The 72089-nt window shown below is 42.3% G+C and overlaps 1 protein-coding gene across 2 annotated transcripts; it reads right to left on the minus strand.

Annotated features, from left to right (window-relative positions):
- Nucleotides 1-26226: 26226 nt before the first annotated feature.
- On the minus strand, nucleotides 26227-32340 carry LOC110626142 (translation initiation factor IF-2). Of its 2 annotated transcripts, none has more exons than XM_021771913.2 (9): nucleotides 32207-32340; nucleotides 32036-32101; nucleotides 31593-31649; nucleotides 30646-30772; nucleotides 30448-30511; nucleotides 29117-29453; nucleotides 27620-28663; nucleotides 27138-27287; nucleotides 26227-26940 (listed from the first exon to the last, which is right to left on the minus strand). In XM_021771913.2, the coding sequence occupies exons 3-9, from the start codon at nucleotides 31617-31619 to the stop codon at nucleotides 26506-26508; spliced, it is 2184 nt and encodes a 727-aa protein (XP_021627605.1). In that variant the 5' UTR covers nucleotides 31620-31649; nucleotides 32036-32101; nucleotides 32207-32340; the 3' UTR covers nucleotides 26227-26505. The 2 variants fall into 2 exon arrangements, with proteins under 2 accessions (XP_021627605.1, XP_021627597.1); XM_021771905.2 differs by having other exon boundaries at nucleotides 32036-32114; nucleotides 32207-32323.
- Nucleotides 32341-72089: the final 39749 nt, after the last annotated feature.

Consider the following 72089-nt stretch of genomic DNA (forward strand, 5'->3'; position numbering starts at 1 on the left):
GGGACCGAGCAATGAGAGACCCTAGAAGGTCTTTGGATTTGGACAGAAGCAGATCTGTGAGGGGAACAGTACAAGGGAGAATGTCAGTGGATGTGGAGGACAGTATGGATGTAGAGCAAAGGAGGGATGGCAGTTTGGGGATGAGTATGTCAGAGGAAGGCATGGGAGAGTCCCAAGGAGGCACTCAGGCCTCGGGTTTTGTTCAGCCATCTCATTACCCACCTTTCTCGCAACACCCCGGGTATTCGATGGGAGGCACGTCGGATTACCCTAGTTTTAGCCCTTACCCCACACAGATGCCATACCCACCATACTACCCACCATACCCACAGTATCCTATGTATCCACCACCACCCTATCACCCAAATCCAGAAAACCCTACCACAGAAAATGTTGCCCCACCTCCACCACCTACAGAACCAGCAGCCCCAGTTACTCAACCTCCTAACCCTAGCTCATCCAGAGGGAGCAAGGTCAAGATGATCGACTACATGAAGCTGGGTGCTCCCCAATATGATGATGGTGATGACCCATTTGCGTATCTGGAAAGGGTCAAAATGATAACAGACGAGATAGGGGCGGATGACAGTAGAGCCATTCAGATGGCTGGGTTCACCCTAAAATGCAAGAAGGCCCGTGAGTGGTTCAAGAACTACATCAAACCGAGGGTGGACAGTCTTCCATGGGAGGATTTCGCAAATGAGTTTGCAGGATGGGCTTTCCCTGATAGTTCAAGGGAATTGAAGATAATAGAATTCGAGCAGTTGAGGCAGACCGATGACATGAGTGTAGACGAATATACTGACAGGTTTATGGAGTTGCTGCCATTTGCTGGGCAGGACCTTAGCACAGATCAGAAGAAGTCAAGGAGGTATATCATGAAGCTCCATCCCAGGTATTCCTCCTTGGTACAGTCAGCAGATAGAGAGAGTTTTCACACCATAGTTGATATGGCTAGGAGAATGGAGGCTAGTGCTATCATCGAGGGAAATGTCAAACAGTCAGCAGCACAGCCTTCCGGTTCCAAAACCCCAGGTAGGGGAAAAGTGGATCCTTCTTCTTTAAGTTCAGGTAGTAAGAGGTGGAGCAGTACCACCAAGAAGTAGAAGAAGAACAAGTTCTGGAGCAAGATCAAGTCAGGTCTGGGATTAGGAAGTGGCTCGAGCTCAGGTGCAGACAATGTAGCATGTGTGAAGTGTGGTAAACCACACAGGGGAGTGTGCCTCTATGGGTCCAAAGCCTGCTTCAGATGTGGGCAAGAGGGACATATGGCTCGGGATTGTCCTAGAGCAGCTGTTATGGCACAGTCCCAGCAGACAGGTTCAGGCAGTGTAGCTCAGCCAGTAGCTCCAGCACCAACTCAAGCCAGTGGCAGAGGTAGAGGGAGAGGAGCAGCCTCTTCTTCAGCGGGTTTCAGAGGTGAAGGTCCGTCAGCTCCAGCAAGGATCTTCACAATGACACAGCAAGAGGCTAACACATCCAACACCGTGGTGGCAAGTAATCTCATCATTGGTTGTTCTGATGTGTATGCATTGATGGACCCTGGTGCATCTCATTCTTTCATCGCTCCGAGAGCCGTGCAGAGGTTAGGGTTGATGGTCTCTGAGTTAGAGTGTCCCCTATGGGTCAGTGGACCCAAGTGTGATCCATTAGTGGCAGAGTCAGTCTGCCAATGTAGTCCAGTGTTTGTTGAGGGGAGATGCATGTCCGCCGACCTTGTGGTTCTAGAGTTGACAGATTTTGACGTCATTCTAGGGATGGACTGGTTATCTACCCATGGTGCTACCTTGGACTGCAGGGACAAGGTAGTCAGGTTCAGAGGTCAGGATGGATCAGAGGTAGTCTTCAGAGGAGACAGGAGGGGTACACCTAGAGGTTTGATCTCATCTCTTCAGGCTCGTAGGTTGCTTAGGAGGGGATGTCAGGGGTATTTGGCTCATGTGAGAGAGCTAGATAGTCAGATTAGAGAGCCCGCCGCAGTGCCAGTGGTTAATGAGTTTTTAGATGTGTTCCCAGACGAGCTTCCAGGTTTACCACCTGCTAGGGAGATAGAGTTCGAGATAGAGTTAATGCCTGGAACGAGACCGATCTCTATCCCTCCCTACAGGATGGCACCAGCTGAGTTGAAAGAATTGAAAGAACAGTTGCAAGAATTGGTAGACAAGGGCTTCATCCGACCGAGTACCTCACCTTGGGGTGCTCCAGTGCTCTTTGTAAAGAAGAAGGATGGATCCCTCAGACTTTGTATCGACTACAGACAGTTGAACAAAGTCACTACTAAGAACAAGTACCCATTGCCAAGGATCGACGATCTATTCGACCAGCTAGCAGGAGCAGGTTGTTTCTCCAAGATAGATCTGAGATCAGGGTATCATCAGCTGAGAATAAGGGAAGAAGACACACCAAAGACAGCTTTCAGGACCAGATATGGGCATTATGAGTTCCTTGTAATGCCGTTCGGGTTAACCAACGCCCCTGCAGCATTCATGGACCTCATGAACAGAGTGTTTAGACAGTACCTGGACCACTTTGTTATTGTCTTCATAGATGATATCTTAGTGTATTCCAGGAATGCAGAGGAGCATGCCCATCATCTGAGGATAGTTCTGCAGACCTTGAGGGAACATGGCTTGTATGCCAAGTTCTCCAAGTGTGAGTTCTGGTTGAGGAGCATCTCATTCTTGGGGCATGTAGTGTCAGAGAATGGAATAGAGGTAGACCCCAAGAAAGTGGAGGCTGTGACTAACTGGCCTAGACCCACCACCGTGACTGAGATCAGAAGTTTCTTAGGTTTGGCTGGTTATTACAGGAGGTTCGTTCAGGACTTCTCAAAGATTGCAGCTCCTCTAACCAGATTGACCAGGAAGAACCAGAAGTTTCTGTGGACCGACCAGTGTGAAGAGAGTTTTGAGGAGCTTAAGAAAAGGTTGACTTCAGCACCAGTGTTAGCTCTGCCAACTAGCAATGAGGACTTCACAGTGTTCTGTGATGCATCCAGAGTAGGTTTGGGTTGTGTGTTGATGCAGAATGGCAAGGTGATCGCTTATGCTTCTAGACAGCTGAAGAGGCATGAGTTGAATTACCCCACACACGATCTTGAGATGGCAGCAGTCATCTTTGCACTCAAGATGTGGAGGCATTACCTCTATGGGGTAAAATGTGAGATCTTCACAGATCATAAGAGCCTGCAGCACATCTTGAGTCAGAGAGATTTGAATTTGAGACAGAGGAGATGGGTAGAACTACTGAGTGACTATGATTGCAAGATTCAGTACCATCCGGGTAAGGCGAATGTTGTGGCAGACGCCCTAAGCCGGAAGTCACTAGGCAGTTTATCCCACATCACGGCGGAGAGAAGACCGGTGGTGAAGGAGTTTTACAAGCTCATGAATGAAGGTCTACAGTTAGAGTTGTCTGGTACCGGTGCTTTGATAGCCCAGATGAGAGTGACACCTGTGTTTCTGGAGCAGGTGGCTCAGAAACAGCACGAGGACCCAGAATTAGTGAAGATTGCCAGGACTGTTCAGTCAGGCAAGAATGAAGAGTTTAGGTTTGATGATAAGGGGATCCTCCGCTATGGGAGCAGATTATGTGTACCAGATGACATAGGGCTTAAGGGAGACATTATGAGAGAAGCTCATAATGCAAGATAGAGCGTTCACCCCGGAGCCACCAAGATGTATCAAGATTTAAAGAAGGTTTATTGGTGGCCAGCGATGAAGAAAGAAGTGGCACAGTTTGTGTCCGCCTGCGAAGTATGTCAGAGGGTGAAGCTGGAACATCAGAAGCCGGCTGGAATGCTTAACCCGCTACCTATTCCAGAGTGGAAATGGGAGAATATAGCTATGGACTTCGTAGTGGGGTTACCGGCAGCGTCCAACAGATTGGACTCCATATGGGTGATTGTGGACAGACTCACCAAATCTGCTCACTTCATCCCTGTCAGGAGTGGCTATTCTGTGGACAAGTTAGCACAGGTGTATGTAAACGAGATTGTCAGACTGCATGGGGTTCCCGTTTCTATAGTGTCAGATAGAGGGCCCCAGTTCACCTCCAGGTTTTGGCGGAGTCTGCAGGATGCCATGGGTACCAGGTTGGATTTTAGCACTGCCTTCCATCCACAGACAGACGGACAATCAGAGAGGACCATCCAGACCATAGAAGATATGCTAAGAATGTGTGTGCTGGACTTTGGCGGTTCTTGGAGGCAGCATCTACCTTTGGTGGAGTTTGCCTACAATAACAGTCATCATGCTAGCATCGGGATGGCTCCATATGAAGCTTTATATGGAAGGAAGTGCAGGTCACCTGTTTGCTGGGAGGAAGTTGGAGAGAAGGCCTTGGCAGGGCCTGAGTTAGTAGAGATCACCAGCAGGGTGGTACCCATCATCAGAGAGAGAATCAAGACTGCTGCAAGCAGACAGAAGAGTTATGCAGACGTCCGCAGGAGACAGTTAGAGTTTCAGGAGGGGGATCTGGTATTGCTCAAGGTGTCTCCAATAAAGGGAGTGGTTCGCTTCGGAAAGAAAGGTAAACTAGCCCCACGATACATCGGACCCTTTGAAATCTTGCAAAAGATTGGGAGTGTGTCGTACAAGCTGGACTTACCTGCTTCGATGGAAAGAATCCATCCGGTTTTCCATGTTTCCATGTTAAGGAAGTATGTGTCAGATCCGAGCAAGGTTCTTCATGAGCCTGATGTAGAGATCCAAGAGGATCTCACCTATGTTGAGCAGCCAGTACGGATCATAGACACCCAGATCCGAAAGTTAAGAAACAAGGAAATCCCGATGGTGAAAGTCCTTTGGAACCACCACAATTTAGAAGAATGCACTTGGGAGACACGGGAGTCTATGCTCCAACAGTATCCCCATCTCTTTTAGAGGTTAGTATCTATGTGTTCTATGTGTTTAATATGTATGTTACGTTTCATGATATGCATGTACTAGTTGAGGAACATTCGGGGACGAATGTTCTTAAGGGGGGGAGAATGTAATACCCGGCTAGACTCCGGTATCAAAATCCCTACCGTCCGGTGGGATCTCGAACGTCGGAAATCTCTAGAAGGGTAAGAACATGTTTTATAAAATGTTTTCATGTATTTTAATGTTTTAAGTATAAAAGAAAATGAGTTTTTGCATGAAAATAGCACTGGAGGAAAACCCAGGTTCGGCCGCCGAAAGTCAAGTTCGGCCGCCGAACATGCATGCGTTTTGGAGGCACGTTAGGCCCCCGAAAGCATGAGTGAGGGAAGTCCAGGTTCGGCCGCCGAACCTCATGTTCGGCCGCCGAACATGGCATGCATGCGGAGGCACATTCGGCCCCCGAACGTGGTCTGGCCAGCCACTATAAAAGGGTCCCTCAGCCGAAAACGGGCGAGTTTTTCCCCATTTTCGGCCAAGGTGAGCTTTCCGCCGCCCCTCACCCATTTTTGATGTTCTTCCTCTAAATCTTTCAAGATTTTCACTTGTTTTCCCTTGGTTTTGAAGATCTAAGCTTTTGAAACAAGTTTTGGAGCTTTGGGAACTCAGGAGCTCATTTTCGTGGATCTCCAAGTTTAGGTCGTCTCCCTCTCGATCTTCAAGAGGTAAGAGCCGATCTTAAGCTCCTTATGTGTTTTAACTAAGTTTTATGCAAGATCTATGGGTAGAAATGCATGTTAGGGTATATGTTGAGTTTATGGGTTTTGATGCTTTGATGAACAATGTAGCTTGTTTATGTGTTGATTGAAGTGTTGTAGTTGGGGTATATGATAGCTTGAGACCCCTAGGTGTAATGTATGTGAGGTATGCATGTTTTAGAACTAGTTTTTACATGATTTGAGCTTGGGAGGCAAAATGTGCATAGAGGAGCTGAGTTTCTGCCCTTCGGGAGAAGCTCAGGTTCGGCCGCCGAAGTGACTTTCGGCCGCTGAACCCTCTTTTGTGGAGGCAGCATTCGGCTGCCGAAGTTGCCCCCGAAAAGAGACTTTCGTCTCTGTCTGGGACTTTCGGCCGCCGAAGGTGCCGCCGAAAGTGCCCTGTTCAGCCAATTCATGCATATTCCTATGTGATGTTTTCCTGATGTTTTAGGGGGTTTTTGGGGAAGTTTATTAGAGTTATGTTTATATATGTTTGGTCCCTCATTGGAGTCCACCTGTGTAGGTTCGGACCCGAGGAACCGAGGACCTCAGCAGTGAGATAGCTGCTTCAGAGTCTATAGAGCTTCAGCCAGAGGTGAGTGGAATGAACCTTAAGTTTTTAAATAAATGAAATATAACTTTTTGGAGCATGTTCATGCATCATATATGCCATGATATATTTTAGGTTGTTTACATTAGTATTCACGAATATGTTGCATTGCATAATATGATGTGGATGCAGATTGGCTATTGAATGATCCTCTAGTCCTCCTATGGTATGATATGATGATGATACGGTATGGATTGCCAGTGAGGCCCATTCTACGCCCCTGGACTATGTTAAGAGAAAGACCAGTGAGGCCCATTCTACGCCCCTGGCATATTGGAATGTTATGTTATGTTATGTATGTGAGAGAAAGACCAGTGAGGCCCATTCTACGCCCCTGGCACGATTGGACTATGTTGAGGACTATAGGTGACAATACCATCCTTATGTGATATGTTTGTGATGTGTTGCATTTCATGGAAGCATGAAATATTTAATATATGTGTAATACCCGGCTAGAATCCGGCACCGGAATTCCTATTGTCTGATGGAATCCGGGGTGTTGGGATTCTATATAAGGGTAGGAGTTACGCTTTCTCAGTATTATGAGGTGTTTTCTGGTTTTACAGTTCTTTAGTTTTGAGTTTTGAGTTGAAATGAATCAAGGCAGAGGAGCCAAGTTCGGCCGCCGAAAGTGCCCAATGTTCGGCTTCCGAAGTTCAGGTTCGGCCCCCGAATGTGGCATGGTTTTGCATGCGATTCGGCAGCCGAAGCTGAGTTGCTTAGCCAGCAGGTTTGTATCCCTGAGTCAGCCTTTTGGACAGGTGTGATCACCAGATCATGTCCAGAAGTTGGCCACGTCTCCTATGCTGTATTTGCTGAGTTTGAGCAGCTCATGCAGAGTGTTTTGAGCATTCACAAGGGGTTTGACTGTTTTGAAGCAAAAGTGAGTTTGAGAGAGTTTGAGAGTTTGAGAAGAGTTGGTTCGTTTTCCTTAGTTCAGAGTGTTCAGCTTCTTACTACAGGAGGTAAGTGATGTTCTTGAATATGTTTTCTGAAGGTTTTAGGGGGATTTGTGGAAGGAGATGCATGTTTAGGTTCTTAATGATAGTTTTGATGAGTTATGCATGTATACATGTTTATGTGTTATGTTTGATTTGTTGTTTGGGGTTATTAGATAGTTTTGGACCCCTGTGGACATATACATGAGTATATGTGAGTTGAGTAGAGGAGGTAGGCATGTTTGGAGAGCTTGAAGGGAAGGAGGAGATGGTTTGCCGTTGAAGCTGAGTTCTGAATGAACTCAGGTTCGGCAGCCGAAGGATCATTCGGCCGCCGAACCTCTTGCATGGTAGCTTAGGCTGCCACAGCTTGCCCCCCGCGAGTTGTGCATGTTCGGCTCTGTTTGGGGGATTCGGCCGCCGAAGGTGCCGCCGAAGGTGCTTGAGTTTCGTCTCTGGAGAGGACTTTCGGCCGCCGAACCTGCCGCCGAAAGTGTTCTGTCCAGCTTTTCTTTGCATGCTTTGCATGGATATTAGAGTGAGTGTAAGGGGATTCTTAGGGAGTTTAAGAGAGTTATTCATAAGCTTGTTTGGTCCCTCATTTGAGTCCATCTGTATAGGTACAGACCAGAGGAACCAGAGAGAGCAGCAGTGAGTACTGCTCCAGAGGTTCAGAGCCTGCAGAGTCAGTCAGTCCAGATAGCCAGAGGTGAGTGGAACTAAACTGATGACTTTTAATTGAACCACAAACTGCTTTTAGCATATCTCATGCATCATGTTTATGCCATAGGCTGATTGCATTAGTATACACGAATATGTTGCATTGCATTGTTATTTGGTGATGTGAGTGAATGCTGAATGATCCAATAGTCTCAGACAGGAAGTCCAGGAGCCTTTGACTACGCCCTGGCAGGTATAGCAAAGTCCAGGAGCCTTTGACTACGCCCTGGCAGGTATAGCAAAGTCCAGGAGCCTTTGACTACGCCCTGGCAATGGTAAGTACAGAAGTGTTATATACACATATACATATATGACAGGAAGACCAGGTGCTCGATTCTACGCCCTGGCACAGAGTTACTGGGACTATGTGGTGACAGGTTTACTCTTGATGTGGCTTGTCTGTGATATGGTGCATTCCATGAGACCATATTTTACTGAGATGTTTTACTGTTCTACTCACTGGGCTATAGAGCTCATCCCACTCCCTTAACCCCAGTTTTGCAGGTTCAGTGTACAGTGTACAGGGACAGTCCAGCAGAGTACAGGAAGAGTGAAGAGATCTGTAATAGCTTAGAGTGGACATGTAATATTAAAGAGATGTAATAGTTGTTGCTTGACCTAGACCTAGTGATGTATGTTGTGTACATGATCTGTATATGTATATATGTTTTCCTGTATGTGAAAACCAGGCTTAACAGGTATGAGTTAACCCATCTAAAGCAAGCTCTAGTCAGGGATACAGAGTACAGAGTACATGAGTACAGAGTACAGAGATAGTGCATGCACAGGTTGAGCCTTGGTTCAGAAAAGAGTTTTATTTTCACATAAAATGTATGATCATGTATGAGGTTTACAGGTACACAGAGAATATAGCAGGCTTGCTACGGGTTCTGGCGGCCTTAAGCCGACCTGAATCCTAGCGCCGGTGACGGTCCATTTTGGGGTCGTTACAGATTGGTATCAAAGCCCTAGGTTCACATGATCGGACCTATAGAGACAGTGTTGGGCTCAGACAGGTTAGAAGTGGTCAAGCACAATAGGAAATCATGTCCACTAGGATAGGGTCTTGAGTCCTATCTGCTATGATATGCCATGAGTATTGTATGTGTATGATATGTGATGTTTATGTGCTAAGTGGTATGTTATATGTTGTGTTTCCAGAGTAAAGATGCGAGGAACTCGTCGATCAGCTCGATTGACTGGAGTCCCACCAGAGAGTGAGAGACCAGCTGCTCGTCCTCCTGCATTGCCAAGGGCAAGGTCGCAGAGATCTAGCAGGGAAGGCATGTCAATAGACCCTAGAAGGTCTGTAGACGAGAGTAGAAGAGGAGTAGTTAGAGGAGGAAGATCAGAGGAAGAGAGGGAGGCTATGGAGACTGATCCGTCTATGGATGAAGGTATGGGCGATTCCGAGGGAGGCGTTCAGGCCTCAGGTTATGGCTATCCATCCTTGTTTCAGGAGCCAGAGTATCCTATGGAGGGTATGTCGGAATACTCTCATTTTGACCCATATCCTACATACATGCCATATATGCCATATCCTCACTACTATCCACCATATCCTATGTATCCATCTTCCCCTACCCGTCCAAGTGCAGCACACCTAGAGCTAAATGACCCAGTATTACCACCAGAACCAGTAGCCCCTGTTGTTGATAGACATGAACCTAGCTCATCTGGAGGTAAAGTCCAAATGACGGAGTACTTGAAATTGGATGCTCCTAAATACAACACGGGAGATGATCCATTTGATTACCTCAGAGCAGTTAGGATGATCACCAGTGAATTGGGAGCAGATGATAGGAGAGCCATTGAGATGGCAGGTTTCACATTAAAGTGTAGGAAAGCCAGAGAATGGTTTAAGAATTATGTGGAGCCGAGAATGGACAGCATGTCATGGGGAGAGTTCGCCAATGAGTTTGCAGGGTGGGCTTTTCCTGATAGTTCGAGGGAGATGAAGATAATTGAGTTTGAACAGTTGAGACAAACAGATGAGATGACTGTTGATGAATTCACAGATAAGTTCCTAGATCTGCTTCAGTACGTGGGTCAGGCCTATGATACTGATCAGAAGAAGGCGAGGAGATATACCATGAGACTTCATCCCAGGTATTCTTCTTTGATCCTTCCAGCAGAAAAGGAGAGTTTTCACTCTATTATAGATGCAGCCAGAAAAATGGAAGCTAGTGCCAATATTCAGAAACAGTCACAGGCACAGGCTTCAGGTTCTAAAGCCCCCACACCAAGCAGTAAAAGATGGGATAGAGCAAAAGGAACAAAGAGTAAGTTCTGGAGTAAAGTCAAGTCAGGTCTGGGAATAGGTAGTGGCTCAAGCTCTGGCACAGCTTCAGTCTGCAGACGATGCGGAAAACCACATGGAGGAGTTTGTCGGTTGGGATCTACAGCTTGTTTTCGATGTGGACAGGAAGGGCATATTGCTCGGGATTGTCCGCAGATGACTTTTGCACCATCCCAGCAGATGAGTTCAGGCAGTGTGGTACAGCCAGTTGTACGGCCAGCAGCTCCAGTCATGCCTCAGACTAGTGGCAGAGGTAGAGGGAGAGGGGTAGCCTCTACTTCAGCAGCAGGTTCCCGAGGTGGAAATCCGGTAGCCCCAGCACGGATTTTCACAGTGACACAGGAGGAGGCTAACACGTCGAACACAGTGGTGTCAGGTAATCTCATCATTGGGTGTTCAGATGTGTATGCTTTGATGGACCCCGGTGCTTCTCATTCCTTTATTGCTTCGAGAGCCATAGAGAGGTTGGGTTTGATCAGTTCTGAGTTAGAGTATCCTCTCTGGGTCAGTGGACCTAGATGTGACCCATCAGTGGCAGTGTCAGTCTGTCGTTTCAGTCCAGTGTTTATAGAGGGTAGATACCTTCCAGCTGACCTTGTGGTTCTAGATTTGACAGATTTTGATGTCATTCTAGGGATGGATTGGTTATCTACATATAGTGCTACGTTGGACTGTCGAGAGAAGCTAGTGAGTCTCAGAGACCAGGATGGGTCAGAGTGTGTCTTCAGAGGAGACAGGAGAGGTACACCCAGAGGTATGATTTTAGCCCTTCAGGCTCGTCGTTTGCTTAGGAGGGGTTGTCAGGGGTTTCTAGCTCATGTGAGAGAGCTAGACAGTCAGGTGAGGGAACCAGCCACAGTACCAGTAGTCCGAGAGTTTCTCGATGTGTTCCCAGACGATTTGCCAGGACTACCACCTGATAGGGAGATAGGGTTTGAAATTGAATTATTGCCAGGTACCAGACCTATCTCTATACCTCCCTACAGGATGGCGCCAGCTGAGTTAACAGAGTTGAAAGAACAGTTGCAGGACTTGGTAGATAAGGGTTTCATCCGCCCTAGTACCTCATCTTGGGGTGCTCCAGTACTCTTTGTCAGAAAGAAGGATGGATCCCTCAGACTTTGTATCGACTACAGACAGTTGAACAAGGTCACTATCAAGAATAGGTATCCCTTACCTCGGATTGATGATCTATTTGACCAGCTAGCTGGAGCAGGTTGTTTCTCGAAAATAGATCTGAGATCTGGGTATCATCAGTTGAGAGTCAGAGAGGCAGATGTGCCTAAGACAGCTTTCCGGACCAGATATGGGCATTATGAGTTTTTAGTGATGCCGTTCGGGTTGACTAACGCCCCTGCAGCATTTATGGATCTCATGAACAGGGTATTCAGTGAGTTTCTGGATCACTTTGTCATTGTGTTTATCGATGATATCTTAGTGTATTCCAGAGATGCAGAGGAGCATGCCCAGCATCTGAGGACAGTTTTGCAGACACTGAGAGAGCATGGTTTATATGCCAAGTTCTCAAAGTGTGAGTTTTGGTTACGGAGCATTGCCTTCTTGGGACATGTGGTATCAGCAGAGGGTATTGAGGTAGACCCCAAGAAGATAGAGGCTGTAGCTAACTGGCCCAGACCCACGACAGTGACTGAGATTAAAAGCTTTCTGGGACTGGCAGGTTACTACAGGAGGTTCGTTCAGAACTTCTCAAAGATAGCAGCTCCTATGACCAAATTGACTCAGAAGAACCAGAAGTTTATCTGGTCAGACCAGTGTGAAGAGAGCTTTGAGGAGCTCAAGAGGCGATTGACAACAGCACCAGTGTTAGCTCTGCCTGTCAGTAATGAAGAGTTCACAGTGTTCTGTGATGCATCTCGAGTGGGATTGGGTTGTGTATTGATGCAGAGTGATAGAGTAATAGCTTATGCTTCTAGACAGTTGAAGAAGCACGAGTTGAATTACCCTACCCATGACCTAGAGATGGCAGCAGTTATCTTTGCACTTAAGATGTGGCGGCATTACCTCTACGGAGTTAAATGCGAGATCTTCACTGATCACAAGAGTTTACAGTACATCTTGAGTCAGAGAGAGCTGAATTTGAGGCAGCGGAGATGGGTAGAATTGCTCAGTGATTATGATTGTAAAATCCAGTATCATCCGGGTAAGGCGAATGTTGTCGCAGACGCCCTAAGCCGGAAGTCACTAGGCAGTTTATCTCATATAGCAGCAGAGCGGAGACCGGTTGTGATGGAGCTTTATAAGCTCTTTGACGAGGGATTACAGCTAGAGTTGTCTGGTACAGGTGCGTTGATAGCACAGATGAGAATGACACCTGTGTTTCTGGAACAGATAGCTCAGAAACAGCACGAGGACCCTGAGTTGATGAAAATTGCCAGGACTGTTCAGTCAGGCAACAATGTAGAGTTCAGATTTGACAGCAAAGGGATCCTTCGCTATGAGAGTCGATTTTGTGTACCAGATAGGGGCAGTGTGAAGGAAGACATTATGAGGGAAGCTCATAATGCGAGGTATAGTGTTCACCCAGGAGCTACCAAGATGTATCAGGATCTGAAAAGGGTCTATTGGTGGCCAGCCATGAAGAAGGAAGTGGCGCAGTTCGTGACAGCCTGTGAGGTTTGTCAGAGGGTGAAATTAGAGCATCAGAAACCAGCAGGAATGCTTAACCCATTACCGATTCCAGAGTGGAAATGGGAGAACATAGCCATGGATTTTGTAGTGGGTTTACCAGTAGCATCCAACAGGATAGACTCGATATGGGTGATTGTGGACAGACTCACGAAATCTGCTCATTTTCTTCCAGTACGGAGTAACTATTCTGTGGATAAGTTGGCACAGGTCTATCTGGATGAGATAGTGAGATTACATGGAGTTCCAGTATCTATAGTTTCAGACAGAGGACCTCAGTTTACCTCTCGCTTTTGGCGGAGTCTGCAAAGTGCAATGGGCACGAGATTGGATTTTAGTACTGCTTTCTACCCACAGACTGATGGACAGTCAGAAAGGACCATCTAGACCATAGAGGATATGCTTCGACTATGTGTGTTAGACTTTGGCGGTTCTTGGAGGCAGCATCTACCTTTGGTGGAGTTTGCCTACAATAACAGTCATCATGCTAGCATTGGGATGGCTCCTTATGAAGCTTTATATGGGAGGAAGTGCAGATCCCCTGTTTGCTGGGAAGAGGTAGGAGAGAAGGCTCTTGCAGGGCCAGAGTTAGTAGACATTACCAGTAGAATGGTGCCCATGATCAGAGAGAGAATCAGAACAGCTCAGAGTAGACAGAAAAGTTATGCAGACGTTCGCAGAAAGCAGTTAGAATTTCAAGAGGGTAATTGGGTATTGCTAAAAGTGTCTCCAATGAAAGGAGTGGTTCGTTTTGGAAAGAAAGGTAAATTGACTCCACGGTACATTGGACCCTTTGAGGTATTGCAGAGGATCGGAAATGTGTCGTATAAGCTAGATTTATCTGCTTCTATGGAGAGAATTCACCCGGTATTTCATGTTTCTATGCTACGACAGTTTGTGTCAGATCCGAATCAGGTTCTGAGTGAGCCTGAGGTGGAGATTCATACAGATCTCACCTATATTGAGCAGCCAGTGCGGATTCTGGACACGCAGATCAGACAGCTAAGGAACAAGGAGATTCCGATGGTGAAAGTCCTATGGAACCACCATAACCTAGAAGAGTGCACGTGGGAGACGCGGGAGTCTATGCTCCAGCAGTATCCATATCTGTTTTGAGGTTAGTTTCCTCCTTGTGTTTTGTTTTTGTGTGTTTTAGGAACATCCGAGGACGAATGTTCTTAAGGAGGGGAGAATGTAATACCCGGCTAGAATCCGGCACCGGAATTCCTATTGTCTGATGGAATCCGGGGTGTTGGGATTCTATATAAGGGTAGGAGTTACGCTTTCTCAGTATTATGAGGTGTTTTCTGGTTTTACAGTTCTTTAGTTTTGAGTTTTGAGTTGAAATGAATCAAGGCAGAGGAGCCAAGTTCGGCCGCCGAAGATAAGTTCGGCCGCCGAAAGTGCCCAATGTTCGGCTTCCGAAGTTCAGGTTCGGCCCCCGAATATGGCATGGTTTTGCATGCGATTCGGCAGCCGAAGCGCAGTTGCTTAGCCAGCAGGTTTGTATCCCTGAGTCAGCCTTTTGGACAGGTGTGATCACCAGATCATGTCCAGAAGTTGGCCACGTCTCCTATGCTGTATTTGCTGAGTTTGAGCAGCTCATGCAGAGTGTTTTGAGCATTCACAAGGGGTTTGACTGTTTTGAAGCAAAAGTGAGTTTGAGAGAGTTTGAGAGTTTGAGAAGAGTTGGTTCGTTTTCCTTAGTTCAGAGTGTTCAGCTTCTTACTACAGGAGGTAAGTGATGTTCTTGAATATGTTTTCTGAAGGTTTTAGGGGGATTTGTGGAAGGAGATGCATGTTTAGGTTCTTAATGATAGTTTTGATGAGTTATGCATGTATACATGTTTATGTGTTATGTTTGATTTGTTGTTTGGGGTTATTAGATAGTTTTGGACCCCTGTGGACATATACATGAGTATATGTGAGTTGAGTAGAGGAGGTAGGCATGTTTGGAGAGCTTGAAGGGAAGGAGGAGATGGTTTGCCGTTGAAGCTGAGTTCTGAATGAACTCAGGTTCGGCAGCCGAAGGATCATTCGGCCGCCGAACCTCTTGCATGGTAGCTTAGGCTGCCACAGCTTGCCCCCCGCGAGTTGTGCATGTTCGGCTCTGTTTGGGGGATTCGGCCGCCGAAGGTGCCGCCGAAGGTGCTTGAGTTTCGTCTCTGGAGAGGACTTTCGGCCGCCGAACCTGCCGCCGAAAGTGTTCTGTCCAGCTTTCCTTTGCATGCTTTGCATGGATATTAGAGTGAGTGTAAGGGGATTCTTAGGGAGTTTAAGAGAGTTATTCATAAGCTTGTTTGGTCCCTCATTTGAGTCCATCTGTATAGGTACAGACCAGAGGAACCAGAGAGAGCAGCAATGAGTACTGCTCCAGAGGTTCAGAGCCTGCAGAGTCAGTCAGTCCAGATAGCCAGAGGTGAGTGGAACTAAACTGATGACTTTTAATTGAACCACAAACTGCTTTTAGCATATCTCATGCATCATGTTTATGCCATAGGCTGATTGCATTAGTATACACGAATATGTTGCATTGCATTGTTATTTGGTGATGTGAGTGAATGCTGAATGATCCAATAGTCTCAGACAGGAAGTCCAGGAGCCTTTGACTACGCCCTGGCAGGTATAGCAAAGTCCAGGAGCCTTTGACTACGCCCTGGCAATGGTAAGTACAGAAGTGTTATATACACATATACATATATGACAGGAAGACCAGGTGCTCGATTCTACGCCCTGGCACAGAGTTACTGGGACTATGTGGTGACAGGTTTACTCTTGATGTGGCTTGTCTGTGATATGGTGCATTCCATGAGACCATATTTTACTGAGATGTTTTACTGTTCTACTCACTGGGCTATAGAGCTCATCCCACTCCCTTAACCCCAGTTTTGCAGGTTCAGTGTACAGTGTACAGGGACAGTCCAGCAGAGTACAGGAAGAGTGAAGAGATCTGTAATAGCTTAGAGTGGACATGTAATATTAAAGAGATGTAATAGTTGTTGCTTGACCTAGACCTAGTGATGTATGTTGTGTACATGATCTGTATATGTATATATGTTTTCCTGTATGTGAAAACCAGGCTTAACAGGTATGAGTTAACCCATCTAGAGCAAGCTCTAGTCAGGGATACAGAGTACAGAGTACATGAGTACAGAGTACAGAGATAGTGCATGCACAGGTTGAGCCTTGGTTCAGAAAAGAGTTTTATTTTCACATAAAATGTATGATCATGTATGAGGTTTACAGGTACACAGAGAATATAGCAGGCTTGCTACGGGTTCTGGCGGCCTTAAGCCGACCTGAATCCTAGCGCCGGTGACGGTCCATTTTGGGGTCGTTACAATATGTTTTTCTCTATTCTGCTCACTGGGCTTTATAGCTCACCCCTCTCCCCTAACCCCAGATGTGCAGGTACAGGGTAGACCAGGAGGTTAGCCAGAGTATGAAGTGATGTTATGTAATAGTTAGATTGTGGACATGAAAATTGTATTATGATGTAATGTAAAAGAGTTTTAAGTTATGTTATGAAATTTTGAATATTGAGGATGGAGTTGTGCTTGACCAATACAGATTGTTAATCCCACTTGTATGTACATGGTCCTTATGATATGAGATATGAGTTTATGTTTCAACCAAGCTTATGTATGATGAGTTACCCCATTGGAGCATTTGATGAGGGCTCCAGTGGAGGTTTATGATATGTTTATGTTTATGTACAGGTTGAGCTTGGTTGTTATATGAGAATGTTTACAGGTTTATGAGTTTTGTTGATCATGTATGGGATTTACAGGTTTACAGGATATATGTTAGGCTTGCTACGGGTCCCGGCGGCCTTACGCCGATCTGGATCCTAGCGCCGGTAGCGGTCCGGATTTCCGGGCTGTTACACTCTTAACATCACATAACATAACATATCCAATGTGCCAGGGGCGTAGAATGGGCCTCATTGGTCTTTCTCTTAACATCACATAACATAACATATCCAATGTGCCAGGGGCGTAGAATGGGCCTCACTGGACTTCCATACCGTATCATAACATATCATATCGAGGGCTAGTGGGTCATCCAATATCCATCCACATCAACAACATATTATGCAATGCATCATATTCGTGAATTCTAATGCAAAACAACCTAGTACATATCATGGCATTTATGATGCATGAACATGCTAAAAATTTCATTTACTTTCAAACATAGTTCAGTTCTACTCACCTCTGGCTGACTCTGAAACAGCTAGCACTGCTGGCCTCCTCGGTTCCTCGGGTCCGATCCTACACAGGTGGACTCAAATGAGGGACCAAACAACTCTAGCAAGACTCTAAACATCTCCCCAAAATTCCCCTAAAACATCATAAAACATTCATAGAAAACATGCAAAGGAAGGCTAAACAGGGGACTTTCGGCGGCAGGTTCGGCGGCCGAAGGTCCTTCCAGAGCCGAAAGTCAAGCACTTTCGGAGGCAGGGTTCGGCAGCCGAAAGTCCTTCTAGAGCCGAAAGTCACAACCTTTGGGGGCAGATTCGGCAGCCGAAACTCCCCTCCAGAGCCAAAAGTCCAAACTTTTGGGGGCGAGTTTAGGCGGCCAAACTGCCTCCACAGGCAGGTCCGGCAGCCGAAACTGGCTTCGGCGGTCGAACCTGGGCTCTCCCAAAGGGCAGAACCTGATGCTGCCTTGCGTATCCAGCCACCCACAACAACCCAACATGCATCAAAACTATACTAAAACATGCATAAACACATTTTCAAGCATATAGAGGCATAAAACTAACCTATACCCCAACAACATCACATTTAGCATACATTTAACATAAAGGGTACAAAAACCCTAACATTTTACACCTAGCCTAAACATGCTTCAAAACCCTTAACTCCTTCTTAAAACTTACTTAAAACATCATAAAAGGCGTGGATCGACACTTACCTCTTGAAGATCGAGAGGAGATGCGATCCCAAACTCGGAGATATGGAGGAATAAGCTCCGAGGATCTCCAAGCTTCACAACTTTTCTCTTTAGCTCAAAAACTTCAAAACAAGATGAAAACTTGTCAAAAACTTGAAAGATTTGAAGGAAAATATAAAATCGATCAAAGGAAGGCGAAATCTCACCTATGTCCGAAAATAGAGAGAGAAAACTTGCCCATTTTCGGACAATGGGCCTTTTATAGGTGGCTGGACAGACCACCTTCGGGGGCCAAAAGAGCTCCCGCAAGTCCACCATGTTCGGCGGCCGAACATGAGGTTCGGCGGCCGAACCTGGACTTTTCCTCCTAGGTCTTTTCTTTCAAAACTCAATTTCTTTCTTCATTAAAACATAAAAACACATAAAAATATTTTAGAAAACCTTTATTTTACCCTTCTAGAAGGCTCCAACATCCGAGAAATTCTGGATTCCAACGAAGAGTCTGCCGGAAGGTAGGAATTCTGGTGCCGGGGTCTAGCCGGGTATTACAATTTTTCTCTTATTCACTTTATGATATATATAAGAAAATTAAGCTTATTCATATTAAGCTATCAAATGGTACTACTGTTTCTGCTAATTTTTTAGGGACCGTTTATTTTTCATAATCGGTCATTTTATCTGAAGTTTTATACATACCTGAGTTTACTTTAAATTTTATTTTTGTGACTAAGTTGACTTCTTCTCTTTTATGTATCCTTATTTTTCATTATAATAAATATGTTATACAGGAGCAGAATACATTGAAAAAGATTGATTTAGTTGAGGTTAAGAATGACCTTTACATCTTGATGGAACCTGTTTTATCATGTGTTAATAGTATTTTGTTATCCGTAGATGCTTGTGACATAGATTCTACTAAAAAAGGTTCTAATACAACTTTTGATATATGACATTTTAGATTAGGACATCCTTCCATGAATGTTATGCATTTTGTTCGGAATACACACTCTTGTGTGACTTCTTTAAATAATAAAGTTTGTGATACTTGTCATTATGCTAAATAGAAAATATTGCCCTTTCCTATAAGTTCATATAAGTCCTCTCCCCTGTTTGATTTGATCGATGCCGATATTTGGAGACCTTTTAAGGTTCTTTCTATTCATGGACACATATATTTTTTAGTCATTGTAGATGACTTTTCTAGACATACTTGGATTTTCTTAATGAAGTATAAATTTAAACTTTTTTTTTTTAATTCAGTCTTTTGTTAATTTCATTGAGACACAGTTTAAAATAAAACTTAAAATTCTTAGAAGTGATAATGGTCTTAAATTTTCTATGACCCAGTTTTTTTTGCTTCAAAAGACATTATTCATCAAACTAGTTATGTGGAAACTCCTCAATAAAATTTAATAGTTGAAAGAAAGCATCAACATATCTTAAATGCTGCTAGAACTCTACTTTTTCAAGCTCAATTACTAAAGATGTTTTGGTATTATACTGTTGCACATTCTATTTTTCTCATTAATAGATTGCCTACAACTTTGCTTGCAAATAAATCTCCTTATGACTTGCTTCATGATTCTGTTCTTGATTTGTTTTCTCTAAAAGTTTTTGACTCTTTATGTTTTGCTGCTACTATTACTGCAACTAGGATAAATTTGATCCTAGAGTAAGAAAGTGTATTTTTTTAGGATATAAGGCTGGTGTTAAAGGTTTTGTGTTATTTGATTTGTCCGCTAGAGAAATTTTTTTCTCTAGAAATGTGGTGTTTTATGAATATGTTTTTCCTTATGACAAACATACTTCTGGTCCTTCCTCTCGGACTGATCTTGTTTTACCTCAAGATGCACTATTCCTGATTCTGATTATTTTCCTACTCACTCTCCTTCTTCTTCTGAGTATGCTTCTGTTTTTAACCAGTCAATTCTTATTATTCTCAGAAAGTCTACTCGAAATAAAACTGCTCCTACCTACTTGAAGGATTATTATTGTCATTTACTTAACTCTTTCTCTCCAATTCTTACCCCTAATTTTTTTCATCCTCTTTCTCAAGTTCTTTCCTATGATCATCTTCCCTCCTCCTATAAATAATGCTTCTATTATTACTGAGCCAATAATTTATCATCAAGCAGTTTAATATGCTTGTTTGAGAGAAGCTATGCAAGCTAAAATTCTTGCTCTTGAGCAAAATAAAACTTGAATTCTTACTGATTTACCACTAGACAAAGAAACCATTGTTTGCAGATGGGTTTACAAAATCAAACTCAAAGTTGATGGAACTATTGAAAGATAAAAGCTCAACTTATAGCCAAAGATTATATCCAAACATAAGATATTAATTTCTTTGACACTTTTTCACCTGTGGCTAAGATGACTACTATTAGACTTTTACTTACTTTAGCTGCTATACATAATTGGCTTCAACAATAGGACGTTAATAATGCTTTCCTCCATGGAAATCTTAATGGGGAAGTTTATATGATTTTGCCTCCTGGTTTTTATACCATTACACCTAATAAAGTCTGTAAGCTTCTCAAGTCTTTGTACAGCCTCAAGCAAGCTAGCAGACAATGGTTCTCCAAACTTTTAACTGTTTTACTTAATTTTGATTACATTCAGAGTAAATCTTATTATTATCTCTTTATTAAACATAATTCTTATTCTTTTACTGCTCTATTAGTCTATGTGGATGACAATTTTCTTAGCACCTTCAAAATCAAAAAATTAGGAAACCTTAATTTTTTTTTTTTAAGATTAGAGATTGCCAGATCTTCGAAGGGTATCGTGCTTAATTAAAGAAAATATACTTTAGATATTCTTTTTTATGCCTGTTCATATACTAATGAGTAGTATCCTTAAAAAAGACACTCTTTTGCCTGACCCTTCTATATATAGAAGATTTTTTGGCAGATTATTATATCTTACTACTACAAGACCTGATCTGACTTATTCTGTTCAACTGTTAAGTCAGTACCTATCACATCCTACTGATTTTTATTTGCAGGCAACCCACAGGGTTTTAAGATATATTAAGAGTTGTCAAGATTCTGGTATTTTCTTTTTTGTAATATCTAATCTTTAGTTAAAGATTTTAGTGATTCTGATTGGGCTGGATATGTTGATACTCGAAGATCTATGACTAGTTTTGTGTCTTTTTTGGCTCTTCCTTTATATCATGGAAGTCCAAAAAATAATACAGTTTCTCGTTTATCTTCTAAGGCTGAGTATCGAACCCTTGCTGCTCTCACTTGTGAATTACAACGGTTAACTTATTTGCTTCATGATTTACAGGTTACTTATCAATCCCCTGCGATAGTTTTTCGTGATAATCAAAGTGCTCTCCACATTGCTACTAATCCTATTTTTCATGAGCGTACAAAACACATAGAATTGGATTATCATCTTATTCCAAAAAAAGTTCAGACTCGTGTTCTTAAATTATTTTTATCTCCACAGTTGCTCAACTTGCTGATATTTTCACTAAACCACTGACTCTACCTATTTTCTCCAATTTAAAGGTCAAGATGGGAATACTTGATATTCATTCTCCAGCTTGCAGGGTGTAACGACTCGGAAACCGGTACCCCTCTGTAACGGTCCGAACCATCACTGGCACTAGGATCCAGCTCGGCATAAGGCTGCTGGGACCCGTAGTAAGCCGAACATAAACTCTGAGCACCTGATAAATCCCATACATGCTCAGACATAAACAAAAATCCTGTAAAACTACCAGGCTTAACTACTAGCATTCAGATATACAAATCTGAAATAGCCCCCAGGGCGTACACCAGTGACTACTGACTACTGTGGGTCAAGGGATTGAAACTCTTTTTTCCCAAGTCACAACTCACTGGCATCTCATCAAACATGTCATACATTAAGCATGGTTCAACACATTTCTCATCAAGAAACGTAAATCAGGATACATGCATATAGGGATTATGCATACACTGAGCACTAAACATATACTAGGGCAATGCACATGCTAAACCATTAACATACTGACTTACTCTCTGTTATCTTTGTTTACATACATCTCTTTAATTTACATCATGTCCACTATTCTATTACACATGCAAAAACCATAGCTGACACTCTGCTGAGACAGACTCCTCCTGGCTATCTCTGGCCCTGCAAAACTGGGGTTAAGGGAGAGGGACGAGCTTCTAGAGCCCAGTGAGTAGGAACAATAAAACAATTTATCAAACTATAGGCACTCATGGAATGCATCACATCACAATCTGATCACAACAAGGATGAATTTGTCACCATTAGCCCTGTACACATAAATCTCATCTCATAACAAGCCAATAATGCTCTATGCCAGGGGCGATTAGGCCTCACCTGGACTCCACATAACTCTATGCCAGGGGCGATTAGGCCTCACCTAGACTTCTCTTGCTCTGTGCCAGGGGCGATTAGGCCTCACCTGGACTATCCACCTCATATCATAGTATACATGCCATATCATATCATATCATGTCATATCATCACACATCATATTGAGGGCTAATGGATCATTCAATATTCATCCACCTCATTACTCACTATTGAATGCAATGCATCATATTCGTGAATTCTAATGCAAACAACCTATTGCATACTCATGTTATTCATGATGCATGAAACATGCTAAAACCATATATTATTTCGCATCTTAAAATATTAAGTTTAGTTCCACTCACCTCTGCTCCTCTAGCAGATACTGAACTGACTCTGCAACAACTAACACTGACGACCTCCTCGATCTCTCGGATCCAATCCTACACAAGTGGACTCGAATGAGGTGTCAAACTAGCTCAATAATAACTCTATAGAACTCCCCATAAACCCCTTAAAACATCCTAGAACAAGCACATAAAGCATGCAAAAGAAGGCTGGACAGAACACTTTCGGCGGCAGGTTCGGCGGCCGAATGTCCTCTCCAGAGCCGAAACTCAAGCACCTTCGGCGGCCGAATCTCCACTTTCGACAGCCGAACCCTTTCGGGGCAATGTTCGGGGGCTAAAACACACTCCAGAGATGAAGGTCTCTAACCTTGGGCGGCACCTTCGGCTGCCGAATCCCCCTTCCAGAGCCGAAACTCAAAACTCTCGTGGGCAAGCTATGGCAGCCGAAGCCACCTCTTCAAGGGTTCGGCGGCCGAATGTACCTTCGGCTGCCGGACCTGAGTTCATCCAGAACTCATCCACGACAGTAACCAGCCTCCCAAACCACTCCAAAACTTTCACATGCATATCATAACTCCTCAACACCCATATACTCAAGTATATGCACAAAGGGGTCCAAAATTAACTTACAACCCCAACAAAAACAACAAACATAACACATATACAAGCTTTTATCCATAAACCCTCAAAAAATACACTTTTTACCCTAAACATGCAACTCTACCCATAACCTCCTCAAAACCTCCATAAATCATCAAAAGAAGTTCAGGATCTTCACTTACCTCTTGAAATCAAGAAGATGAACGATCCTAACTTGAAAGTATGGAGCTTCTTTCCTTCAAACTCTCTAAACCACAAAACTTCTCTTTTTAGCTTAAAACCTTCAAAACAACATGAAAACCAATCAAACCTTTGCAAGATTTGATAAAACCATGAAAAATACCCATGGAGGACCTGTTCTTACCTCTGGAAGTGAAAAGACAAGCTATACTTATCCATTTCACCGACTGGAGGCGTTTATATAGGTGGCAAACCGACTCAGCTTCGGCAGCCTAACCGCATGCAAAACCATGCAACGTTCGGCGGCCGAAAGTAGAGGTTCGGAAGCCGAATCTAAGGCACTTTCGGCGGCCGAACTTTACTTCGGCGGCCGAACCTGGCCAAATCCTCCTTAGTCTTTTCTCTTCAAAACTCAATCCTATTCCACTCTAAACCTGTAAACTTCTTGAAAACATTTTAGAAAAACTTTCTCTTAACCTTCTAGACCTCTGTCATCCTCAAATTCCACCGGACGGTAGGAATTCCGATGTCTGATCTAGCCGGGTATTACACAGGGGGTATTAAGGGATTCGGTTATTCAAGAAAACAAGGAAAAATAATTGTTTCTAGAATAGTATAGTTAGTTCTTATAGTTTATTCTAGAATAATACAGTTAGTTCTTATAAACTATTCTAAAATAGTATAGTTAGTTTTTTTTCCTATCTTAGATTGTATATCTATGATAGAATAAACTTTTTTTTTCTTCCAGTAATATTGAAAATCTAATTGAAGATTACATTTAAGATTCTGAGCAAGGGCCATTAACTCATTTGTTCCGGCATCCATAAAAGAGAGAAGAGGAGTTGGGGGTAGGAAAGTGAGGAGGAATGAAGAATCTAGGTAGGTAGATAAGGGTTAAGGAGGATCAGAAGGATTAAAGGCCAGGTACAACAAAGATCAAAACTAGTGGAGATAGCAAAACAAGGTATAAGGGAGATAAAATTCTCACGAACACGGTGCGAAACTCCAAGAAATAAGGCTAAACCCCACTCACTTTAGTTCTTATTGTTTCATTTGATAGCATATGGAAGTTTAAAACTCAATTATAACACTGTTGACATACATAAATTCACTGCCAATCATTTGAGAAATAATTTGTATCTACAATATATCATCAAAATTGGTTTATTGGCAGTCTAAAGAGTGACACTTCTTAATTTATTAGTTCAAATGCAAGACTTATAGAAAAATTTTTCTAAATTAGGATGAGATATAATTGAGTAACAAAATTTTGAAGAAACTAACGTTTAAAATGTCAGCTTATAAGTCGGCATTTTTTAGTGTTGGCTTCAAGATAAAAATACTCATAAGAGTCGATTTTTTTAAGAATCTTTAAGAAGCAAGCATGCTAACATTGTTAGTATTAGTTTCAAAGAATTTCTTTTTTAAGAATCTCTCGAAAAAACTAAGTATGTCGATACTCATAATGACGGCTTTGTCTTTTTCAAGGACAATTCTCTAAAAATCGAGCATGTGGATACATCAATTTTAGGCTTCATTATTTTATCTTTTTTATCTAATTGATAGCTGTAAAATCACAAATGGCTAATATGTTCGTTTGATAAACTGTGTGAAAAAGCATCTGACAGCTGATTGTAATCCTTTCAATTGCATTTTTAATTAATTTTAATTTTATAGCTTTTTCTTATCTAAAATCTTTATTTTTATTTGGACCATATTATTCTTTTAATATTATTAATTTTATTATATTAATAAATTATTTATTTTATTAATATATAAAAACTATTATAAAATAATTATATTAATTATAATATTTATTCTTATATAATAAAAATATGTATATATACTCCTATTTGTCATTTTATATGCTAATAATAATAATTAAATATAATTTATTAAATATTTAAAATATTTCAGCTATAATTAGTTATCACTATTAATTATCCGCAATAATTTTTAAGTATTAGATCATCAATATTTAATTGAAAAATAATGTTCTAGTTGCTTTGATTTAAAAAAAAGTTTTTAACCTAAATTGGAAAAATTCCCTCATGCTCCACCAACGTTTCCTTAGCTTAAGTGCTCATATGTTCCATTTGTTCTTATGTTAAATTGCATTTCAAGGCTGACATTTTTCAATAAATAGTAGTTTTTCTTTTATCCGAAATAATAAATACCTTACAAAATGATCTTTTAAAACTAAAAATTTCATAGAATTCAATTCTATTTATTTATTTTCAAACAATTCTCCTATCTAAAATAAAAGACTTCAGTTATCTTCAATTTAAAATATTTTTCATTTAAAAAAAATAAAATCATATATAATTATAAAAGAATTCAATTGAATTTTTTTTTTTTTTTACAAAATGAATTACTAAACAAAGGGAATAAGATATATTAGAAACTGATTTACTTTCCATTGTAACTCACGTATCAACTAGAAAAACTTAATCCTCTTTGTTAAAGAAAGAGTAAGAGTGCTAAGTTCCTTAATGATATAAATCGAAGTTTTCAAAAGGTTGCCTCTACTAGATTGAGACTGTATCTTTTAGAGTGTCGACCGCTACTATACCTAAATTATAACCATTTAGTTATGTTTTTACAATAAATTGCTAAAATTGTACTCTTATTAAATATAAAACAAGATCTATATTAAAATAAGTTATACTATATATAATAAAAAAAGGGACAATTTTTAAATTCCTATCAAATCTGTATACCGATTAAAAATACTATTGCCCCTAAAATGTATTAGTAGGAGATGTGAAGGCCAACTGCAATGATTTCTCATCTGCGATCTCTACCAAGCCCCAAGGAAGTATTAATCTCCCATTAATCCCAGTTTTAAGCACACCTTGAATCATGCAGCTTAACCCTCAAAGCAGTGGAGCACTGGATTGATGACGATGTGCAACTTCAGACCGCATAAGGAATCCCTCATTAAGATTTGGAAAGGTGAAATTGTAAAAGTTGCACTTTTAACCATCGTTCCCAAGCAAATGAAATTTTAACATAACTTCGGAAAGGCAATCCCAGTATTCAAAACTAAGCTCTGTTAACCTTATGCTGTAGAAAGAATGAAGTCTAATGTAATATTACCCCTATTTTCTCTGCTGTTTTGGTTAAATAAGTAGCAATTTCCTCAAACGTACAACAAAATCTATTATCAATTCTCAACTGAATCAGAATTCACAAAATTGAGCAGAACACGATCAAGTCCCTTGTGAGAGTCGCTCTGTTTGGAATTGCAGCTAGATGAGCAATGCAACTGCCCAGCTTCTGTGTAAAGGAGAAAAATACAGGAAAAAACAGCATTATCAGCACTCAATTCGAACAGCACCACTTTCTGATGAAATGAACTTTGGTTTCCTAACTACTTGCTCTAAACATTGGATGACGTCTCCCACCCGGAAATCATCACAATCGCCGAGCATAAGTCCACATTCATTTCCTTTGCCTACTCTTTCCACATCCTGCTTCTCCCGCTTGAGAGATGTGCAAGATCCTTCAAAAACAACATCCCCACTCCTTAGAAGCCTCATGATTGCTGTTCTGGTAACTTGGCCATCTATCACCCTGCAGCCAGCAATCTTCATATCACCTCCTACAGACTTGCTCCTCCCTTTAAGCTCAAAAATACTCAGCACTTCAGCTTCCCCAGCTACCTTGGTCTCAGAAGTTCCAGGGGCCTTGTCCACTATTAAGTTGCCGACTTCCTCCAAAAGGTGATAGATCACACGATGTTGCATTATCTACATCCAAATCCAGTAAAGAATCAAAACAAATAAATAGGTATTCCTTACTTTATTGCTACATTTTTCATAAAATAAAAATGTAATAAATCAACAGCCCATGCTCATGAATGTTACTTCTTTTTTTCCCCCTGGAAAGTTAAAACACATAAATGAGCCAGCTTTGTAATGGTTTTAGGTTAACATGTCAGCAGTACCTTTATCCTGGCTTGAGTTGCAGCCATAGTGACAGCACTAGGTGGAGTCTTCACATTGAATCCAACAATGCATGCACCACAAGCTTGTGCCAAGTCCACATCAGACTGAGAAATAGACCCAACACCAACATGCACTACATTCACAAAAACCTGGCAACATAAAGAAATGGCAAAAAAAATAAGAAGAATGATGAGCAAAGACCAAATACTTCAAGGAACAGTGATAATTTCTACACACAGTAGCATATTTTAAATCATGGATATCGAAAGACCATTCATATTGTGTAACTTCATAAAAGGACAAAGGAAATGCCACCAGATGACTACCACGTCCCACATAAGAATAACCATTACCAAAACAAAGAAACATGCTGCTAACCAAAATGTTTCACCATGCATTACATTCATCCATTAGCACATATGAGAGAGAGGGTTAACAATGAGACTAAGTATTAATTCATGCACATGTCTGAATGGCACACCTGGGGACTATTTAAAGTCTTTAGTGCATCTGTGACAGCCTGAACAGTTCCCTGCACATCTGCTTTTACAATTATTGGCATTTCAACCCTCTCAGGCACAGGTATGTCATCTGTTACTTCTATGGTTTCTGGCCTTTCATCAATCATCTGTATAAGTCTATCTTTCTCAAATTTCCTTTTCCTCCCTGCACTAAGCATCCTAGCTCGCTCCTCTGATTCCACAACGACAATATCATCACCAGCCATAGGAAGCCCCTTAAGCCCCTCAATCTCAACTGGCATTGCAGGTTTAGCTCGATCAGTCAGTTTCCCTACCATATCCCTAATAGCCCTTATTTTTCCCCACTCCGAACCCACAACCACATGCTGCCCACAAACCAAAGTCCCTGTTTTCACTATTGCAGTAGCCAATGGACCACGTCCTTTGTCAAGCCTAGCCTCTACCACATAAGCTTGAGCAGGGCCATCAACACGTGCTTTTAGGTCCATAATCTCTGCCTGAAGAAGTAAAGCCTCTTCCAAGTCATCTAATCCAGTTTTTTTAACAGCTGAAACTTCAACAACCTGAACATCCCCACCCATCTCCTCCAGCTGCAAGCCCTCTGATGCAAGCTGGATTTTAACTCTCTCTGGATTGGCTGCCGGTTTGTCACATTTATTTATAGCAACTACAACTGGTACATTAGCTGCTTTAGCATGGTATATGGCTTCAAGAGTTTGAGGCATCACCCCGTCATCAGCAGCTACGACAAGCACAACTATATCAGTTACTGCAGCACCTCTTGCCCTCATTGCACTAAATGCTGCATGACCAGGAGTGTCAAGGAATGTGATTGATGATCCCGATGGCATGCCAACAATAAAAGCACCCAGATGCTGAGTTATCCCTCCAGCTTCCTTAGCCGCCACTGATGTTTGACGCAATGCATCTAAAAGTGAAGTTTTACCATGGTCAACATGCCCCATGACAGTCACAACAGGAGGACGTGGAAGAATTTCTGCACCTTCACTGGAGTGTTGCCTCCTGACGTTGACCCCAACTTCCTGTATCATTAATACAAAGAAATCCTTTTAAGTTCTCAAAGCAGCTAACACAAGTGAGTTTGACTAAGGAGATCTTAAGGGAAAAGAGAAAAAAAAGAAAAGCAAGACCAGATCATAGTTCAGAAATCCTAAATCCAGTTTTTGTGGTTAGCATTTGAAAGCCAAACACAACTTTTTTTTTTCTTCCTTACACTACAACACAGTCGTGCTTCATGCTGTAGTCCATATACAACGTCGAAGAGCCTGCTAGTACTTATCAAATAATGATACAAAATAATCAAATACCTAACAAAACAGATTACTTCTGGTGGCAGCATGTTCTAACTCGTAAATTTGCTTTTTACATAGAAGATTGAGAACTGGATATAGAGTAAGATTCTTCCACTTTCAGTCACCTTTAAGTTTATGCAATGAAAAGAATTATATATTCTTGCAACTAAGAAAGGGAAATACCATTCCAACCAGCTCTGCAACATCAATGCTGAGGGGATCAAATTCTGAACGAGCCTTTTCCCCAACATTGACAAGAATATCCTGCAGGGTGGCAATGGACTGACCAGTGCGCTTCGCAAGCTCAACAACTGTCATGCCTTCAAATATGTCCACTGTTTTATCTAGCGAAGACTTGGTATTCCTTTTCAGTTTAGGAGCCACATATGGAGCTTCAACAGGCGGTTGGGTCCTGTTTCTATTCTTATCCTTAAATTTTCCTTTAGTTTGGATCTTCAAACCAACAGGCTCATCATTATTTCTTCTTCTAGCCGACAGTTGTGGAGTGGCATAAAAACACCTAGGCAAGATAAATAAAAACAGTTATTGGATCACAACAACCAGTGCAACATGCCATACTGTCCCACATCAGTTGGGTACAGGATGTGTATGATATTTATATACTCTAGGCCTAAACTACTAATGACTTAGGTCAACAATTTTAGGCTCAGTGGTTTTAGAGCTTACAAGTTATTTAGACCTGTTGGACCTAGGGCTATTACATTCGAGTAGCAAATTCATCCAAAACATTTAGGTTTCAAAAACAATGCATTTAGTGACACCACCATTTCTTTCAATTGTAATAGCCTCAAACATCAAATGACATCAAACAGTGACCATGGTTGCAATTTACTTTGACAAGTAAAGTTGCCACAAAATACACTTTGAAGAATATTGTGAATGCTGATCAGCAGTCTAGCTCTAGCATGAATTTCACAACATCAAATAAGTGCCAAGCGACTTTTGACATGTATGCATGAACATGGAATAAAAGAAAATACTTGTAAGGAAACAAGAATGAAAGGGAAGATACAGAATAGTCTACAATGATATCTGGTTCATTTAAACGTAACTTCCTTTATTTAGACAAGTTTGACTCTGAGCCAAATTAAAACAACCTGAGCCAAATTAAAACAATCTAAGCCAAATCAAGATAGTGACAAGGGGGTTGCTGCCACCATGTTTTAACTCCTAGGATACGCAGGTTTATCCTTATCCCATCCTACTAACTATAGGAAATCATTCCCCAACATAATAATTTATTAAATTTATCCATTCCTCTTTGTCAAACAGGGTAAATCACCTCAACCAGGCCAAACTAAAAAAGAGAATGATAACAATTACAAAAAAAAAAACAACAAACAACAAGTGTGATTGCCCACTGCGACATGTAATACTCAAAGACAACAAAAAATAAGTGAGAGAGTAGAGACAGTAACTAAACCTATCATTCCTTGCACAAAACCAAAACAAATAAATAAATTAACACAAGGAAAAAAAAAAGTAAAATATACCGTATTAAGGATTTATAAGTAGAGAAAATGTGATGACCTCGTAAAAATGAGCTGAAAGAAAACTCTGCATCGCAAATTTGAGAAGTGAGCAAAAATAAAAATAGCAAACATTAGGGATAAAGATTTCTTATGAGCTGGGGAGGGAAAAAAAGAATGTAGAGTGAAAGCATGGAAAACATCTATGAATTATCAGTTTACCAGGTATGCCTCTAACTGGAGAAGAAAATGATTTCACTGTAACCTCAATATTACATTTAGAAGTTAACCCCACTGCACGCCACAGTGATGGTGTAGTCCAAGCTCTAATCAGACCAACATGAACACACTGAAAAATTAATCAAAGAAATAATGTTCAGATATGCCATGAGAGAGAGATATGGATTAAACTCGTCATCTAAACAAGAAAAACATGACAGAGGGAATTGTATTAAGAATATGATTTCAGTTGGTAAGCATTTGGTTCCAAGTTGGAAGTAGAAGAGAGAATAAAATAATGGAGTTGCTGGCATTCCTTTTTGACCTCAGCAAGAAGAAACAAAAAAACAAAAAGTACAAGATTCATATAACTAAATTTACTTCGTTAACATAAAACTAAAAGTTTAGCAGGTACACTTAAAATGTATGTATGTATGTATGTGCGTGTGTATGTATATATATATATATATATATATATATATATAGAGAGAGAGAGAGAGAGAGAGAGAGAGAGAGAGAGTAAAGAAGATGCCGAGAGGATCAGAATGGCCCCCAAACACCATTAGTCCCGATCCCAGCACTGTACCTTATTTTCCTCCCTTTCCAAACATAAGAGAAGGAAAATAAAATAAAAAATTCTTCCTCTATTTTACTTCCTCTCCCATAAAATATCCAAACAGAGTGTAATTAGCTGCATAATTTGCAAAACAAATATAATTTGATTCTAAACCAATAATTACCCATTAAAATTACAAAATTTCTCTTTTATTTTCAAATGTTTTCCAGTAATGAGGCATCGATTAATTTCTTAATCATATATAATCCCTATTAAAACTCAGCTTTAAAAAATCAATTCAAATTAATGTCAAAGTCCAAATTCTGCCTGGCGGAAATCCTCCCTCAAAATCACAAAAACAAGTAGTTAAAAAAAAGGCAAAATTATATCTTACCGTTTTTCGAGCTGCTCTCCAAGCCATTCATATGCTTCTTAAACTCTACAAAACCCACTGCGGAGAGAAAAATTAAGAAAAGAATCAACAATTAAGAGCCATAGCAAAAGGACTGGAGAAAAAAAAAAAACGAAAGCAATAAACTCAAATCTTAATCCACTTTCGCTACTAGAATGAATAGGTCATTCAATATAAAAGATCCCATAAATCAATAGGAAAGAGTCCTTTCTATACGTTTTTCCGCATCCCCCAATTCCTTCTCTGAAATCAATCTAGCCTTTGTTCTCACCTAGCAATAGTCTTATATGAACTCGAATCAAAATTCACAATTTTCACGACAAACCTTCTTTGGAGGTAAACAATTGACAAATTTTTTGTATACATACATATAATTGAAGAACGAAATTCAAAACCCAGAAACGAAAGGTAAATCGAAGACTTACCAATAAGAATACTGTCATAAAGTGGCAGCAACTCGTAGAAGAATGCAGCAACCCTCGAATAGCTCTCTGAAAAGGGACACTTTGAAAGATATATAAATTATTGAGAGATGGATAAATATAATATCTGAGAGGTGGGATTCGAAGTTTATCAAGCAGTGATGGCGAGCTTACGGGGACAAGTTCGCACTTTTCTCCTGGTGATTAAACGCTCTTGGAAGTGGAACCTCAGGTCGAAGATCAGGGCATTGAAGGTTAGAGAGCCTAATGCAAGACTGCAAGACGAAAACAATAACTTTTATCATGTCTGGAAATTTCAACTTACTGTGGGTAATTACAAAAAGCTACCTATAGTTTAATGTCTTTTTTAAATAATTTTTCATTAAGATAAATTATATTTTAATTCTTAAAATTTTATAAAATATATAATTTATTTCAAATATTTATAGATTCAATTTTAAGGTTTTATTTTATATTATAATAATTTTTTTTATAATTTATTTTTATATTTTTATAAATTAGGCTCTAAATACTATAATTATTTATAAATAAGTATTTATATTTTTTTAAATTAATTTTATATGTTTATTAAATTTTAATATCTTAAAATAAATTAATAAAATAAAAATTAAATCAGAAGTATAACATATATCTAAATTCAAATCTAAAAAGTTTTTTTCAATTTAACTTTTTTCTTTTTAATAATTTTTTTATTAATTAAAATAAAAAGAAGATATCAAATTTTTTATGTTACTTTTATTTTATTATGTTTTATATATAAAATATTAAAATTTAATAAATAGAGATATTAATTTATAAATATAAAACTTTATCAGTAATTATAATATTTATGGATCGATTGATGAGTTGCAAAACTCACCCTTTTTTTCCATTAAATTCTATAATTTTATTATAATTTTGATATAAATAATTAATTTTTATGTAAAATTTATTTTTAATAGGTTTTTGAATGGAAGTTAAGAAAAGAAATGTAAAGAGGTTGAATTGGAATATTTTCGAACTAGGATATTACACTTCAGATTTCAAAAATTACCATCTCAGCCCGATTTTGGCACCTAAATGATAATATCAGTTTCAAGTTAAATCAAATACAATTATATTAGAATAGGATAAGATAAGAGTAGTAGAATTTATTTTAAATTATTAAATTTTATCTTTTTATGTCTATATAAATACTCCTAGAATTAAATCTACGCATCACATATTTTCTTCTCTCCCTTCTCTCCTCTCTTGATGTCGTCCCCTCCTCTCCATCTTATTCTTTTCTTTGAAGAATTAAACCTACGCATCACATATTTTCTTCTCTTTCTTCTCTCCCTTCTCTCCTCTCTTGATGTTGTCCTCCATCCTCTCCATCTTCTTTTCTTTTTCTTTTTTTTTTTTTAATTTTACAATTTTATTATTACCTTTAGAGATTAAACAATTATTTTCAATTGAAAGTTAGTTTAAATTAAAGTTTTATTCGAGTTGCGAAGTTATGTGCTTCAATTCTCTTCATATTATTTCTATTTTTTATTAATTTTTGATTTCGAGAAACATTACCTCCGTTGTTGTTTTCTTGAAAATTCAAGAGATCTATTGAATTTCTTGGGAAGATAATATATTGCTAATTAATTCAATTAAATATTTAATTATTTAATTGGGTTAATAACAAATAACAACATATTAGTTTATATTAAGAAATTAGTAGATTTGATTTAAATAAAACGCGTATTTTTATTTATCAAGTTTGAGTTCTTTTCTTTAATGCAGTTGATTAATTAAATCTACATGTGTGTTGGAGTTGTTAGTTAACTAGGAATTAATTTAAGCGTAAAGCAAATTAATTTAACCATAAGAAAAAATGGGGGGATTCGTCTGTTTGACCACTATAACCAAACAATAGATAATAACATGAATTATTTTTCTAATTAATGATCAACTGCAAAACACCTTAATTTGCTTACCTTCAGCTAAATTTTTAATTAATTATTTATTTTTTAAATTTAATTGCATTGTTTATTTTTCTTTTAAGTTATTCTTGACTTGCCCAAAGCAAAACTACTTTCATAAAAAACTCTCCTCTTCTCATTTTTGTATTCAACTACTCTTCCATTTCAACGACGCATCTAAATTAAATAGATTTAAGGTCTTTGTGGGATTGATACTCACTTACCCTATCTATAAATTCTTATTAAATCAAGGAAAAGAAAGTAAATTTTAATTGACGGATTCAATACCCGTCAAATTTTGGCATCATTGTCGGAGACCTTTAACAATTTATTTTTATTTTTGTGACTAGATCTGAAAATAGCGGAATTCAGTTTGATTCAAAAATTGAGAAGACTGCAAAAAGGTTGAGAAAAGCAACCAAGTTGCAAAAACAGGCTAATTTGGGAGCTTCTTAACCATCTGCCCGATCCCCTCTACCAATCGAAAACACCATGTCTTCAACACCAACCGAGCCTCCAATTGACACAAACCAAAGAGACAATATGGCCGCAGCTGCTACCGCTGAAGAACAATCCCTTTACATCACATACCTAGTGTTGAATGCACCCTTAGAATTGCGAACAGGTATGATTCATATGTTACCCTAATTCCAAGGTTTGGGAAATAAAGACCCCATTGTCATCTAAAGGAGTTTTATGTGGTTTGTTCAAGTATGAGATCACAATGTATAACTGACGAACAAATAAGGTTAGTAGCTTTTCTTTTCACTTTAATTGAATCCGCTAAGGATTGGCTCTACTATTTGTCTCCAGATTCAATCACCAGTTGGGTGCAAATTAGAGACTTATTCTTAGAAAGATTTTTTCCAGCAACCAAAGCATCATCAATAAGAAAGCAAATAAGTGGAATTAAACAAAGAAAAAATGAAACTTTACATGAATATTGGGAACGATATAAGAAATTAATTGCTAGTTGTCCAAAATATTGAATCACTCCAAAATAGCTTAACCTTTACTTCTACGAAGGACTTTTGCTACTAGAATGAAGGATGATAGATGCTGCTAGTGGAGGTGCCATTTCAGAAATAGAACCTAAAGAAGGTAAAACCTTAATCTAAAAAATGGCCGCCAATTTTAGACAGTATTGTAATACCCGGCTAGACTCCGGTATTGGAATTTCTACCGTCCGGTGGAATCTCGGATGTCGGAGACCTCTAGAAGGGTAAAACCATGTTTTTCATGAAATGTTTTAATGTTTTTTATGATTTTAAGTAAAAAGGAAATGAGTTTTTGAATAAAAACAACCTTGGAGGAAAGCTCAGGTTCGGCCGCCGAAACTCAAAGTTCGGCCGCCGAACATGCATGCGTTTCGGGTGAGCCTTAGGCCCCCGAAGGCATAAGTGAGGGAAGTCCAGGTTCGGCCGCCGAACCTCAAGTTCGGCCGCCGAACATGGCATGCATGCGGAGGCACATTCGGCCCCCGAACGTGGCCTAGACAGCCACTATAAAAGGGTCCCTTAGCCGAAAACGGGCGAGCTTTTCCCCATTTTCGGCCAAGGTGAGCTCTCCGCCGCCCCTCACCGATCTTTGATGTTTTTCCTCTAGATCTTTCAAGTTTTTCACTTGTTTTAACTTTGTTTTGAAGATTTGAGCTTTTGAGCAAAGTTTTGGAGCTTTGAGGTTCAAGAACTCAAATCCCTCCCAATCCCAAGTTTGGTCGCCTCTACTCTCGATTTTCAAGAGGTAAGAGTCGATCTCTAGCTTACATTATGTTTTAAGTAAGTTTTATGAAGTTCATGGGGGTAGAATGCATGTTTAGGTTAAAGTTATCTTTATGGGTATAAATGTATGTTCATGAACAATGTGGCTTGCAAATGCTTGTGTATGTATGTTGTAGTTGGGGTTTAAGGTAGTTTGAGACCCTTAGGAGCTTGTATGCATGTTTTGGTTGAGCTAAATGCATGTTGGTTGGAGTTTGGAGGCATTTGTGCATGTTTGAACCAAGTTTTTGCCCTTTGGGAGAAACCAGGTTCGGCAGCCGAAGGGACTTTCGGCCGCCGAACCCCCTTATGGAGGCAGCCTTTGGCTGCCGAAGCTTGCCCCCGAAAGGAGACTTTCGTCTCTGTCTGGGAGTTTCGACCGCCGAAAGTGCCGCCGAACATGCATGAGTTTCGCCTCTGTCTAGGAGTTTCGGCCGCCGAAGGTGCCGCCGAACCTGCCTGACTTTCGGCTCTGGAGGGACTTTCGGCCGCCGAACCTGCCGCCGAAAGTGCCCTGTCCAGCCTTCCTTTGCATGTTCTTGCATGGATGTTTTGTGACGTTTTAGGGGGTTTTTGGGGGATGTTTTAGAGTTATGTTCTAGTTGTTTGGTCCCTCATTTGAGTCCACCTGTGTAGGTTCGGACCCGAGGAACCGAGGACCCCAGCAGTGAGTCAGCTGCTTCAGTCAGTGTCAGAGCTAGCCAAAGGTGAGTGGAATAACTCTTATGCTTTTAAATAAATAAATCAGTTTTGAGCATGTTCATGCATCACGGATGCCATGTGATATTTTAGGTTGCTTGCATTAGAAATCACGAATATGTTGCATTGCATAAAATGTTGTTGATGTGGATGAATGTTAAATGATCCATTAGCCCTCATATGTTATGACATGATGATATGATATGGAAGTCCAGGTGTGGCCTGCACTACGCCCCTGGCACTATGTAAGAGAAAGACCGGATGTGGCCTGCACTACGCCCCCGGCATCATGGATTATGTATGTTATGTTATGTTATGTATAAGAGGAAGACCAGGTGTGGCCTGCACTACGCCCCTGGCATGATTGGATTATGTAGAGGGCTAAATGGTGACAAGTTCATCCTTGATATGATTAGTTGTGATGTGATGCATTCCATGATAGCATGTATTTTAAATGCTTTACTATTCTGCTCACTGGGCTCTAGTAGCTCACCCTTCTCCCAAATTCCCCAGGTTTGCAGGTACGGATTAGACAGAGAAGTCAAGAGGAGTAAGGAAGACTTATTTATGTAATAGTTAGAATGTGGACATGACAGATTGTATAATGATGTATAAACATGTAATGTAACGATATTGAGGTTAGAAGTGTGCTTGACCATAGTATATTGTAATCCCTTTTGTCACATGATCTTAATGTTTATTGATGTCTATGTTTAGCCAACTCAACACATGTATATCGCCCATTGGGGCATTGATGAGATTCCACAGAGGGATCAATGTTTATAGTTATGTATATGTTCAGTGCATGCACAGGTTGAGTTTGGTGTATGAATGAAAGAAAAGTTTTAATTTTTATGTATGTTGTTGATCATGTATGGGATTAAACAGGTTTTCAGGTTACATGTCAGGCTTGCTACGGGTCTCGGCGGCCTTAAGCCGATCTGGATCCTAGCGCCGGTAGCGGTCCGATTTTCGGGTCGTTACAGAATGGTATCAGAGCCCTAGGTTCATATGGTCGGACCTAGAGTGTCGGGCTCATAGATGTTATAGAAGGTCAAGCACAGTAGGAAAGATCATGTCCACTAGGATAGGATGTGGAGTCCTGTCTTACATGATGATGTGAAATGCTATGATAAGAATGATATGCTATGATGTGTGATGCGGGTTCATATGTGCCCACATAAACCATATGATGCTAATGTTTATGTGATGTGTACTGTTTTTCAGAAAACAGGATGAGAGGAACTCGTCGATCAGCAAGATTGACTGGAGTACCACCTGAGGATGAGGGCACGAGCGCCCGTCCTCCAGCATTGCCTAGGGCAATGTCTAGTAGGTCTAACAGAGAAAGAGCAGTAAGAGACCCTAGAAGGTCTTTGGATTTGGGTAGAAGCAGATCAGTCAGAGGAACAGTTCAGGGAGGAGCGTCAGAAGATATGGGGGATGATATGGATGTAGAGCAGAGGAGGGATAGCAGTCTGGGAGTCAGTATGTCAGAAGAAGGAATGGGAGAATCCCAAGGAGGCACTCAGGCCTCGGGATTTGTTCAGCCACCTTACTACCCACCCTTCTCACAAAACCCTGGGTATTCGATGGGAGGCACATCGGACTACCACAGCTTTAGCCCTTATCCCACACAGATGCCATACCCACCCTACTACCCACCATATTCACAGTACCCAATGTATCCACCTCCACCTTACTATCCAAATCCAGCAAACCCTACCCCAGGGGATGCTGCACCTCCTCCTCCCCCAGCAGAACCAGCAGCTCCAGTTACCCAACCTCCTAGACCTAGCTCAGCCAGTGGGAGCAAGGTCAAGATGACCGACTACATGAAGTTGGGTGCTCCCCAGTATGAAAAAGGGGATGACCCGTTTGTGTATCTGGAGAGGGTTAAGGTGATCACAGATGAGATTGGGGCTGATGATAGTAGAGCCATTCAGATGGCTGGGTTCACACTTAAGTGCAAGAAGGCACGAGAGTGGTTCAAGAATTATGTGAACCCGAAAGTGGATAGCATGTCTTGGGAAGAGTTTGCAAACGAGTTTGCAGGATGGGCTTTCCCAGATAGTTCAAGGGAGCTGAAGATGATAGAGTTTGAGCAGTTGAGGCAGACTGATGAGATGGGTGTAGAGGAGTTTACAGACAGATTTTTGGAGCTGTTGCCTTTTGCAGGGCAAAGCCTTGACTCAGACCAGAAAAGGTCAAGGAGGTATATCATGAAACTCCACTCCAGATATTCCTCCTTGATCCAGTCAGCAGATAGGGAGAGCTTCCATGCCATAGTGGATATGGCCCGGAAAATGGAGGCCAGTGCCATCGTTCAAGGGTCAGTTAAACAGTCAGTGGCACAACCTTCTGGTTCTAAGACCCCAGGCTCTTCTTCAATGAATACAGCAACCTCAGGTAGCAAGAAGTGGGACAGAGGTCCCAGGAAGTCTAAGAAGAACAAGTTTTGGAACAAGGTTAAGTCCAGTCTGGGACTAGGGAGTGGCTCAAGCTCTGGTGCGGATAATGCAGTTTGTGCAAGGTGTGGTAAGCCACACAGAAGAGTATGTCAGTTTGGGACGACGGCCTGTTACAGATGTGGTCAGGAGGGGCATATGTCTCGAGATTGTCCAAGAGCAGCCCCGATGGCACAGTCCCAGCAGACAGCTTCAGGCAGTGTAGCGCAGCCAGCAGCTCCAGCCATGACTCAGGCCAGTGGCAAAGGCAGAGGGAGAGGGGCAGCCTCTTCTTCAGCGGGTTTCAGAGGTGAAGGTCCATCAGCTCCAGCACGGATCTTCACGATGACTCAGCAGGAGGCAGATGCATCTAACACCGTGGTGGCAGGTAACTTAGTCATTGGTTGTTCAGATGTGTATGCCTTGATGGACCTTGGTGCATCTCATTCTTTTATTGCTCCGAGAGCCGTCCAGAGGTTAGGGTTGATGATCTCTGAGTTGGAGTGTCCTCTCTGGGTCAGTGGACCCAAGTGTGATCCATCAGTGGCAGAGTCAGTCTGCCAGTGTAGTCCTGTGTTTGTTGAGGGAAGATGCTTGTCCGCCGACCTTGTGGTTCTAGACTTGACAGATTTTGACGTCATTCTAGGGATGGACTGGTTATCTACCCATAGTGCTACCTTGGACTGCATGGACAAGGTAGTCAGGTTCAGAGGTCAGGATGGGTCAGAGGTTGTCTTCAGAGGAGACAGGAGGGGTACACCTAGAGGTCTGATATCAGCTCTTCAGGCTCGTAGGTTGCTTAGGAGGGGATGTCAGGGGTATTTGGCTCATGTGAGAGAGCTTAGCAGTCAGGTTAGAGAGCCCGCCTCGGTGCCAGTGGTTAGAGAGTTTCTAGACGTCTTCCCAGACGAGTTGCCAGGTTTACCACCTGCTAGGGAGATAGAGTTCGAGATAGAATTGATGCCTGGAACCCGACCGATCTCTATCCCTCCCTACAGGATGGCTCCAGCCGAGTTGAAGGAATTGAAAGAACAGTTGCAAGAGCTGGTAGACAAGGGCTTCATCCGACCGAGTACCTCACCCTGGGGTGCTCCAGTTTTTTTTGTCAGAAAGAAGGATGGATCCCTTAGACTTTGTATCGACTACAGACAGTTGAACAAAGTCACTACCAAGAACAAGTACCCTTTGCCAAGGATCGACGATCTATTCGACCAGCTAGCAGGAGCGGGTTGTTTCTTCAAAATAGATCTGAGATCTGGGTACCATCAGCTGAGGATCAGAGATGAGGATGTGCCAAAGACGGCTTTCAGGACCAGATATGGGCATTTTGAGTTCCTTGTAATGCCGTTCAGGTTAACCAACGCCCCTGCAGCATTCATGGATCTCATGAATAGAGTGTTTAGTCAATACCTGGATCACTTTGTTATTGTCTTCATAGACAATATTTTGGTGTATTCCAGGAATGCAGAGGAGCATGCCCATCATCTACGGTCGGTTTTGCAGACCTTGAGGGAACATGGCTTGTATGCCAAGTTCTCTAAGTGTGAGTTCTGGCTGAGGAGCATTTCCTTCTTGGGGCATGTAGTGTCAGAGAATGGGATAGAGGTGGACCCCAAGAAGACAGAAACTGTGGCTAACTGGCCTAGACCCACTTCAGTGACGGAGATCAGGAGTTTCTTGGGTTTGGCAGGTTACTACAGGAGGTTCGTTCAGGACTTCTCGAAAATAGCAGCTCCTCTGACCAGACTAACCAGGAAGAATCAAAAGTTTCTGTGGACCGACCAGTGCGAAGAGAGTTTCGAAGAGCTTAAGAAGAGGTTGACTTCAGCACCAGTTTTAGCTCTGCCATCTAGTGATGAGGACTTTACAGTCTTTTGTGATGCGTCCCGTGTGGGACTGGGTTGTGTGCTGATGCAGAATGAGAGGGTGATTGCTTATGCTTCTAGGCAGCTAAAGAAGCATGAGTTGAATTACCCCACACATGACCTTGAGATGGCAGCAGTAATCTTTGCACTCAAGATGTGGAGGCACTACCTCTATGGGGTAAAATGTGAGATCTTCACAGATCATAAAAGCCTGCAGTACATCCTGAGTCAAAGAGATTTGAACTTGAGACAGAGGAGATGGGTAGAGCTGCTGAGTGACTATGATTGCAAGATTCAGTATCATCCGGGTAAGGCGAATGTCGTGGCAGAGGCCCTAAGCCGGAAGTCACTAGGCAGTCTATCCCACATCACGGCAGAGAGGAGACCAGTGGTGAAGGAGTTTTACAAGCTCATGGATGAAGTTCTGCAGTTGGAGTTGTCTGGTACCGGTGCTTTAGTGGCCCAGATGAGAGCGACACCTGTGTTTCTGGAGCAAGTGGCTCAGAAACAGCATGAGGACCCAGAGTTAGTGAAGATTGCCAGGACTGTTCAGTCAGGCAAGGACAGTGAGTTCAGATTTGACAATAAGGGGATCCTCCGCTATGGGAGTCGATTGTGTGTACCAGATGACATAGGGCTAAAAGGAGACATTATGAGGGAGGCTCATAATTCAAGATACAGCATTCACCCCGGAGCCACCAAGATCAAGATTTGAAGAAAGTTTATTTATGGCCAGCGATGAAGAAAGAAGTGATACAGTTTGTGTCAGCCTGCGAAGTGTGTCAGAGGGTGAAGCTGGAACATCAGAAGCCGGCTGGAATGCTTAACCCGCTACCTATTCCAGAGTGGAAATGGGAGAATATAGCTATGGACTTTGTAGTGGGGTTACCGGCAGCATCCAACAGATTGGACTCCATATGGGTGATTGTGGACAGACTCACCAAATCTGCTCACTTCATTCCTGTCAGAAGTGGCTACTCTGTGGACAAGTTGGCGCAGGTATATGTGGATGAGATCGTCAGGCTGCATGGGGTTCCGGTTTCGATAGTGTCGGATAGAGGGCCCCAGTTCACCTCCAGGTTTTGGCGGAGTCTGCAGAATGCCATGGGTACTAGATTGGATTTCAGTACTGCCTTCCACCCCCAGACGGACGAACAGTCCGAAAGGACCATCCAGACTATCGAGAATATGCTTAGAATGTGTGTGCTGGACTTTGGCGGTTCTTGGAGGCAGCATCTACCTTTGGTGGAGTTTGCCTACAATAACAGCCATCATGCTAGCATCGGGATGGCTCCATATGAAGCTTTATATGGGAGGAAGTGCAGGTCACCTGTTTGCTGGGAGGAAGTTGGAGAAAAGGCCTTGGCAGGGCCTGAGCTTGTAGAGATCACCAGCAGGGTGGTACCCATAATTAAAGAGAGAATCAAGACTGCTACAAGCAGACAGAAGAGTTATGCAGACATCCGCAGAAGACAGGTAGAGTTTCAGGAGGGGGATCTGGTATTGCTCAAGGTGTCTCCAATGAAAGGAGTGGTTCGATATGGGAAGAAAGGTAAACTAGCCCCACGATACATCGGACCCTTCGAAATCTTGCAAAAGATTGGGAATGTGTCGTACAAGCTAGATTTGTCTGCTTCAATGGCAAGAATCCATCCGGTTTTCCATGTTTCAATGTTGAGGAAATTTGTGTCAGATCCGGGCAAGGTTCTTAGTGAGCCTGATGTGGAGATCCAAGAGGATCTCACCTATGTTGAGCAGCCAGTGCGGATCATAGACACCCAGATCAGAAAGCTAAGAAACAAGGAAATCCCTATGGTGAAAGTCCTATGGAACCACCACAATATGGAAGAGTGCACCTGGGAGACACGGGAGTCCATGCTCCAACAATACCCTTATCTTTTCTGAGGTTAGTTCCCTGTGAGTTTTAGGTGTTTTGCATGTTTGATATGTGTATGCCATGCTATGTGTTAGTTGAGGAACATTAGGGGACGAATGTTCTTAAGGGGGGGAGAATGTAATACCCGGCTAGACTCCGGTATCGGAATTCCTACCGTCCGGTGGAATCTCGGATGTCGGAGATCTCTAGAAGGGTAAAACCATGTTTTTCATGAAATGTTTTAATGTTTTTGATGATTTTAAGTAAAAAGGAAATGAGTTTTTGAATAAAAACAACCTTGGAGGAAAGCTCAGGTTCGGCCGCCGAAACTCAAAGTTCGGCCGCCGAACATGCATGCGTTTCGGGTGAACCTTAGGCCCCCGAAGGCATAAGTGAGGGAAGTCCAGGTTCGGCCGCCGAACCTCAAGTTCGGCCGCCGAACATGGCATGCATGCGGAGGCACATTCGGCCCCCGAACGTGGCCTGGACAGCCACTATAAAAGGGTCCCTTAGCCGAAAACGGGCGAGCTTTTCCCCATTTTCGGCCAAGTTGAGCTCTCCGCCGCCCCTCACCGATCTTTAATGTTTTTCCTCTAGATCTTTCAAGTTTTTCACTTGTTTTAACTTTGTTTTGAAGATTTGAGCTTTTGAGCAAAGTTTTGGAGCTTTGAGGTTCAAGAACTCAAATCCCTCCCAATCCCAAGTTTGGTCGCCTCTACTCTCGATCTTCTAGAGGTAAGAGTCGATCTCTAGCTTACATTATGTTTTAAGTAAGTTTTATGAAGTTCATGGGGGTAGAATGCATGTTTAGGTTAAAGTTATGTTTATGGGTATAAATGTATGTTCATGAACAATGTGGCTTGCAAATGCTTGTGTATGTATGTTGTAGTTGGGGTTTAAGGTAGTTTGAGACCCCTAGGAGCTTGTATGCATGTTTTGGTTGAGCTAAATGCATGTTGGTTGGAGTTTAGAGGCATTTGTGCATGTTTGAACCAAGTTTCTGCCCTTTGGGAGAAACCAGGTTCGGCAGCCGAAGGGACTTTCGGCCGCCGAACCCCCTCGTGGAGGCAGCCTTCGGCTGCCGAAGCTTGCCCCCGAAAGGAGACTTTCGTCTCTGTCTGGGAGTTTCGGCCGCCGAAAGTGCCGCCGAACATGCATGAGTTTCGCCTCTGTCTGGGAGTTTCGGCTGCCGAAGGTGCCGCCGAACCTGCCTGACTTTCGGCTCTGGAGGGACTTTCGACCGCCGAACCTGCCGCCGAAAGTGCCCTGTCCAGCCTTCCTTTGCATGTTCTTGCATGGATGTTTTGTGATGTTTTAGGGGGTTTTTGGGGGATATTTTAGAGTTATGTTCTAGTTGTTTGGTCCCTCATTTGAGTCCACCTATGTAGGTTCGGACCCGAGGAACCGAGGACCCCAGCAGTGAGTCAGCTGCTTCAGTCAGTGTCAGAGCTAGCCAAAGGTGAGTGGAATAACTCTTATGCTTTTAAATAAATAAATCAGTTTTGAGCATGTTCATGCATCAAGGATGCCATGTGATATTTTAGGTTGCTTGCATTAGAAATCACGAATATGTTGCATTGCATAAAATGTTGTTGATGTGGATGAATGTTGAATGATCCATTAGCCCTCATATGTTATGACATGATGATATGATATGGAAGTCCAGGTGTGGCCTGCACTACGCCCCTGGCACTATGTAAGAGAAAGACCGGATGTGGCCTGCACTACGCCCCCGGCATCATGGATTATGTATGTTATGTTATGTTATGTATAAGAGGAAGACCAGGTGTGGCCTGCACTATGCCCCTGGCATGATTGGATTATGTAGAGGGCTAAATAGTGACAAGTTCATCCTTGATATGATTAGTTGTGATGTGATGCATTCCATGATAGCATGTATTTTAAATGCTTTACTATTCTGCTCACTGGGCTCTAGTAGCTCACCCCTCTCCCAAATTCCCCAGGTTTGCAGGTACGGATTAGACAGAGAAGTCAAGAGGAGTAAGGAAGGCTTATGTATGTAATAGTTAGAATGTGGACATGACAGATTGTATAATGATGTATAAACATGTAATGTAACGATATTGAGGTTAGAAGTGTGCTTGACCATAGTATATTGTAATCCCTTTTGTCACATGATCTTAATGTTTATTGATGTCTATGTTTAGCCAACTCAACACATGTAAATCGCCCATTGGGGCATTGATGAGATTCTACAGAGGGATCAATGTTTATAGTTATGTATATGTTCAGTGCATGCACAGGTTGAGTTTGGTGTATGAATGAAAGAAAAGTTTTAATTGTTATGTATGTTGTTGATCATGTATGGGATTAAATAGGTTTTCAGGTTACATGTCAGGCTTGCTACGGGTCCCGGCGGCCTTAAGCCGATCTGGATCCTAGCGTCGGTAGCGGTCTGATTTTCGGGTCGTTACAAGTATGGCCAAGAGGAGGACATTCCACGAAATGTGAATGAAGTAAGTATTGCATCTTTAGATTCTAAAATTTTACAACTAACACTTGCAATTCAACAATTGGCTGTAGGAAATAATGCGTGAACTTGTGATGTTTGCAAACAAGCCGACCATCACACAGATTTATGTCCTATCCTTCAAAAAGGAGAGCAACAGGTAAAATGCCATTGGAAGGTTCAATGGACAACAAAGAAAGTATGACCCATTTTCAAATACCTACAATCCGGGGTAGAGAGATCATCCAAACCTTAGCTATGGGAATAGACAGCAAAACTACTAGCCAAGAACCAATTATCAAGCTGCCACATCAAGTATGTCTTTAGAAGACATTGTTCAATCCATTACTAATAGTACTCTTGCTTTTCAATAGGAAATGAAATCGAGCACACAAAATTTTGAGAATCAAATGAGCCAACTTGCTACATCAGTGAGTAAGCTGGAATCTCAAGGAAAACTGCCCTCCCAAACCATGCCAGATCTGAAATAGAATGCAAGCGCAATTACGCTGCAAAGTAAGAAGGAGTTGGAATCTACTAGCCCGAAGAGGCTTATCTAAGGCAGTACAGCAGACCAGAAGGCAAAAGCAGAAATAGAGATTCTAAAAGAGAAACAACCCCATAAATCTGAGGAAGAACAACCCCCAATGCAGGTAATACGTCCACCTTTTACCGAAAGAATTGCTCAATCAAAAAGAGAAAAGGAAGAAAAAGAGACCTAGAGATCTTTCGCAAGGTCCAGGTTAACATACCTCTTCTTGAAACCATAAAGCAAATACCCAGATACACAAAATTTCTAAAAGACCTTTGTACTAATAAAAGAAAATTGTATGGGCACGAAAAGATTAAAGTAGGGAAAATGTGTCATTTGTACTCTAAAGAAAAATTGCACAAAAATGTAAAGACAAAGGCATGTTTGCTATATCATGTAGAGTTGAAAACCTTGAAGTCAAAAAGGAAATGTGTGACTTAGGAGCTTCCATAAATGCTATGCCTCTATCAATTTATTTGTCTTTGGATGCAGGTCCTTTAAAACCAACAGGAATCACAGTCCAACTCACCGATAAATCAATAGTCTATCCTAAAGGTGTGTTGAAGGATGTTTTGGTCCAAGTGGGAAAATTAATTTTCCCAGCAAACTTCTTTGTTCTTGTAACAGCCCGGAAACCGAACTGCTACCGGCACTAGGATCCAGATCGGCTTAAGGCCGCCTAGACCCGTAGTAAGCCTACTGTGAACTCTGTGTATCTGTGAAATCCCATACATGATCATACATTTTCTGTAAACATTTAAAACTTTTCTTTCTCCACGGCTTAACCTGTGCATACTCTATCTCTCTACTGTAAAAACTTGCCAGAGCTCTCATCTTAGCTCAAGGCAGCTCTAACTCATACTATGTAAGCCGGGCTTTTCATACATCAACATAAATCATTTACATAAGATCATGTACAAACTTAAAGGGATACAACTCTTATCAATCAAGCACCATCTATACACTGTACATTGACATGTCCATACTATCTATTACATACATCTCTTTACGTTCTTCCTGTACTCTTCTTACATCTCTCTGTACTCTGAACCTGCACAACTGGGGATAGGGGAGAGGGGTGAGCTTCTATAGCCCAGTGAGCAAGAGCTATATAAAACAGTTTATAAACCAGATGTCTTTATGCCATGCAGCACATCACAACCATATACATCAAGGAAGAAGTTGTCACCTATAGCCCTCCACATAACTGACTCACATATAGTACTAGCACAGTGCCTGGGGCGATTAGGCCTCCTCCAGGACTTACTTTTCTGAAAAGGTTTTGTCAGGGCGATTAGGCCTTCTCTGACTGTTTTCTGAAAACGTTTTGCCAGGGCGATGAGGCCTCCTGGCTATCTACCTTTACTAACAGGGGCGGTTAGGCCTCCCTGCTCACACTTATCATGCTTGACTCTGTACTTAAGTCATATCATGTCATAGCATACCAAACTGAGGGCTAAAGGATCATCCAACATTCATCCGCATACTCATCAAATTATGCAATGCAACACCTTCGTGAATACTAATGCAACAACCTAATATCTCATGCTCATCCATTATTATCTTTTCTTTTACCCATCCTAACATTATGGCAATTATGATGCATGAATCATGCTAAAACATTCTTGAATTTAAAATATGCATAGTTAGTCCCACTCACCTCTGGCTGACTGTAGACTGACTTTGCAGGTTCCGGAGCAGTGCTCACTGCTGATCTCCCTGGTTTCTCTGGTCCGTTCCTACACAAGTGGACTCAGATGAGGGACCAAACTCACTCCATAACAGTTCTAAGAACTCCCCCAAAAGCCCTCTAACTATCACATAACACATGCAAAAGCCAACTGGACAGGGCACTTTCGGCGGCAGGTTCGGCGGCCGAAACTCCCTTCCAGAAACGAAACTCACCTACTTTCGGCGGCCGAACCTCTACTTTCGGCGGCCGAAAGGCCTATACCTACACCTTCGGGTGCACCTTCGGCGCCCGAACGTCTCGTCCAGAGACGAAACTCAACCTTCGGCGGCACTTTCGGCGGCCGAATGTGCATGACAGATCCGAAAGTCCAGCTTCCGGTAGCAGCCTTCGGCAGCCGAAGCCACCTCCTCAAGGCTTTCGGCGGCCGAACCTCCCTTCGGCGGCCGAACCTGGTTTCGCCCGAAGGGCAGAAACCTGCTCTGCTTCATGCACACCTCCTCCTATCTCTCTCCCAACATGCACACAGAACTCCTCAACATGCATATACACTTGTACATGCTCAAAGGGGTCTAAAACTAGCCTATAACCCCAACAAACACAACATCTAACACATAAACATGCTTGAACATCAAAAACTCTAAAAAATCTCCTAGAACCCTACTCATGCGTACTACCCCATAATCTTCCATAAAACCTTTAAAAAACATAGTAAAAGCTTCGGATCTATCCCTTACCTCTTGGAACACTTGAGGTTGGAAGCCTCTAACGTGGAGTTATGGCAAAATCCTCACTCAAAGCTCCAAACTTCAAACTTTGCTCCTTTTTGCTTAAAACTTCACAAATCCATAAAAACTCATCAAAACCTTGGAAGATTTGAAAAACACAAAACTAAGCTAAGGAAGAGCATGATCTCACCTAGGTCTGGAGAAATGGGAAGCAAACTTACCCATTTGACCGACCTAGGGCCCTTTTAAAGATGGGTGGCCAGTCCACCTTCGGCGGCCAAACGTGAGATCCGAAAGCCATGCAAGTTCGGCGGCCGAAAGTGACCTTCGGCGGCCGAACCTTTGCATTTCTTCCTTAGTGCTTTTCTTTCAAAAACTCACTTCTCTAACCCTTGAAAACCTTAAAAACAACATACTTAAACATTCTTGAAAACATATGTATGACCCTTCTAGAGGGTTCCGACACCCGAGATTCCATCAGACTACAGGAATTTCGATGCCGGCCTCTAGCCGGGTATTACATTCTCCCCCCCTTAAGAACATTCGTCCCCGAATGTTCCTAAAACAACTAAACACATAGAAAAGGGGAAAAACTAACGCTCCTTGCTCTAGCAACACTGACGTACCTTCCCTCGGTGTTCTTCTCTCCATTCTTCGTCACATTACCTCTAAACTCTGCAAGCTTTCGCTGCGCACTCTAATCCTTGCCCTTCTCTCTTCATCTCTTCTATCCTGACTTCCTTTCTATACTAAACTAGGTCGGATAAAACCTTGACTCTCTTCGCTCTGTCGATACCACTGAAACTGGTTTCCTCTCCTGATCATCTTTCCCTGAGCAACCTATAAGCCTGTAAGGCTGAGATCACACCTCTAGGGCAACCTACACTGTCCCTTCTTAGGGACTACCTCTGATCCATCGGACCTCTATACACATCTGCCTGGTCTCTGCCAACTCGGCAGTACTATGAGTAGCTAGCCAATCCATCACTAGAAAGACGAACGGTTCAATCTAGAACCATAAGGTCAGATGGAAGGCATCTACTCCCCACTAACTGACTCTATCACAGATGGATCACTCTGAGGTCTACTCACATTAATGACATTCTAAGCCCAGAGGTCATCAGACCTACTCGCTCTATGGTTCAGAACCAACAGGGAAAAACATCAAAACGTAAACAGATATACACGTCAAAACATCCAAGGAGGGAATTACCTGACACCCTGGTGTTAAACGTGTCTGCCTCTTGTTGTGTCATAGTAAAGATCCGAGCCGACGGACCTTCACCTCGAGGACCCACATGTGAAGGGGTTGACCCTCTTCCTCTACCCCTGCTCTGTGTCGTGACTGGAGCTACTGGTCGTGGTACACTTCCCCTAGTTGTCTGATGGGACTGTGCGGTGAAAAATGCCTGAGGGCACTCACGAGCTATGTGTCCTTCTTGGCCACACCTAAAACATGCTGACGTCCCAAAGAGACAAACTCCTCCGTGCCTTTTACCACACTTCTCACATACTGGCACCTCTGAGCTTGCGCTCGAGTATCCTGCTTTCATCTGATCCCAGAACTTACCCCTTTTTGATCTCCTCAAACCTCTTCCTCCCTTTTTACTCTTCGTATCTGCTTCATGTAAAGAGGAGAGATCAACATCACCTGTCTCCAAGTTCTTGGGATCTAAAGACTGTGCCACGGATGGCTTGTCTGTCCCTTGAAAACTGACACTTGCCTCCATCATCCTTGCTGCATCAACAATGGAGTGAAAACTCTCTTTATCCGCTGCCTGAATCAAAGAGAAATACCGAGGATGTAACCTCATGGCATATCTCCTCGCTTTCTTCTTCTCCGTGTCATATGCTTGTCCTACATACTGGAACAAGTCCAAAAACTTGTCCGTATACTCATCCACACTCATTTCTTCCGTCTGTCGGAGCTGTTCAAATTCCACCATCTTCCTTTCTCTGGCACTATCAGGAAAAGCCCACCCGACAAATTCATTGGCAAACTCTTCCCATGTCATACTGTCTAACCTAGGGGCCACATAGTGCTTAAACCATTCTCTAGCTTTCTTACATTTTAATGTGAACCCTGCCATTTCGATGGCTCTGCCCTCATCAGCTCCCAACTCACTCGTTATCATCCTTACTGCACTGAGATACTCAAAGGGATCATCTCCTGTATTGAATTTCGGAGCGTCCAACTTCAAGTAGTCAGTCATCTTCACCTTATCTCCCTTGGATGAGCTGGGCTGCTATTGTGTTTCAACAACAGGGGCTACTGGTTCTGGTGGTGGTGGAGGTACTGTTTCTCTTGGTTCAGGGTATGCTGTACTTGGATGATGTGGTGGGGGTGGATACATGTGAGATGGGGGATAGAATGGAGGATAGGGCATATATGGCAGGTGGGGTGATTATGGGGCAAAACTGGAGTAATCCGACGTACCTCCCATCGGATACCCTGGGCCCTGTGCACCTCCCTGAGACTCCCCCATACCTTCTTCTGTCCCTCCTATACCCATACTCTCATCTCTACTCCGATCAACATCCCTAACCTCTCGAACTTCTTCTGATCTGCCTCCTCTAGCTACTCCCCTTCTGCTCTCATCAGAAGACCTTCTAGGGTCTTGTGACGTTCCCTCCCTACTTAACCTGTGTCTCCTTGCCCTTGGCAATGCGGGAGGATAAGCCGTTGTACCCTCACTTCCTGGTGGTACTTCAGTCAATCTTGCAGATCGACGCGTTCCTCTCATCTTAACTATCTGGAAACCAACACATAGCATATCAATGACTCATACTCCATGTGAAACACATGAACATCTAACATTCGTCACATAAAAAGAATGCACATGCATGACTCATGGCACTCCACATCATAAGACAGATCGGACTAACATCCTATCCTTATGGCCATGTCTTCCTATGGTGCTTGACTCACTATAACCTCTATGAACCCATCTCTAACCATCTAGGTCCGACCATGTGAACCTAACTGCTCTGATACCAATCTGTAACAGCCCGAAAACCGAACTGCTACCGGCACTAGGATCCAGATCGGCTTAAGGCCGCCTAGACCCGTAGTAAGCCTACTGTGAACTCTGTGTATCTGTGAAATCCCATACATGATCATACATTTTCTGTAAACATTTAAAACTTTTCTTTCTCCACGGCTTAACCTGTGCATACTCTATCTCTCTACTGTAAAAACTTGCCAGAGCTCTCATCTTAGCTCAAGGCAGCTCTAACTCATACTATGTAAGCCGGGCTTTTCATACATCAACATAAATCATTTACATAAGATCATGTACAAACTTAAAGGGATACAACTCTTATCAATCAAGCACCATCTATACACTGTACATTGACATGTCCATACTATCTATTACATACATCTCTTTACGTTCTTCCTGTACTCTTCTTACATCTCTCTGTACTCTGAACCTGCACAACTGGGGATAGGGGAGAGGGGTGAGCTTCTATAGCCCAGTGAGCAGGAGCTATATAAAACAATTTATAAACCAGATGTCTTTATGCCATGCAGCACATCACAACCATATACATCAAGGAAGAAGTTGTCACCTATAGCCCTCCACATAACTGACTCACATATAGTACTAGCACAGTGCCTGGGGCGATTAGGCCTCCTCCAGGACTTACTTTTCTGAAAAGGTTTTGTCAGGGCGATTAGGCCTTCTCTGACTGTTTTCTGAAAACGTTTTGCCAGGGCGATGAGGCCTCCTGGCTATCTACCTTTACTAACAGGGGCGGTTAGGCCTCCCTGCTCACACTTATCATGCTTGACTCTGTACTTAAGTCATATCATGTCATAGCATACCAAACTGAGGGCTAAAGGATCATCCAACATTCATCCGCATACTCATCAAATTATGCAATGCAACACCTTCGTGAATACTAATGCAACAACCTAATATCTCATGCTCATCCATTATTATCTTTTCTTTTACCCATCCTAACATTATGGCAATTATGATGCATGAATCATGCTAAAACATTCTTGAATTTAAAATATGCATAGTTAGTCCCACTCACCTCTGGCTGACTGTAGACTGACTTTGCAGGTTCCGGAGCAGTGCTCACTGCTGATCTCCCTGGTTTCTCTGGTCCGTTCCTACACAAGTGGACTCAGATGAGGGATCAAACTCACTCCATAACAGTTCTAAGAACTCCCCCAAAAGCCCTCTAACTATCACATAACACATGCAAAAGCCAACTGGACAGGGCACTTTCGGCGGCAGGTTCGGCGGCCGAAACTCCCTTCCAGAAACGAAACTCACCTACTTTCGGCGGCCGAACCTCTACTTTCGGCGGCCGAAAGGCCTATACCTACACCTTCGGGTGCACCTTCGGCGCCCGAACGTCTCGTCCAGAGACGAAACTCAACCTTCGGCGGCACTTTCGGCGGCCGAATGTGCATGACAGATCCGAAAGTCCAGCTTCCGGAAGCAGCCTTCGGCAGCCGAAGCCACCTCGTCAAGGCTTTCGGCGGCCGAACCTCCTTTCGGCGGCCGAACCTGGTTTCGCCCGAAGGGCAGAAACCTGCTCTGCTTCATGCACACCTCCTCCTATCTCTCTCCCAACATGCACACAGAACTCCTCAACATGCATATACACTTGTACATGCTCAAAGGGGTCTAAAACTAGCCTATAACCCCAACAAACACAACATCTAACACATAAACATGCTTGAACATCAAAAACTCTAAAAAATCTCCTAGAACCCTACTCATGCGTACTACCCCATAATCTTCCATAAAACCTTTAAAAAACATAGTAAAAGCTTCGGATCTATCCCTTACCTCTTGGAACACTTGAGGTTGGAAGCCTCTAACGTGGAGTTATGGCAAAATCCTCACTCAAAGCTCCAAACTTCAAACTTTGCTCCTTTTTGCTTAAAACTTCACAAATCCATAAAAACTCATCAAAACCTTGGAAGATTTGAAAAACACAAAACTAAGCTAAGGAAGAGCATGATCTCACCTAGGTCTGGAGAAATGGGAAGCAAACTTACCCATTTGACCGACCTAGGGCCCTTTTAAAGATGGGTGGCCAGTCCACCTTCGGCGGCCAAACGTGAGATCCGAAAGCCATGCAAGTTCGGCGGCCGAAAGTGACCTTCGGCGGCCGAACCTTTGCATTTCTTCCTTAGTGCTTTTCTTTCAAAAACTCACTTCTCTAACCCTTGAAAACCTTAAAAACAACATACTTAAACATTCTTGAAAACATATGTATGACCCTTCTAGAGGGTTCCGACACCCGAGATTCCATCAGACTACAGGAATTCCGATGCCGGCCTCTAGCCGGGTATTACAGTTCTAGACATGGAAGATGACAATTCATCCAACTCTACAGATTTATTGCTAGGAAGACCATTCCTTAACACAGCTAAAACAAAGATTGACGTGCACAAAAGCATGCTCTCAATGGAGTTTGATGGAGAAGAGGTAAAGTTTAATGTTTATGATGCAATGAAGTATCCTGATAAAATTTTTTCGCTTTGCAGCATAGATGTAGTTGAACATCTCGCTCAAGAAGCTTTTAAACTAAGCAAGGAAGACAAGTTTGAGGTAGTTCTAACCGAAAACTTGATATTAAATTACCTTGACGATTACACAACCCAGTTCGATGAAGAGATCATAGAGACCATCCGCTCGTTGGACACACCAGACCAGAAGCTAAGACCTCTAATTTACTTTCAATACCCAAATCTCATCGCAAACTTCTCCCTTCTATTCTTTAGGCACCGGAGGTTGAGCTAAAGGCTCTTCCTACGCACCTGAAGTATGTCTTCTTAGGGAAAGAGAACACCCTTTTAGTCATAGTTTCTAATAAACTGAGTAAGGGTGAGGAAGATAAACTTGTTTAAGTACTGAACGAATATAAGGAAGCAGTTGGGTGGACAATCGTGAATCTTAAGGGATTAAGCCCCTCTACATGCATGCACAAGATCCTCTTTGAAGAGGAAAGTAAGCCAAAAAGGGAAGCACAAAGAAAATTGAACCCACCTATGATGGAAGTTGTAAAAAAAGATGTATTAAAATTGCTCGATGTAGGAATAATATATTCGATTTTAGACAGCAGATGGGTAAGTCCAGTCCAAGTCGTGCCAAAGAAGATAAAAATAACAATAATAACCAACTCAGAAGGAGAATTGGTTCCCACTCGTGTTCAAAATGGGTGGAGGATTTGTATAGACTACCGCAAGTTGAATTCAATAACTAGGAAGGATCATTTTTCTTTACCTATTATTGATCAAATGTTAGAAAGATTGGCAGGAAAATCTCACTTTTGTTATTTGAATGACTTTTCAGGTTTTTACCAGATACCAGTAGCCTAGAAGACCAAGAGAAGACAACTTTCACATATCCGTTCGACACTTTTGTCTGTAGAAGGATGCCTTTTGGACTTTGCAATACACCAGCAACTTTCCAAAGATGTATGGTCAGTATATTTTCAGAATTTGTTAAGAAGATAATCGAGGTATTCATGGACGATTTTACAGTTTATGGTAATTCATTTGATGAATGTCTAATCAACTTCACACACATTTTAAAATGACGTTTAGAGTCTAATTTAGTCTTGAATTATGAAAAATGCCACTTCATGGTGGATCAAGGCTTAATTTTAGGATATATAGTCTCTAAATGAGGAATTGAGGTCGATAAGGCCAAGGTTGATGTAATTAAGGCTTTACCATATCTTACTTGTATATGAGATATTAGATCTTTCCTTAGTTATGCAGGATTTTACAAGAGGTTTATCAAAGACTTCTCAAGGATTGCTCAGCCATTGTGCAAACTTTTGCAAAAGGATGTGCCATTTAATTTTGATAATGAGTGTAGAGAAACCTTTGACACCCTTAAACAAAAGCTGGTTGCTGCTCCCATTATGCAAGCATCAAATTGGGACTATCCATTTGAAATAATGTGTGACACAAGTAATTATACTTTAGGAGCCATTCTTGGTCAACGAATTAATAAAAAAAACCCATATGATATGTTATCCATCTTGAACTTTAGATAAGGCCCAAAGCAATTATACCACCACTGAAAAAGAACTTTTAGCAATTATCTTTGCCTTAGAAAGATTTAGATTATATTTGTTGGGTACTAAAGTAATTGTGTTTTCTGACTATGCAGCGTTGAAGTACATTTTGAAGAAGAAAGAAGCGAAACTGCAACTAATTCGTTGAATTTTATTGTTGCAGGAATTTGACCTTGAAATTAAGGATAAAAAGGGATCAGAAAACTTGGTGGCCGATCACCTCAGTTGTTTATTTCAGCCCCAAGATGAATTCCCTTTAAAAGATGAATCTCCTGACGAACAATTATTTTTTGTGCAGGTAACAAGCCCTTGGTATGCGAATTTGGTAAACTATATGGTGACCAAAAGTTTTCCGGTAGGAATTTTAAGAAGCTAAAAAGAGAAATTAAAGCATGATGCACGATGATATGTTTGGAATGAGCCGTACTTATGGAAATTCTGTGCTAACCAAATAGTAAGGAGATGTGTCCCAGAAAGTGAAATGGAGTCTATTCTTCGTTTCTGCCACTCAGAAGCCTGTGGAGGGCACTTCGGACCAAAGAGGATAGCAAGGAAGGTGTTAGAATGCGGACTCTACTGGCCCAATATATTTAAAGACTCTTATATGTTCTGTAAGGCATCTTCCAATTGTCAAATGAGAGGTAACTTAGGATACCGAAACCAAATGCCCCTTGCACCTATATTACTAATTGAAATTTTTGATGTATGGGGCATAGATTTTATGGGTCCATTTCTCACTTTGTTTGGAAATCAATATATTTTGCTTGTTGTTGACTATGTTTCGAAATGGGTGGAGGCTAAGGCCACCAGAACTAATATTCGAAAGTTGTTTCTATTTTCTTGAAAACTCATATATTTGCTAGGTTTGGAGTTCCACGACTGCTAATAAGTGATCGAGGAACCCACTTTTGCAATAAGGTGACCAAATCATTGTTGAGGAAATATGGAGTAACTCATCGTACCTCTACAACATACCATCTACAGACAACGGTCAAGCAGAAGTCTCTAACGGAGAAATTAAATTAATTCTAGAGAAAACTGTTGACTCGCGATTGTCGAAGCCGGTCAAAAATAACCTTTCTGGTTATCAACAATTTTATAACTGTAGATAGTGGTGAAAGGATCGAATTCACAGGGAATTGAGAACTTACCTATTTTTCTTATCAAGACCAAGAGAATTAACTGAAACAAAAATAAACTGAAAGAGAAATAAACTGAAACGAGAACTAACTGAAAGAGAAATAACTGAAACGAGAATTAACTGAAAGCAAATAACTGAAAGGAAATAACTGAAACGAGAATTAACTGAGAGCAAATAACTGAAAGCAAAATAAACTGAAAGTAAATAAATTGAAACGAGATAAATCTGAAACCAACTAAACCGAAAGTAAAATGGGGGGGGGGGTTTGAGATTGATTCAATTAAACAACTACTGAAAGCAATAAAATAAGTGAATAATAAAATAAAAGAGAAATAAATAATAAGAAAGCTCTAGTTGAAGAATTGGATCCACTTCAGTTGTTGGGATTGATCATTGACACTTAGTTTCTTTTGATTGATTCAATAGATTAGTTGTGGAGATGGAAGACGCTTCTCACCACCATGTCTCTCCTTATGATTAAACCAATTAGGGAACGTCCTCTAATTAATTACTAATTAACAAATTTCCAAGGAACCTCATTGGGCCTTAGGCATCAAAACAATTGTTAATTGCATGAAGAGATAGAGAGATCCAATCCTAACTACTCAAACGCATGAGATGTCATTAGATCATACAATTTTCTTAGTTTTTACACCAAGTGTTCTTATGTTTGAATAATCCAAGCAATTACGGACTTAAATCATCCAAACTAACATATTATTACTTTGCAATCAAGAATCAGCGTAGATCTAAACAACAAAGCAATATTGAAATCAAGCATGAAATTGCATAAATATTGAACAACCAAAAGTTAAACAATGTTTTGATCAAGTCTCCCAATCCTTAAAACAACTAAAGTATCACCTAATCTTCAACTAGAATAAAAGATTTCAGCCTTTCATGGCTGAAACAAAATCAAAAATAAAAGAAAAAAAAGAAAGGTAGAAGAAGAGATGTGAATCCCATAGGTGTCTCCAAAGTGGTGTGTAAAGGTTGTGTGGAGACTCCTTATGTGTCTTTTTATAGTTGAAAGTGTTGCCCTAGGTCATACTTGCTTCCTTATCAGTGAAGAGGCTGCCCAAGGTGCTGAAAAGGAAAGAATTGCGTTGCAAACTCTCCAGAAGGAAGGAGGCACGCGGCTTGCACTGAAGAAGGAAGGTGTGCGCGCGGCTTGGATTCAGAAGAGGAAAGAGAGGCGTGGCTTGAGTTTAGAAGGAAATAGGCACGTACCAAAGGATTCAAAAGAGGAAAGAGACGCGCCTTGGTCTTCAAAAGGCAAATGGCGTGCGCATGCTTTCAGAATAGGCAGTGGAGCGCGGATCATTGATTGTGTAGAAGTGGAAAGATATATGTCCTATCTTTCCTTTTTAGGTGGAGCCTTCATTTGAATTTTGAATGCTAAAATGCAGAAGAGGCAAGTGCGTCTTCATGAAATCTTGCTGCCTAAATAGGAATATATGACTGCTGCAGTGTGTGCACATCTTTGAACAAGGAAAGAAAGATCTGTGATTTGAATTTCAAATAATCTTCTGACTGAGCTTTCCTTATTTGCTTTTACTTCTACACTTTCCTTATTTGAAAACTTTCCTTTTCTGAAAATTTTTCTTATTTGAAAACTTTCCTTTTTTGGCACTTTCCATATTTGACACTTTTTGGCAGTTTTAAGAGCTTTTTCTCCAGAATGTCTCTTTACACCTAATATCTGCAAAACATGATTAAAACCACAAAATTAAGCAGAAAATATATAAATAAACATCAAGAACATAATGATAAGATGGACTAAAATATGCTCTATCAACTGTCAATATTAATAGAAGAGACTAGAGCAGCCGCCTTGATGATGCACTATGGGCCTATAGGACTGCCTATAAGACTCCGATAGGCATGTCACCATTCTAGCTAGTTTATGGCAAGCCCTGCCATTTGCCGATTGAACTAGAATATAAAGCTTTTTGGGTAATAAAATAGTACAATACCAGTTTAATTGAGGCAAGTTCTAACTGAAAATTGCAATTGTAGGAACTGGAGGAAATAAGAAATGACACCTACGAGAGTGCCAGAATTTACAAGGAGAAAACAAAGAAATTTCATGATGAATCAATTTCTTGGAAAAATTTCAGGTGGGACAAAAGGTTTTACTTTTCCATTCTTGGTTAAAACTTTTTCCAGGAAAATTAAGAACAAGATGGATTGGTCCATTTGTTGTAATTAAGACTTTTAATCATGAAGCCGTGCAAATTCAAAGTCTTGAAACTAGTAAAATTTTTAAAGTGAATGGCCATAGACTCAAATCTTTCTATGAGGGATTCAAGCCTAAGGATGAAGAAATTATGGTTCTGGGGTACCACAGATTGAAGCCTGAAGGAAGGGAAGCCCAGCCTAGAACAATAAACAAAGGCGCTGCTTGGGAGGCAACCCAAGGATATAGGCTTGCCCAAGCCTGTACAGTCACAAGTAAGTTTCCTTTTAATTTTTTAGTTTTAATTAATTTATCTGTTATTTTTGGAGCAGATTGGACCTTCTGGGCAATTCGGGACTTTAGGAAATCGTTTTGGAGATAAGTTATTATTTTTAAAATTGCTTCGAAGGGAAGGTAAGTTCTGTTCTACTTGGACTTATTTTTTCTATTAAATATATATATATATATAATAAAATTAATAAATAAAACCTAATGCTTTCTCTCTCCATCTCCCGCTCCTTTCAAATTGCAGGATGAAGACCTATGTCGCTGCTGCTGCCATTCCGACCGGAAGCCGCTGCTCGTCATGACTGTAATACCCGGCTAGACTCCGGTATCAGAATTCCTACCGTCCGGTGGAATGTCGGGTGTCGGAAGCCTCTAGTGGGGTAAAAACATGTTTTATAAAATGTTTTCATGAATTTTAATGGTTTTAAGTATGAAATTAAATGAGTTTTTGCATGAAAAGTCCTTGGAGGAAAACCCAGGTTCGGCCGCCGAAAGTCAAGTTCGGCCGCCGAACATGCATGCGTTTTGGAGGCACGTTAGGCCCCCGAAAGCATGAGAGAGGGAAGTCCAGGTTCGGCCGCCGAAACTCAAGTTCGGCCGCCGAACATGGCATGCATGCGGAAGCACTTTCGGCCCCCGAACGTGGCCTGGCCAGCCACCTATAAAAGGGTCACTTGGCCGAAATGGGCGAGCTTTCTCCCATTTTCGGCCACAGCTATCTTCCGACCTCCCTCTTCCAAATCTAGTATTCTTCCTTCAAATCCCCACCATTTTTCTTGAGTTTTAAGCTTGCATTGAAGGTTTTGAACTTTTGAAACAAGTTTTGGAGCTTTGGGAACTCAGGAGCTCATTTTCGTGGATCTCCAAGTTTAGGTCGTCTCCCTCTCGATCTTCAAGAGGTAAGAGCCGATCTTAAGCTCCTTATGTGTTTTAAGTAAGATTTTATGAGTTCTTTGGGTAGAAATGCATGTTAGGTTATATGTTGAGTTATGGGTTAATATTGATGTTTTGAACAATGTGTGTTGATTGTGTGTGTTTGAAGTGTTGTAGTTGGGGTATTTGATTGTTTGAGACCCCTAGGAACTTGTATGCATGTCCTAGTTAAGCTTTAAACATGATTTGAGATTTTGGGAGGCAAGAGGATCATGTGAGCCAAGTTTTTGCCCTTTTGGGAAGAAACCAGGTTCGGCAGCCGAAGGAACTTTCGGCCGCCGAACCCCCTTGTGGAGGCAGCATTCGGCTGCCGAAGCTTGCCCCCGAAAGTAGACTTTCGGATCTGTCTGGGACTTTCGGCCGCCGAAGGTGCCGCCGAAAGTGCCTGACTTTCGGCTCTGGAGGGACTTTCGGCCGCCGAACCTGCCGCCGAAAGTGCCCTGTTCAGCCATTTCTTGCATGTTTTTATGTGACGTTTTCATGATGTTTTAGGGGGTTTTGGGGAGTAGTTTATAGTTATGTTCTAGTATGTTTGGTCCCTCATTTGAGTCCACCTGTGTAGGTTCGGACCCGAGGAACCGAGGACCCCAGCAGTGAGTTCAGCTGCTTCGGTGTTGTCAGAGTCAGCCAGAGGTGAGTGGAACTAAACTTAATCTTTTAAATTAAATGTTTTATCATGTTTCATGCATCATGATTATGCAATAGGATGATTGCATTAGTATTCACGAATATGCCGCATTGCATCGATTGTTGTTGATGTGGGTGAATGTTGGATGACCCAATTAGTCCATGACAGGAAGACCAGGACCCCATTCTACGGCCTGGCACGGAAATGAAAGACCAGGACCCCATTCTACGGCCTGGCACGATTGTGGACTCGAAGACCAGGAGCCCAGAGGAGGCCCTGGAATAATGGTAAGTAATGTATGTATGACAGGAAGACCAGGACCCCATGCTATGGCCTGGCACCATGTTAGCTTGGACTAATTGGTGACAAGTTCACCCAACCCTTATGTGAATTGTCTATGTTATGATGCATTTCATTAAAGCATAGTGTTAATATGTTTTATAGTTCAGCTCACTGGGCTTTTAGCTCACCCCTCTCCCTTTACCCCCAGGCTTGCAGGTACAGTATAGTGCGGGAGTCCGGATAGAGTAAAGAAGTCATGCTTATGTAATAGCTAGCAATGGACATGATCAAATTGTAATGTAAAAGTACAGTATAGTTATGTAATGAGATTTATGGATGTTAGTGTGTGCTTGACCATAGTTTGTGCTATCCCTTTAACACATGATCCTAGAGATTTTTTTTTTTTTTATGTTTATGTAAACCAACTCAACGTATGTTATGACACCCCTTGGGGGCATTGTTGAGATTCCACAGAGGGATCAATGCTATGTTAATGTTTATGCACAGGTTGAGTTTGGTTGATGTTCATGAAAAGAAAAGTTTTAAATTTTTATGTATGTTGTGGATCATGAATGGGATTATACAGGTTTACAGGTTATATGTCAGGCTTGCTACGGGTCCCGGCGGCCTTAAGCCGATCTGGATCCTAGCGCCGGTAGCGGTCCGATTTTCGGGTCGTTACAATGTCGCCGCTGAACCATGATGAGTACCTCATCAATTGCAACGATCGAACCTTGTGCATAGGACAGACCCATGGGCGCGCACCCTCGCTAATCGTGTGTCCATCCTCACCGGTCGTAGCTTCTTCTGCTCCAACACTGTCGCTGCCACTGCCGTCAGGCTTCTCACCGGTCGCAGCCACGCGCCAACGTTTGCAGATCAAAGGTAAGACTCCTCAGCAGCAACTCCAGAACCTAGTGATCAAGCCCGCCTAGCCAAACTTGAGGCGAACATGCACCACATTGATGCCAAATTGGATGCCATTCTCTCTCACTTGGGGTTGCCCATACCCCAACTACCACCAACTTGAGTTCTATGTGACTTACTCCTTAAGGAAGTTCTATTTGACTTACTTTTATTTTATTTTGTGAACTTCTCCCGTTTGATTGAATTTTTTCCACATTGAGGACTATGTGAGGAGTAAGTGTGGGGGGGGGAGAGATATGGTTGGAATAGAAATAGAAGTGTTTTTGTGATTGATGAGATTTATTGATTTTGGATATATTTTTGCTGTGTTTAGAAATTTTTTTTGGAAATTTTAAATTCTTCTCTGTGTTTTTGTTGTTTGAGCTAGAGGCTTGCCCAAGCCTATAAACACTTGATTTGATTTTATGATTCTCAACAGTTTCTCAGCACTTGCACTTGCTAAATTATTTCTTAGATTTAATTTTTATGATTTCCAGTATTAGCATCATTTTATTTAAAAAAATATATAAAAAATAATTTTTTTACAGCTCTTTACTTGCCATGAGAAATTGATATATCTGTTATCATAGAATTTAAGTTTTTATGCCATTTGCAGGTTAGCTTAAATAGAATAAGTTAATCATTATTCATTTTATTAGTCTTGTTTTTAAGGCTTGTTTTAAGAGCTTATGAAGTATGGTCATTGTCTAAATAGTTAGATAATGAATGCATGTTCTGTAAATAAATTACTGCCCTTTGTTAAGAATAACTTTAAAGACATTGTCTAGACCACATGATTATGTGAAAATTAAGGAGAGTCAAAAAGCTAAAGAAAAAAAATATAGAAAAAGAAAAAGTAAAAATAAAAGCACTCCTATGACCCACTCCTCTAGTTGCTTGATTAATTGGTTACCAACTCGATGACCCAAGTAGTGCGGTACTTGGTGACCCCTTAAAGTGATTCCGTATGCAAAAATCGGTATTTGGGAGGGTACCACCCCTTTATGGGCCGTTTAAACACTCACCTCATACCTTTTAATTTGGTGGTCATGAGTCGAGCTAGTAGCCACCTAAGCTGAATAATCTGGGGCAAGTGGCTCAGTAACAATTTGTTTCACATTCACTTTATCGGTTTCAGGCGAGATATAGTATGAAGTGTAAGAAAATAATAAATTCTTAAGTCTTTAAATTTTTTATGGTCTAGTCAAAAGTTTCTAAGACTTTATTCTTTCAAAAGGGCAGTTTAATATTATATGACATTTTAATATTTTGTGTACTTTAAATTAAAAAGAGGACCAACTTTATGTCTTGAGAAATACGCTTTAAACATGAAACTTGTTGAAGTGAACCTTGGTGAAATTAATCTATTTCTACTACCATCCTATTGCATGATAATTTGGTTCTTTATTTTGGACAAATTAAATTTCAAAACGGTTGAGAAAAAGATTGTGTTTTATTGTTAGATTTAAATTTTTATGCTTGAGGACAAGCAAAGGTGCAAGTGTGTATAAATCTGATGAGTTGCAAAACTCACCGCTTTTTCCTTATTAAATTCCATGATTTTGCTATGATTTTGATATAAATAATTAATTTTTACTTGGAATTTTATTTTGAATAGGTTTTTGAGTGGAAGTTAAGAAAAGGAATGAAAAGAGGCTAAATTGGAAGATTTTCGGTCTGGGAGGTTACAGCCTTAGCAAGTTTGTAGCCCAAGGTGATGGACAGCTCCAGATTTCAAAAATTGTCACTCAGCCCGATTTTGCCACCTAAACAAGGATAAGATCTATTTCAAATTGGATCAAACACAATCATATTAGGATAGGGATAAAATAGGAGTATTAGAGTTTATTTTAAATTATTAAATTTTATCTTGTTTATGCCTATATAAAGGCTTCTAGAATTAAATCTAGGCATCACATATTCTTTTCTCTCCCTCCTCTCCTCTCTTGCCGCCGGCCTTCCTTCCTCTCCATCTGTAATACCCGGCTAGACTCCGGTATCGGAATTCCTACCGTCCGGTGGAATCTCGGATGTCGGAAGCCTCTAGTAGGGGTAGAAACATGTTTTCATAAAATGTTTTAATGTATTTCATGGTTTTAAGTAAGAAGGAAATGAGTTTTTGCATGAAAACAACCTTGGAGGAAAACTAAGGTTCGGCCGCCGAACATGCATGCCTTCGGGAGCACTTTTAGGCCCCTGAAAGCATAAATGAGGGAAGTCCAGGTTCGGCCGCCGAACATGGCATGCATGCGGAGGCACGTTCAGCCCCCGAACGTGGCCTGGCCAGCCACTATAAAAGGGTCCCTTAGCCGAAAATGGGCGAGCTTTTCTCCCCATTGTCGGCCAAGGTGAGCTCTCCGCCGTCCCTCACCAATCTTTGAGTTCTTCCTTCAGATCTTTCAAGATTTTCATGAGTTTTTGCTTTGTTTTGAAGATTTTCAAGTTTTGAGCAAGTTTTAGAGCTTTGAGGTTCAAAGAAACTCAACCCCTCCCATCTCCGAGTTTAGGTCGTCTCTCTCTCGATCTCCACGAGGTAAGAGTCGATCTTAAGCTCATTGCATGTTTTAAGTAAGTTTTAAGTAGATCTATGGGGTAGAATGCATGTTTAGCTTATGGTTAGGTTTATGGGTTTTATGTGTGATTATGAGCAATGTGGATGTTTGATGTGTTGTAGATGGGGTTTTAGATAGTTTGAGGCCCCTAGGAGCTTATATGCTTGTGTATATGTGTTGTAGAATAGGTTTATGCATGATTGGATAGTTTTGGAGGCAAATGTGCATAGAAGAGCTGAGTTTCTGCCACTATGGGAGAAACCAGGTTCGGCAGCCGAGGGAACTTTCGGCCGCCGAACATGCTTGTGGAGGCAGCCTTCGGCTGCCGAAGCTCGCCCCCGAAAGAGGACTTTCGTCTCTGTCTGGGAGTTTCGGCCGCCGAAAGTGCCGCCGAACATGCATGAGTTTCGCCTCTGTCTAGAAGTTTCGGCCGCCGAAGGTGCCGCCGAACCTGCCTGACTTTCGGCTCTGGAAGGACTTTCGGCCGTCGAACCTGCCGCCGAAAGTGCCCTGTCCAGCCTTCCTTTGCATGTTTTCCTATGATTGTTTCATGATGTTTTAGGGGGTTTTTGGGGAGTAGTTTAGAGTTATGTTCATGGATGTTTGGTCCCTCATTTGAGTCTACCTGTGTAGGTTCGGACCCGAGGAACCGAGGACCCCAGCAATGAGTCTATCGCCCCAGTGTCTGGTCAGAGCTATCCAGAGGTGAGTGGAATAACTCATTTCGTTTTAAAGCAAATAATGGACATTTTAGCATGATTCACGCATCATGAATGCCATGAGATGTACTAGGTTGTTTGCATTAGAATTCACGAATATGTTGCATTGCATACTTTATTGTTGATTGATGTGGATGAACGTTGGATGATCCATAGCCCTCGATCTATGATGTGACGATGTGATATGTACGGTACGGAATGTAAGACCAGTGGGACCCATTCTACGTTTGCTGGCACCATGTAAGAGAAAGACCATGACCCATTCTACGTTCTGGCACAGTTGGACTGTTATGTTATGCTATGTTATGTAAGAGAAAGACCAGGACCCATTCTACGTTATGGCACAGTTGGACTATGTAGAGGGCTATTGGTGACAAGTTCATCCTTGATGTGATTAGTTGTGATGTGATGCATTCCATGTTATCATATGTTTTGAATGTTTTATTATTCTGCTCACTGGGCTCTAGTAGCTCACCCCTCTCCCAATTTCCCCAGGCTTGCAGGTACAGGGTAGATCAGGAGGTCCGCAAGAGTAATGAAGTCATGTGTATGTAATAGATAGTGTGGACATGATGAATGTATTAATGTTATGTGAAAAGTACAGTTTTAGTCATGTAATGATATTGAGGATTAGAGATTGTGCTTGACTATATGTATAAGATATCCCTTTTAATACATGATCTTAAATGTTTTATGATGATTATGCAAACCAACTCAACTTATGATGTATCGCCCATTGGGGCATTGATGAGATCCCACAGAAGGGTCATGAGTATGATTATGTTTATGTACAGTGCATGCACAGGTTGAGTTTGGTGTATGAATGAAAGAAAAGTTTTAAATTTTTAAGTATGTTGTTGATCATGTATAGGTTTAAGCAGGTTTACAGGATGTATGTCAAGCTTGCTACGGGTCCCGGCGGCCTTAAGCCGACCTGGATCCTAGCGCCGGTAACGGTCCGATTTTTGGATCGTTACAGAATGGTATCAGAGCCCTAGGTTCATAGGATCGGACCTAGAGTGTTGGGCTCATAGATGTTCTAGAAGGTCAAGCACAATAGGAAGATCATGTCCACTAGGATAGGATGTTGAGTCCTGTCTTGTATGATGATGTGAAATGCCATGATTATATACATGTGCATTGATGCTATGATATGAATGATATATGTGTGATGTGTACTGTTTTTCAGAAAAAAGGATGAGAGGAACCCGTCGATCTGCAAGATTGACTGGAGTACCACCTGAGGATGAGGGCACGAGCGCCCGTCCTCCTACATTGCCTAGGGCAATGTCATGTAGAGCAAATAGAGAAAGAGTGTCAAGGGACCCTAGAAGGTCTTTTGATGCTAGCAGAAGGGGGACAGATAGAGGAGGAAGTTCTTCAGATGTGAGGGAGGTTATGGAAGAGGATCAGAGGAGGGATGGGAATCTGGATGTCAGCATGGCGGAAGAAGGGACAGGGGAGTCACAGGGAGGCGCTCAGGCCTCGGGCTATGGTTTTCCACCCCATTATCCACCCTTTCCACAGGGTTCAGGGTATCCGATGGGAGGCACATCGGATTATTCCAGCTTTAACCCCTACCCTACCTACATGCCTTATCCACCTTTCTATCCACCTTACACACAGTACCCAGCTTATCCACCCTCACCCTTCTACCCCAACCCGGCAAACCCCACCTCGGGGAATGCTGCACCCCCACCTCCACCACCTACAGAACCAGCAGCCCCAGTTACTCAACCTTCTAGACCTAGCTCAGCCGGTGGGAGCAAAGTAAAGATGACAGATTACCTTAAGCTGGATGCTCCCAAATACAAGTCAGGGGATGATCCCTTTAAGTATTTGAGAGTAGTGAAGACAATAACTGATGAGCTAGGGGCAGATGACAGCAAGGCCATTCAGATGGCAGGATTCACTTTAAAGTGCAAGAAGGCAAGGGAATGGTTCAAGTGTTATGTGGACCCAAGACTAGACGGCATGACATGGGAGGAATTTGCGAATGAGTTCGCTGGATGGGCTTTTCCAGACAGTTCTAGGGAACTGAAGATGATTGAGTTCGAACAGCTAAGGCAGACAGAACACATGAGTGTAGAGGAGTTCACGGATAAATTCTTGGAGCTATTGCCTTTTTCAGGGCAAGCTCTAGATACAGATTCGAAGAAAGCCAAGAGATATGTTATGAAGCTGCATTCTAGGTACTCCTCTTTGATTCAGTCAGTTGAGACGGAAAGTTTCCACACTATGGTGGATATGGCTCGAAGGATGGAGGCGAGTGCTATAGTTGAAGGGTCAGTGAAGCAGTCAGTGACCCAGTCTTCAGGGGTTAAGACCCCAGGCAGAGGAGGGCCAGGTCTCTCTTCTCAGAGCTCAGGTAAGAAGAGGTGGGATAACACCACCAAGAAGCCGAAGAAGAACAAGTTTTGGAGTAAGTTAAAATCCGGTCTGGGTTTTGGCGGTGGCTCGAGCTCAGGTTCATATGTTACAGAATGCATAAGGTGTGGGAGGCCACACAAGGGAGTGTGTCGAGCTGGGACTAATACATGTTTCAGATGTGGACAAGAGGGACACATGGCTCGGGAGTGTCCTAGAGCACCTTTTATGGGCCAGCCCCAGCAGACAGCTTCTGGTAGTGTGGCACAGCCAGCAGCTCCAGCCATAACTCAGGGCAGTGGCAGAGGTAGAGGGAGAGGGGCAGCCTCTTCTTCTAGTTCCCGAGGTGAAGGTCCATCAGCTCCAGCCAGGATCTTCACCATGACTCAGCAGGAGGCTAACACATCCAACACCGTGGTGTCAGGTAATCTCATCATTGGGTGTTCATATGTGTATGCATTAATGGACCTGGGTGCATCTCATTCTTTTATTGCTCTGAGAGCCGTTGAGAGGTTGGGTCTGATAGTCTCTGGGTTAGAGTGTCCCCTATGGGTCAGTGGACCCAAGTGTGACCCGTCAGTGGCAGAGTCAGTCTGCCAGTACAGTCCAGTTTTTGTTGAGGGAAGATGCCTCTCCGCCGACCTTGTGGTTCTAGATTTGACAGACTTTGACGTCATTCTAGGGATGGATTGGCTATCTACCCATGGTACTACCTTGGACTGCAGAGACAAGGTAGTCAGGTTCAGAGATCAGAACGGGTCAGAGGTCGTCTTCAGAGGAGACAAGAGGGGTACACCTAGAGGTCTAATATCAGCTCTTCAGGCTCGTAGGTTGCTTAGGAAGGGATGTCAGGAGTATTTGGCTCATGTGAGAGAGCTAGATAGTCAGGTCAGGGAGCCAGCCTCGGTGCCAGTTGTCAGAGAATTTCAGGATGTTTTTCCAGACGAGCTTCCAGGTTTACCACCTGCTAGGGAGATAGAGTTGATGCCTGGAACTAGACCGATCTCTATCCCTCCTTATAGGATGGCCCCAGCCGAGTTGAAGGAGTTGAAAGAACAGTTGCAAGAGCTGGTAGAAAAGGGCTTCATCCGACCGAGTACCTCACCTTGGGGTGCTCCAGTCTTGTTTGTGAAGAAGAAGGATGGATCCCTCAGACTTTGTATCGACTACAGGCAGTTGAACAAAGTCACTACCAAGAATAGGTACCCTCTGCCAAGGATCGATGATCTATTCGACCAGCTAGCCGGAGCGTGTTGTTTCTCCAAAATAGATCTGAGATCTGGGTACCATCAGCTGAGGATAAGGGAAGAAGATGTGCCAAAGACAGCTTTCAGGACCAGATATGGGCATTATGAGTTCCTTGTGATGCCGTTCGGGTTAACCAATGCCCCTGCAGCATTCATGAATCTCATGAACAGAGTGTTTAGCCAATACCTGGATCACTTCGTTATTGTCTTCATAGATGATATCTTAGTGTATTCCAGGAATGCAGAGGAGCATGCCCATCATCTGAGGTTGGTTCTGCAGACCTTGAGGGAACATGACTTGTATGCCAAGTTCTCTAAGTGTGAGTTCTGTCTGAGGAGCATTTCATTCTTGGGGCATGTAGTGTCAGGAAATGGAATTGAGGTGGACCCCAAGAAGGTAGAAGCTGTGGCTAACTGGCCTAGACCCACTTCAGTGACAGAGATTAGAAGTTTCTTGGGTTTGGCGGGTTACTACAGGAGGTTTGTATAGGACTTCTCAAAGATTGCGGCTCCTCTAACCAGGTTAACCAGGAAGAATCAGAAGTTTGTGTGGACCGACCAGTGCGAAGAGAGTTTTGAAGAGCTTAAGAGGAGGTTGACTTCGGCACCAGTGTTAGCTTTGCCGGCTAACAATGAGGACTTCACGGTCTTCTGTGATGCATCCCGAGTGGGTTTGGGTTGTGTGTTAATGCAAAATGAAAGGGTGATTGCTTATGCTTCTAGACAGCTGAAGAAGCATGAGTTGAATTACCCCACACATGACCTGGAGATGGCAGCAGTAATCTTTGCACTCAAGATGTGGAGGCACTACCTCTATGGGGTAAAATGTGAGATCTTCACAGATCATAAAAGCCTGCAGTACATCCTGAGTCAAAGAGATTTGAACTTGAGACAGAGAAGATGGGTGGAGCTGCTGAGTGACTATGATTGCAAGATTCAGTACCATCCGGGTAAGGCGAATGTTGTAGCAGACGCCTTAAGCCGGAAATCACTCGGCAGTTTATCCCACATATCGGCAGAGAGGAGGCCAGTGGTGAAGGAGTTTTACAAGCTCGTTGAGGAAGGTCTTCAGTTGGAGTTGTCTGGTACAGGTGCTTTGGTAGCCCAGATGAGAGTGGCACCCGTGTTTCTGGAGCTGGTGGCTCAGAAATAGCATCAGGACCCAGAGTTAGTGAAGATTGCTAGGACTGTTCAGTCAGGCAAGGATAGCGAGTTCAGATTTGACAGCAAGGGGATCCTCCGCTATGGGAGCAGACTATGTGTACCAGATGACATAGGGCTAAAAGGAGACATTATGAGAGAGGCTCATAATGCAAGATACAACATTCACCCCGGAGCCACCAAGATGTATCAAGATCTGAAGAAGGTTTATTGGTGGCCTGCTATGAAGAAAGAAGTGGCACAGTTTGTGTCAGCCTGCGAAGTGTGTCAGAGGGTGAAGCTAGAACATCAGAAGCCGGCTGGCATGCTTAACCCGCTACCTATTCCAGAGTGGAAATGGGAGAATATAGCGATGGACTTCGTAGTGGGGTTACCGGCGGCGTCCAACAGATTGGACTCCATATGGGTGATTGTGGACAGACTCACCAAATCTGCTCACTTCATTCCTGTCAGGAGTGGCTATTCTGTGGACAAATTGGTGCAGGTGTATGTTGATGAGATCGTCAGACTGCATGGGGTTCCTGTTTCGATAGTGTCAGATAGAGGGCCCCAGTTCACCTCCAGATTTTGGCGGAGTCTGCAGAACGCCATGGGTACTAGGTTGGATTTTAGCACTGCTTTCCATCCACAGACGGACGGACAATCAGAAAGGACCATCTAGACCATAGAGGATATGCTTAGAATGTGTGTGCTGGACTTTGGCGGTTCTTGGAGGCAACATCTACCTTTGGTGGAGTTTGCCTACAATAACAGCCATCATGCTAGCATCGGGATGGCTCCATATGAGGCTTTGTATGGGAGGAAGTGCAGATTACCTGTTTGCTGGGAAGAGGTTGGAGAAAAGGCCTTGGCAGGGCCTGAACTAGTAGAGATTACCAGCAGGGTAGTACCCATAATCAAAGAAAGGATCAAGACTGCTGCAAGCAGACAGAAGAGTTATGCAGACATCCGCAGAAGACAGGTAGAGTTTCAGGAGGGGGATCTGGTATTGCTCAAGGTGTCTCTTATGAAAGGAGTGGTTCGCTTCGGGAAGAAAGGTAAACTAGCCCCATGATACATCGGACCCTTTGAAATCTTGCAAAAGATTGGGAATGTGTTGTACAAGCTGGATTTACCTGCTTCAATGGAAAGAATCCATCCGGTTTTCCATGTTTCAATGTTGAGGAAGTTTGTGTCAGATCCGAGCAAGGTTCTTAGTGAGCCTGATGTGGAGGTCCAAGAGGATCTCACCTATGTTGAACAGCCAGTACGGATCATAGACACCCAGATCAGAAAGCTAAGAAACAAGGAAATCCCGATGGTGAAAGTCCTGTGGAGCCACCACAATTTGGAAGAATGCACTTTGAAGACACGGGAGTCCATGCTCCAGCAATACCCTTATCTTTTCTAAGGTTAGTTCCTTGTGAGTTCATGTGTTTTATATGTATGTTATGTTGTTTGCCATGCTATGTGCTAGTTGAGGAACATTCGGGGACGAATGTTCTTAAGGGGGGGAGAATGTAATACCCGGCTAGACTCCGGTATCGGAATTCCTACCGTCCGGTGGAATCTCGGATGTCGAAAGCCTCTAGTAGGGGTAGAAACATATTTTCATAAAATGTTTTAATGTATTTCATGGTTTTAAGTAAGAAGGAAATGAGTTTTTGCATGAAAACAACCTTGGAGGAAAACTCAGGTTCGGCCGCCGAACCTCAAGTTCGGCCGCCGAACATGCATGCCTTCGGGAGCGCTTTTAGGCCCCCGAAAGCATAAGTGAGGGAAGTCCAGGTTCGGCCGTTGAACCTCAAGTTCGGCCGCCGAACATGGCATGCATGCGGAGGCACGTTCGGCCCCCGAATGTGGCCTGGCCAGCCACTATAAAAGGGTCCCTTAGCCAAAAACGGGCGAGCTTTTCTCCCCATTGTCGGCCAAGGTGAGCTCTCCGCCGTCCCTCACCAATCTTTGAGTTCTTCCTTCAGATCTTTCAAGATTTTCATGAGTTTTTGCTTTGTTTTGAAGATTTTCAAGTTTTGAGCAAGTTTTGGAGCTTTGAGGTTCAAGGAAACTCAACCCCTCCCATCTCCGAGTTTAGGTCGTCTCTCTCTCGATCTCCACGAGGTAAGAGCCGATCTTAAGCTCATTGCATGTTTTAAGTAAGTTTTAAGTAGATCTATGGGGTAGAATGCATGTTTAGCTTATGGTTAGGTTTATGGGTTTTATATGTGATTATGAGCAATGTGGATGTTTGATGTGTTGTAGATGGGGTTTTAGATAGTTTGAGGCCCCTAGGAGCTTATATGCTTGTGTATGTGTGTTGTAGAATAGGTTTATGCATGATTGGATAGTTTTGGAGGCAAATGTGCATAGAAGAGCTGAGTTTCTGCCACTATGGGAGAAACCAGGTTCGGCAGCCGAAGGAACTTTCGGCCGCCGAACATGCTTATGGAGGCAGCCTTCGGCTGCCGAAGCTCGCCCCCGAAAGAGGACTTTCGTCTTTGTTTGGGAGTTTCGGCCGCCGAAAGTGCCGCCGAACATGCATGAGTTTCGCCTCTGTCTAGGAGTTTCGGCCGCCGAAGGTGCCGCCGAACCTGCCTGACTTTCGG

This window comes from Manihot esculenta, chromosome 1 (assembly GCF_001659605.2).
Source record: "Manihot esculenta cultivar AM560-2 chromosome 1, M.esculenta_v8, whole genome shotgun sequence".
Lineage (NCBI taxonomy): Eukaryota > Viridiplantae > Streptophyta > Magnoliopsida > Malpighiales > Euphorbiaceae > Manihot > Manihot esculenta.

Coding starts and splice junctions, on each gene's coding strand:
- LOC110626142 (XM_021771913.2), bottom strand. CDS start 31,619: ATGGCTTGGAGAGCAGCTCGAAAAACG. Junction 30,773..31,592: donor GGAGAGCAGCTCGAAAAACG/GTAAGATATAAT, acceptor TTAATTTTTCAG/TGTGTTCATGTTGGTCTGAT. Junction 30,512..30,645: donor TCCAGTTAGAGGCATACCTG/GTAAACTGATAA, acceptor TTTGCGATGCAG/AGTTTTCTTTCAGCTCATTT.